The sequence below is a fragment of the Pinus tabuliformis genome, chromosome 2_2 (genome assembly GCF_031772625.1).
Source record: "Pinus tabuliformis cultivar Carrire ecotype Pingquan chromosome 2_2, CPIR1, whole genome shotgun sequence".
In the NCBI taxonomy this organism is placed as follows: domain Eukaryota; kingdom Viridiplantae; phylum Streptophyta; class Pinopsida; order Pinales; family Pinaceae; genus Pinus; species Pinus tabuliformis.
This window is the reverse complement of record NC_142300.1, coordinates 276,765,679-276,837,767: the sequence shown is the minus strand read 5'-3', so window position 1 is coordinate 276,837,767 and position 72,089 is coordinate 276,765,679. Positions and strand designations below refer to the sequence as shown.

The 72,089-nt window shown below is 35.3% G+C and overlaps 1 protein-coding gene across 6 annotated transcripts; it reads right to left on the bottom strand.

Moving 5' to 3' along the window:
* Positions 1 to 16,672: 16,672 nt before the first annotated feature.
* LOC149192375 (uncharacterized) lies at positions 16,673 to 31,961 on the bottom strand. Of its 6 annotated transcripts, none has more exons than XR_016254350.1 (12): positions 31,745 to 31,961; positions 29,056 to 29,165; positions 22,791 to 23,284; positions 22,361 to 22,494; positions 22,162 to 22,209; positions 22,009 to 22,062; positions 21,760 to 21,864; positions 21,466 to 21,672; positions 21,250 to 21,335; positions 19,491 to 21,142; positions 18,807 to 19,397; positions 16,673 to 18,187 (listed from the first exon to the last, which is right to left on the bottom strand). XR_016254350.1 is itself a non-coding variant. In XM_089404567.1 (10 exons), the coding sequence occupies exons 2-10, from the start codon at positions 23,263 to 23,265 to the stop codon at positions 19,306 to 19,308; spliced, it is 2,853 nt and encodes a 950-aa protein (XP_089260693.1). In that variant the 5' UTR covers positions 23,266 to 23,284; positions 31,745 to 31,961; the 3' UTR covers positions 18,803 to 19,305. The 6 variants fall into 6 exon arrangements, 1 of the variants encoding a protein (XP_089260693.1); XR_016254353.1 differs by lacking the exon at positions 29,056 to 29,165 and having other exon boundaries at positions 16,673 to 17,111; positions 17,379 to 18,187; XR_016254352.1 differs by lacking the exon at positions 29,056 to 29,165 and having other exon boundaries at positions 16,673 to 17,553; positions 17,882 to 18,187.
* Positions 31,962 to 72,089: the final 40,128 nt, after the last annotated feature.

Genomic DNA, 72,089 nt, shown 5'->3' with positions numbered 1-72,089 from the left:
CCTATCTCTAGTTATTCTCATACCAAGTATTTGTTTTGCAGCACCCAAATCCTTCATTGCAAATGAGTTTGCCAATTTTCTTTTGAGCACATTTATCTCTTGCATGTTAGAACCTGCAACAAGCATGTCATCTACATACAATAACAATATAATATAGCTGCCATCATTTTGCCTTTTGAGATAAACACAATAATCAGAGTGGCATCTAGTATAACCTTGTTCAGACATAAACCTGTCAAATTTTAGATACCACTGCCTTGGAGCCTGTTTTAAGCCATACAAGCTCTTCTTCAAACTGCACACTAGTTTCTCCTTCCCTTTTACCTCATATCCTTGTGGTTGCTGCATATATATCTCTTCCTCCAAATTCCCATGGAGAAAGGTTGTCTTTACATCTAACTGCTCAAGATGCAAATCTTCAGCTGCTACTAGACTTAAAATAGTTATGATTGAAGTCATTTTAACAACAGGAGAAAATATTTCATCAAAATCAATACCTTTCTTCTGTGCAAACCCCTTCACCACAAGTCTAGCTTTGTACCTTTTTCTACCTCCATCTTCTTCCTTCAACTTGTAAACCCATTTATTCTGCAATGTTGTTTTACCTGCAAGCAACCTGACTAAGTCCCAAGTCTGGTTATGTGCTAAGGAGTCCATCTCTTCTTTCATGGCTTGCTCCCACTTCTTCCTGGTTTCTACCTGCACTGCTTCTTCATAACATTCTGGTTCACCAGAATCAGTCAACAATACATAATATAATGAAGGAGAGTATCGTTCAGGGGGTCTACTTATCCTGGTAGATCTTCTAACACCACTTTCAGGTGTTTGAAGTGCTTGTTGCTGTTGTGGTTGTTGTTCTGGCTGTTGATCATTATGATTTTCAGGCACCATCACTTTTCCTGTGATATCGTCAAGCACTGTGTATTCTTTGTTTTCTTTTTCTTGTTTCTTTTCCTGAAACTGATTCTTATACAAAACCTTTTCATTGAATATTACATCTCTGCTCCTAATGATTTTGTGATTTTCATAATCATAAAAGCGATAACCAAAATCATTAACACCATATCCAATAAAGGTACATTTCTTTGATTTTGCCTCGAGCTTTGCTCTATTTTCTTTATTAATGTGGACAAAGGCTTCACAACCAAAAGTCTTTAAAAATGAGTAGTTTACCTTTTTCCCTGTCCATGCCTCCTCCGGAATACCACCATCCAAGGAACTTGAAGGCCCTATGTTTATTAGATAAACAACAGTATCTACAGCATTTTCCAAAAATTGTAAAGGCAATCCTGCATGCAATCTCATGCACCTTGCATGCTCCATGATTGTCCTGTTTATCCTTTTTGACACATCATTTTCTTGTGGTGTTCCTGGAACTGTCTTCTCTCTACGAATTCCATTCTCTGAATAGTACCTATCAAACTCTTTGCTGCAATATTCACCTCCATTATCTGATCTGAGACACTTCAACCTTTTCCCTGTCTCATTTTCAACCAAAGCTTTCCATTTCTTGAAAGTATCAAATACATCAAATTTATTTCGAATACAATAAATCCTGGGTTTTCTGGTTGCATCATCAATAAAAGTAACATAATAACGAGAGCCACCAAGAGATGATACTTGGGCAGGTCCCCATACATCTGTATGCACAAGCTCTAATTTTTCGTTCTTCTTTTCTTTCCCAACTCTAAGGAATCTAACTATCTTTTGTTTTCCATAAACACAATTTTCACAAAATTTTAAATTAACATGCTTCAAACCTGACAACAAATTTCTTGAGTGAAGAATTTGCATCCCTTTCTCACTCATGTGCCCGAGCTTATGATGCCACAATGTTGTATCTTCTCCTGAAGAGGTTAAAGCATTAACAGAATTAGAAATACCATTGCATAAATACAATGTACCAACCTTTTCTCCTTTCGTTATTACCAGGGATTCTTTAGTGACCTTCCAGGTTTTATCTGTGAAAGTAGTTATGCAACCTTCACCTCCCAACTACCTTGTTGAAATCAGATTTTTCTTCAGACCTGGAACATGCCTTACCTTCTTCAATAGCCATTGATTTCCATTCTGTTGTTTTATGAAAATTGTACCTATTCCAACGAATTTACAGGGTTTATCATCACCCAATCGAACCTGTCCAAAATCTCTTTGAACATAATCATGAAAATGTTTCCTATCAGGTGTGGCATGGAATGAGACCCCTGAATCTACCACCCAGGCATTAATAATATTTTCTAATGAAATAATCAAAGCATCTTGCAACACATCACCTGTTACATTCGCTTCATGTTTGTTTTCTTGTTGCGCATCTCCTTCTTTTCCCTTCTGAGACTTGCAGTCTTTCTTCAAGTGTCCTTTCTTCCCGCATTTCCAGCACACTATCCCCGATCTTGACTTGGATCTGCCTTTTCTTGACTTACTGCGATACCCTGGACTCTTTCCTCTTTCCATTTTTATTCCCCTAGTCTCTGCAGTCAAAGCATGACCTGATGTCTCACCAGAGATTTTCCATCGCATTTCCTCGCTAAGGATTGCACCAACAACATCATCAAACTTTAAAGTACTAGATCCAGAGACAGAGTCACAAACGACCATAACTAAACCATTCCAACTTTCTGGCAATGGGCACAGAAATAACAGAGCCCTAACTTCATCATCAAAATTTACCCCTACAAAGCTTAACTGACTTGTAACTGTATTAAAATCATTTAGATGATCTGCAACAGATCCACCTTCTAACATCTTCATATTAAATAAACGCTTCATAAGAAATACCTTATGGCCGATGGTTTTTCATATAGTTTGGCCAATGCCAACATTAAATCCTATGTTGTCGTTTCCTTTGAAATATTAAATGCTACCGACGCCGCTAGGCACAGCCGTATTGTTCCAAGTGCCTTTCTGTCGAGAATATCACATTTTGTGTCCGTCATACTCGTCGACTTCTTTGTCTTTCCGCTCAATGGTAGGTACAGACCTCTCTGATACAAATAATCTTCCATCTGCATCTCCCACAGCTGGTAGTTTTGGCCGTTGAAATTTTCGACCCTAAACCTACCATCTTCCGCCATTGTTGCCACTCGAACCAGGAACCCTTCTCTCCTGCGAGTTTATCAGCGAAATAGACCTTCGGCTATGATACCAGTTGTTATAAAATTATATATTACAGAGCAATGGAACACACAAAATATTGCAGAAATATAAACACAGAAAACGCATAAAACAAGAGAGACAGATATACGTAGTTCACCCAGTTTGGGCTACGTCCACGGAGAAACAGTCAGTTCTTCTTTTATTATATTATCCAGCAAACTGAAGAGATACAACCAAAAGCGGATCCATTGTAACACCCTCTTCGCTCTCAATCTCCTCTCTCTTCCTCACTCAGAATACAGATATACATAGACAATACAATTCCCTCATATATAGTGAGGGGTTTCCTTCTAAGGCAAAAAACCCTAAATTAAACATAACTTCTATCGTCAGATCATCCGCCTAATGAACGCCCCAGATTGGCTAGAAATTACTAGACTTTTACAAGGCAATTTTACATCTATTTTTAGCTTCAGGGGCGCTGCCCTCGAACCCCCGCCGGGGGACCGCTGGCCCCCGGACCCCCGCGGAGGGGACAAGTCCCCCTCGAGTGGAGGGGTGTATAGTCTTCCTGGGATATACATCCAGCTAAAACCTTTAAATACAGAAGATAATCAGGCTCCACACCCAACAGAATGAAGAAAGTGAAATCTCCTTTTCCGGAATTTGCTTGGATCTAGAGTCCATCTAAAAGTGGAGCTAGTAATTTCATAATATAAATAGTTAGTTTGGTCACCAAATTCCTTAGCTTCCAGGGGAAGAATTTCGTTTCTAACTTGAGGAGAGACAGTATCAAAATGATGAGCCACATAATGCTAACCAAAAAGATTTTGACGTCGTGAAGAAGAAGCACTTGTTGCACCTCCCCTACGACTAGGTTGGCAAAGTCAAGGTGTCGTAAGAACAGTGGTCTGAAGCGGACTTGACAGGGTTGGGCAAAATACAATGTAAGCGGTCAAATAAACAAACTCGGAGAACATAAGCACCACCCAAGCCCAATTACAACAGTGTGGTAAAGGACACAGCTAAAGGGTGTAGGCACTGGCGCAACTATGAGAAGAGAATTGTATGGAGACATCGTCAATGTTGAAAATAACAAGAAGAAAATCCTAATTTAATTTTTTCCTTGAATTAAATTCTAATTCTAATTCTTATAGAAACTTATAATAGGTAATAGTTAACTAAGTTAATTCGACTTAGTTGACTCAGTAAATTCGAGTTGAGAGTCTATCTAAGGTCATGTAGAGTGGTTCCAAATTTTCAGGGCTCAAGTTGAATTCTTTTGAGTTGTAATTGTTTGATTCAATTTAATGAAGTTAAATTCAGTTAAACTAGTTCCAACTGATGGAGGAATTAGTGGGAGATCCGTAGTGGGGTGTAACCGGCGCTACTCAACCAGTGAACTAAAGATTCACTCATAGTTAACTCATGCATGTCGGATCAAAGAAAGACCCAGTTGATATTGGAGTTCAGGGGTAGTGTACTATCAGTGGTATAATCATTGACATTGTACATATCATGCATGTAATCAGAGGAATGCCTATAATGGATTGTGCAGTTATGGATGAGGAATTTCCCAATTAAATATGTGTTAATTCCCTAGGAAACTGCGCAAGGAAATAGGAGTTTGGAAGGCAACATATTGGGCTAAGTATTGGTTAGAGCTTGTTTGTGAAGCAGTGAGATAGATTGTGATAGTGCAAAGTTTGCTCAGGCGTGGGCAAAGTATTGTAATCTTCTTAAATTTTCTGATTAATACAATAAACAGATAGCAGGGGTTTTTAGTTGTGGCTTTCCCAAGAAAATTATTGTGTTGTGTGTGATTGAATTTTTCCTTTTTCTACTTCGTGATTTCATCGATCAATTATTGTTTCTGTTGATGAGTAGAGTAGATTCGATTCAATTGTTTTAGCGTATTACAATCTACAGTTTGGATCTACAAGGAATTTCTACATGATATCAGAGCTGAAATCAATATAGAAAAGGAGAATATGAGTGTGTCTTTTGCAAGAGAAATCGAATTTGCAGTATCATACTTTAGAGCCAGTAGGATTTCATTCTATGGATTGAGACTCGAGTATGCCTTTGAGGGTAGCTCGAATTACGCTGCTTGGAAGGACAAGATGAAGGTAGTGTTAGAAGACAACAGGGTTAAGGAATTCATAGACAATGATATTCCTAAGCCTCCAACAATTGATGCTCAAGATCTCACAGAATGGAGAAAGTGTGTGGAAAAGGCTAGAAGGATTATCCTAAAAGGAATTCGAGATCATATTGTCTCGAATCTCTAATGTAAGGAAACTCCATTTGAAATGTGGAAGGTCTTGACAAACCTATTTCAAAACAACAGTGACCACGGGAAGATGGCACTGAAGGATAAGCTTAGAAAAATCAATATAGAGAAGGGCGACACAATACCGGAGTACTTGACCAAGTTCACCCAATTTTGGGATGTTCTTGGAAGTGTCGATGTTATAGTTACTGAAGACGACCTAGTGAGCCTAGCACTTCTAGGACTTCCCAAGAGCTGGCACAACTACCAGGGCCCAGTTAATGCGAGGGAGAAGCTACCACAGTGGGACCGATTGTGGTTTGACTTAGCACAAGAAGAGATCTGACAAAACACTAGAGATGGATCCTCATCCAAGCATGATGATGAGGAGAAATGTGCCTTAGCTGGAAAGGCGAAGAAAGGGAAGGGGAAGTCATCCCATTCCAAATAAAATTCCAGTAAAGGCGGCAAGAAGGGCATTTGAAGATTAAATTAATTTATTGTCACAAGCTGGGACACTATGCCACAAAGTTTCCGCACAAGGCCGATAAGAAGACGTGAGGAGGAGTGGCAGGTGAAGCTCTTGCTTCACAATTCGCATTAGATTTCACCCTCATCGCTTACATAGTGAGATTTCTTATGGGTAGTATGTGGTACCTAGATAGTGGAGCCTCATTCCATATGACTGGAAACAAAGAGTTATTCAGTGACTTGGAGGAGAAGGACCTCCAGATGCACATCGAGATGGGAGATGATGGGAGGTATAGCACGACCGGCATCGGTACTGTTACCTTTCAGAGGGAGTCTAGTTCTCCTCTCACATTAAAATATGTCATGTATGTTCCAGGTTTGAAGAATAATTTGGTGTCAATTGCCATGTTGGAGGATCGTGGCTACGATGTGATATTTAGCAAGGGAAAGTCTTTCCTTCATCACATAGCCTCAGGATAGGTGAAGTGGATCGGGGTTCGGGTAAAGAACCTCTACAAATTGGATGTAAAAGATTGCGCTGCTTTGAGCACTAAAGCAGAGAAGGTGCAGAGCCAAGACATCGGTGAGTTGTGGCATAGAATATTGGGTCACTTGCACCATGGAGCTTTGAAGATCATGCAACAAATTTCTACAGAACTTCCACAAGGTACACTAGAGCAGATAGACACATGCAAAGGGTGTACAATGGGGAAGTACTTCAAAACTTCATTTTATGATAAAGACAGTCGAGCGCAAGAGATCCTTGATCGAGTTCACTCAAATGTGTGTGGACCGTTCTCAACGGCATCCACGACTAGGCACAGGTATTATATAATATTTGTAGATCATTTTTCTCATCAGTGCTGGATTTTCTTCATGCAAAGAAAGATCATAGGTTCGCTAAATTTTGTGGATTTTCACTTGTCGAGAAAGATACAGTCAGGAAAATTAAATTTCTCAAAAATGATAACAGTGGAGAATATGCATTGAATGAATTCAACTTTTGTGCATTAGAAGGCATTCGATGGGAATTAATAGCACCTCATAACCCACAGTAGAATGGTGTGGCTGAAAAGAAGAATGGACATATTGTGGGAGTGGCACGGGAAATGTTACATGATCAGGGCCTATCGTTGCACTTGTGGGCTGAAGCATGTAACACAATTGTTGATTTGTAGAACAGAAGCCTTCATCGAATTCTCGGGATGAGTACACCAGAAGAATCTTTTTCATATAAGAAACCAGATGTGGCACACTTCAGGATCTTTGGTTCATCACTCTATTGTCATGTTACCAAGGATGCACAGAAAAAGCTAGAGCCAACAACTGAGTTGGGCATATTTGTGGGGTACACTAATACACCTCACAACTATCGGTTGTACCTGCCATCCAGCAAGATGACAATAGTTCATAGAGATGTGAGGTTCGATGAAGAAAAGATAATGAGATGTCCCCTTGAGAGGAAGCTTCAGTTACATGCATAAGAGGAGATTTTAGCTCCAAAGGAGAAAGCTCAAGATGATGTGGAGCAGCCACATGTAGAGAAGTAGAGAGTGGAAACACCCACTCATGTAGAGACTTCTAGAGATGGAAGGAAGCGTACCAAAGAGACTGACAGATTGATGCATGATGCTAGAGAGAATGTGGGAGCACCCACATCACAGCACAGGTAGAGGTGGTCACCAGATCAGTACACTGACGACATGGCTTTAATGAGCGAGAGTGTAAAGGTTGAGTCATCCTCATTCGAGGAAGCAATATAGCAACCAGTATGGGTTGATGCCATGGTTGAGGAGTATGACTCCATTATCGGAAGCGATGTTTGGGAAGTGGACACAAGACCAGCAGACAAGTCAGTGGTGAGTTCCAGATGGATTTACAAGGTAAAGCAAGCAGCAAATGGGAGTGTGGAGAAACACAAAGCCACATTTGTGCCCAGAGATTTCTCTCAGGTGGAGGGAATTGATTATAATGAGACCTTTGCTCCAGTAGCAAGGTACTCTTCAATCATATCTATTCTAGCACTGTCAATGCAAATGGGATGGATGTGAAAACATCATCCTTCAATGGTATGATTGAGGAAGAGGTGTATATTGAGCAGCCGAAAGGATTTGAGACCTTCAACAGATAGTCACATGTGTGCAGACTCAAGCGAGCATTGTATGGACTAAAACAAGCACCCCGTATTTCACTGGATTGGGCTTCCCCAAAATTGAAGCAAATGCGAACCTTTACCATATTGTGGTTGAAGGTAAATTGTTGATTATAGTATGATATATCAATGAATTGATTCTAGCATGTGATGAGAAGTTGATAAAATCTTGCAAGAGAATTTGAGATGGAAGACTTGATGCTCATGCATTACTTCATTAGTATGGAAGTGTTGCAAGGAGATGAGGAACTGTGTCTCTGAGGGAAAGTATGCCAACGAGACACTGAAGAAGTTCCACATGGAGACCAGCAAACCCATGGAGACTCTTCTAGCAACTATAGAAAGGAGGATGCTACTTCAGGTGAAGTAGTGGAGGCTACTATTTATAGACAACTTATGGGTTTGGTGAACACACGAACGGAGATGTTTTTTGCAGGTACCCAGCTTAGTCAAGTCATGGTTAAGCCAACCAAACTCTATTGGAAGGCAGCTAAACATGTGTTGAGATACCTCACAAACACCACTCAGTTCAGTCTTTGGTACAGACGGACAAAGGGAGTGAAGCTTCAATACTTCACAGATGCAGATTGGGCAGAGAGTCCATCCTACAAGAAGAGCACATCAGGGGGAATCTTCAGGATTGGGTCAGCAGCAGTCTCTTCATACCGCTGGGAGCAGAGATTAGTTGCACTCAGTGCAGCAAAAACAGAATACATCGTTGCTATTCAAGCATCTTGTGAGGATATCTGGATGAGGAAGATCCTTGTTGGGTTATTTGGTCAGCAGTTGGATCCTACAGTGATTCACTGTGACACTCTGAGTTGTATCAAACTCTCTAAGAATCCATTTTTTCATGATTGATCCAAGCATATCGACATTTGGTATCACCATATACGAGATTGTGTGCAGAGAAAAATCATGTTGTTGGATTACATTCCTACGGAAGAGCAGGATGCAGATACTTTGACAAAAGCATTATCAAAATGCAAATTTGAGTTTCACAAAGGCAGGGTCGGGGTAGCTGATAATCCCTTTTTTGTTGAGATGGAGTGTTGAAAATAGCAACAAGAAAAGCCTAAATTAATTGTCCTTGAATTAAATTAAAAATTAAATTCTAATTCTAATTCTCATGGCAACTTGTAATAGTTATCTAAGTTAATTTGATTTAGTTGGCTTAGTAAATTCGAGTTGGGAGTCTATCTAGAGTCATGTAGAGTGGTTCCTAAACTTTAGGGACCTAGGTTGAGTTCTTTTAAGTTGTAATTATTTAATTCAGTTTAACTGAGTTAAATTCCATTAAACTAGTTCCAATTAAAGAATGAATTAATGGGAGATCTAGTGGTGGGGTGTAACCTACAGTAGTGGGGTGTAACCAGCGTTGCTCAACCAATAAACTAAAGATTCACTCATAATTAACTTGTGCATGTCAAATCAGAGAAAGACCCAATGGAGATTGGAGTTCAAGGACAGTGTACTATTAGTTGTATAATCATCTGAATTGTACAAATGGTGCATGCAATCACAAGAAGGCCTATGATGGATTGTGCAATTGTGGATGAGGAATTTCCCAATTAAATATGAGTTAATTCCCTGGGAACTGCGCAAAAATTAAATTTCGTTAAACTAGTTCCAATTAAAGGATGAATTAATGGGATATCTAGTGGTGGGGCATAACCTACAGTGGTGGAGTGTAACCAGCATTGTTCAACCAATGAACTAAAGATTCACTCATAATTAACTTGTGCATGTCAAACCAGAGAAAGACCCAATGGAGATTGGAGTTCAGGGACAGTGTACTATCAGTTGTATAATCATCTGAATTGTACATATGGTGCATGCAATCAAAGGAAAGCCTATGATGGATTGTGCAGTTATGGACGAGGAATTTCCCAATTAAATATGAGTTAATTCCCTGAAAACTGCACAAAGAAATAAGAGCTTGGCAGGCAGCAGATTTAGCAAAGTATTGGTTGGAGCTTGTTTGTGAAGCAGTGAGGTAGATTGTGATAGTGCAGAGTTTGTTCGGGCTTGAGCAAAGCATTGTAATCTTCTCAAATTTTTTTATTAATGCAATATATAGAAAGCGGGGGTTTTTAGTTCGGCTTTCCCCAAAAAATTGTTGTGTTATGTGTGATTACATTCTTCTTTCTTTTGCTTTGTGATTTCATCGATCAATTATTGTTTCTGCTAATGAGTAGAGTAGATTCAAGTCAATTGTTTTAGCATATTACAATCTGCGATTTGAATCTACAAGGAATTTCTACAGTTAAGGAAGTGGACAACCAACCGTATATACCTTGGGTCAACTAAACCTAAGCCAACTTCCTTAATTTGACAATTTGTGGACAGGACGCAACATGTTAGAGAACGGCAACTTGACCTATGGACCTATGTTACGACCAAGTTATCAAAACCACAATGAAAACATTCCAAGATACCACACACCGCAAACAAAGATTGGGCAACTAAATGAGATGCATGTGGAGTCTGGGATTTGAGAGGATGCGGAAGCAATACAATGACTAGTTTTAAGGAAGGACATGTTGTATTGTGGACAAATAAAACGAAAAACATGGACACCAACAACAAACAATCCCTGCGACAGACCCAAGCAAAACGGGATAAAAAATGATATGCGCTGAGAAAGGAAACTAGGACAGATGTGAATGAATTAACAGACCTATCTCTAGTTCTCAAAGCAGCAATGAACTAAGGTTGTAGTCAGGTGCAATGAGAAGTTGGTGTGCTTTCGTGAACACAAACCAGAGGTTCCACCACCCTATAATAATATCCCCACATTTATAAAGAGACCTCCCTACAACAAGTATAACAGACGAAAACTAATGTCTGAAGGAGAAATCACACAAGAGAGACAAGTGGGTGTTAGGGCACACATATTAACGCCCACATTAAACACTCCAAACATGTGTGCACTGCTCTGAGATGCCTCCATGATCAAACTCAACTATTGGAAACCATAAACCAAGAGAATGTCAAATGAGACCTTGCTACCCTCCACCTGCCTCTCTTTAAAGTGATAAGACAAAAACGACAAGGGTTGATCGGTTATACGGTGTGGAGGCTACACATACACCTCCACCAGATAGGTGGTGACGTTTTCTCGGCCTCCGAGATTAGCCTCCTGATCGCCCACTATCGGCTCGTGCATGTCAATCATGCGAGCTAGTATCCTTCCCTTCCATAAATTCACCCCCATCGAGGAAAATTAAATATGGATGTCAAATACATGCAAAAGAAAAATTGCAACAATCAAATATTTACTTTTCTCTTTTCTTCTTTTTATTTATTAAGTTTCTATATATTTATTTATATGTTTTGAAATATTATGGTTACAAATATGAATTATCATTATTTAAATATATTTTAATGTGATGTGTATATTTATGAATTTTTATTTTTATTGATAAAAGCAAAATCATAATATACCAAATTGAGTTGAATCAATTTATTATTTTTATTAATTTTGTTTTTTATCACTTTTTAATTGAGTCAATATTATGTTTTATTATTATTATTATTTAATCTTAATGCTTCATTTTATGGACACTACATCTCCCCATACTGAGTTGTAGAGCGCCTCTTGAAACGATGAGGTACAAGTTTCATTTTTCCCAATAGGCAAGAAGTTTGTTAACTACTTTTTAATCTCTCTCTTAAAATAGTAACATGTATATTAGTGCATTAATATAACAATTCTTTTTCCTGAAAAGACATCTTAAATTTAAATAAATGATACATCTTAAAATCAATTCAAAAATAAAGAAATTATTAATAATATAAATCATTAACATATAAACAAAATATTCTATAAATAAAACAATATTATAAATAAACAATATTATGATATCAAAATGCATAACATATAATTATACGTTTTATGTCGAATATGGATGTCAAATATGAGTAAAAGTATATATTGCAACAATCAAATACACACGCCTTTTTTTTTCTTTTTTCGTTTCTCAAATATCCCCTTCCCTCCAAAAGTAGGCTTCCCTCCAAAAGTAGGCTAAGCCTAAGCCAGAGCCAACCCCAGCATTGGATGAAAAAAAGATCTACCTACCAATAGAATGCTATCACCAAGATTGTGGGGCACTCAATCGAACTTGGACAACCCTTAAAATAGTATAATTCCCCAAAGGTGGCTCCCATCTTCAACCCCTCTCGATAATATTTGAACTTGAGACCTGGCAAACAAAACCCCACACAAACCAACTAGTCAACACCTTATGGGTAATAACCAACCTAGAACCATCTTAACTCCATATCTACCAAGCATCGATGGATTAAATTTCTTCACTTTAAAAGAGGTTTACATCTCAAGAAATTTGATCTTTCTCAACACTTTTTAGATATGGAGTTAAAATGGATCTAAGGTGGTTTAACTATTAATTATAATTATAAATATAAATATAATTATTAATTTTATGTTTTTTTATTTTATTTTACAAAGTCAAAATGTTAAAGATTACAACATCTCTACCATACTGGGATCAAATGTTTATATAAGAGTTAAGTTTACTTATGTATTTTTATTTTATTTTACAAAGTCAAAATGTTAAAGATTACAACATCTCTACCATACTGGGATCAAATGTTACATAGGAGTTAAGTTTACTTGTGAACCTCAAATATAAAGAAAAAAATTAATAAAAAGTGAACATATCAATAAAAAAAAGTTTTACCTTTACAAAGTACATGAATTTAATGCTATTATTTTTTACAACAAATTATGTATCTAAAAATAACATGAAACTAAGATGAACCTATGCTAGTTTAGTTTCCGCTTGAAATGGGCTATATTCCACATGAACACGATGGGTCAATACCGTGGATTCTTAAAACCACCGATCGTTTTTATTATTTAATTTTTATAAACTTAGTTTCATTATGTTATTTTGTTGTTTTTATTTTATTTACACTGAATTAAAATATTTACATTACATTACACATTTCTAGCATACTATAGGCATTAGATGTCCACTCGATGATGAAAGAATTACATATATCCTCATCTCCCTTATATACAGGTTGTAGAGCACCTCACTACATAATAAAATATATACGTAATAAAATTACAATAAGCTAACTCTACCATTAAACTACCACTAAAGCCAAATGCTTCAATACCTCCACCAATAGTAATGTAGAACATAGCACCTAAGATGGATATGGTGGTCAATTTGCTATTAGAGGATATGGTGATCAATATATTGTTGGAGGAGATGGTAGTTAGTATTGAAGGAGATGGTAGTCAATCTACGCTTACCGAGATGGTATAAGTGGAGTAGCATGTTGTTGAAGGAGATAGTAGTCAATCTACGCTTACCGAGATATCGAGATGGTAGAAGTGGAGTTGCACCCATCGCAGATGAATACAAAGAAATACAAAAAAGGTTCACCAACCCTCCACCCAAAACATATACCCTCCACCCATCAAATATGTTAAAGAGCACCATGTAATAGCATCATATCACGGAAGAGGCTCACCCATATTGGTTTAAGCTCAAGTTCTTATACAATCTCTCAAGTCCAACATGGTGTATCAATAGCATATCACGGGAAAGACTTAACCATATTGGTTTAAGCTCAAGTTCTTATATAATCTCTCAAGTTCATACAATGACCATTTAACGATGAACCATTGGTGAACTTATTTGGTTTCTCACCTACTTATGAAATCTGCAATCTAGCCTACATGCTATGCCAGTCTTTATACTTGATGCAACTCATATGTCTCATCCATCTCGTCATCATATTGGAAAGGCACCTCCCGATCTCTCAAGTTCATACAAGGACCATTTAACGATGAACCATTGGTGAACTTATTTGGTTTCTCACTATTTAACGATGACCCATTGGTGAACTTATTTGGTTTCTCATCTACTTATGAAATCTGCAATCTAGCCTACATGGTATGCCAAAGTCTTTATACGTGATGCAACTCATATGTCTCATCCATCTCCTCATCATATTGGAGAGCTTATTTGGTTTCTCACTATTTAACGATGACCATGACCCATTGGTGAACTTATTTGGTTTCTCATCTACTTAAGAAATCTGCAATCATCTGCAATCTAGACTACATGGTATGCCAAAGTCTTTATGCGTGATGCAACTCATATGTCTCATCCATCTCATCATATTTTAAGGCACCTCCCCAACACACGTGCCAATATCTACAAAATAATCAATAATAGACTGATAATTAGACCATTTAAACAAAAACTTACAATTAATTACATGCCCATTAAATAAGACAAATATACAACTATATTAACTAAAAGGTAATAATAATATTATTATTATCTCTCGCAACTAACCAGGATGCTCAGGCATCCTCACCAATCCTTGTATGGATTTTGTACAATACGAAAAATATGAGCATCACTAACTAGCAAATCCAATACCTATAAACTAACTAACCTACACAACGATTGTGGTTACCTCCTCTTCGAAAACATCTACCCCGCATGTGGAATAGAAAAACCCATATATTAACCAAATATTTGTCTGTGTCACCTTGAATATATGGATATTGTACAAAATCGAAAATATGATCATCACTAACTAGCGAATCCAATACCTGTGAAGTAACTAACCTACACAACGATTGTGTTTAGCTCCTGTCCAGAAACATCTACCCCACATGTGCATAGACACATGGAATATAAGAAACAATATATTGAACAAATATGTCAACTTCCATAGACTTGTAATTTCTGAAAGATAAAATATATAGACCATATATTGGAGGGTAGCACTTCTTTGCTTGATGACACCATTTGTTACAAACAGACTTCCCCTTAACAGATGTTACACACCTTGAGGGTTCGCTTATACTCTTCCTCCTCCATTGCAAAAATCAGTTGGGCTGTGGGTTTGGCTATGTAGGTCGTACGCAAGTCATAGAGACCGTACAAAACATTGTCAAAACTGCCCCTTTCTTCCTTGTTGAGTGTACGCTTGTTGGCTAGGCCTTGATATGATAATGGACATTAAATTACATGGGAACATGAGCCTTCAAGAACGTTAACTCCTTTGATTGTTGTCCCTTTTCATTAATTTTAATATTTCATAGTTTAAGTCTTCATGAATACACCTCCAAAGCATTGAGGCTTGTGGATTTGTTTCCCTTTTTCAAAATAAAACAAGATTTTCTTTCACGTGTTGTAAATAAATATCATTTCATATAATAAATATATGGTTTAAATAATGAATAGCCCATATATGTTTTGAATGTTTTGAATACAAAGCCTTTCATGTGTTACATAAATATCATAAATATCATTACTCTAAGTACGTGGATATGTGTTTTGAGAATGTTCAAGGCATCTGTCTTCTATCAATAAAATGGGCATTTGCAGGAGGCAATTGAAGAGTTTTTGGTTCATATAATTTGTGATTTGGCTAGACGAGTTTTCTATAATTTTGTATGTAGAGAAATAAGTTTTAGCCGCAAGTGAAATTTATGAAACCTCTTAATGATTAGGTCAAAAAATAAAATTTGATATGCATGCACTGAAATAAAGAATTTCTTAATACCCTGAAACACAGTTGACGATTATTAATTAGTGATCAGAAAACATATAGAACATTTGAACAGCCAGCAATCATAACAAATTGAATGTGCTTGAGAACATCAACAGTGTGTAAATTGCAATTTGCAAAGCTTTTGCATATTTAAAAAGTGTGAGAGCCACTAAAAATTTTACACTAGCCCAACTCTCCCCATGTGGACAGGAGGAACTAAGACTCTTTTCAAATTGTCTTAAATAGTAAATAATCAACATTGTAATAAACAGTGGGATATGTTGTGTTTAGCATCTTGAAATAGTTTTTAAAACTTTAAAATCTCCTCTCACCCTAGAATATCATATTGTGCTGTTGCACGTTATATTGCCGATAAACAGCACAATGAGCATTGATTCAAACAGATTAGCTTCTGGTCAAGAAATATTAGTTGGTATGATGGTTTGACCAGCTTGATCTGACTTATAAGATTGGATTCTAGTTATGGATACAAGTCCCTAAGAGACGCTTCAATAAGGAATCTCACCGTTTCTAATTCGGAAAAAAACGTTACGTTTGACCCCGAAATACACTTTTCCTTGGACGTATTCAGGAGTTTTCTGATGAATTTTAATTTTTAGGAAGGATATGAACTTTATCTGAATAAAATTCTACAGAAGACTCGTGAAAAAGCTCCAAGAAATCGACAATATATTCCAAAAAAAACTAAAAACACTCTTCATAGAGTCAACTTCACTATGCTAGTTGTTCACAAAACTACTGATAATCAAATCAACGTATGACAAAAGTAAAATAGAGTTTTTCATTATGGATGATCACCCACCGATTTCCATTTCGCCGTTGATCTAACTGGTAAGTTGGACCCCTTACCATGACAGTGAACCAGACTCAAAACTCTGCAGGGAAGAAAAAATGTTGGTTCCTACAACCAAGACTGGATGCAAGTTTTAGGGACAGGTAACTCCTGATTTTACCGAAATCAATGGATACAGCCAGGTTTATGCATTGAGAAATTTGACAGAATAGATACCCCTCAGCTGTAGCATCTAGGCTGACAACAGAGCTCACTGTGCAAAAGAAAACAAGACGGCCATTTACCTATCAAAAAGAAAAAATACCATCCATCCTACAAAAGAAACAATAGTTTGCCATTAATACACTAGTTTTGGGACATTTTGTCGCCAAGCACAATGGCATATATACCTTTAAAGCTCAAAGTCAGAACCACCATGAAAGTCACAACACAAGCAAACGATTACATTATGGGCAAATTTATACTACTATTTGCCTCACCAACCATAAGTTGCTCCTTGCAATGAGTTCAAATCACTATTCCACGCTGCTCGTGTGTTTTATTCCACAATTCGAAACTTCTGCAAATAATATTGTATTTGTCTTGATTTGGGACTAGCCCGGCTCCCAGTTAGTTTCCTGGATCTCACTTGTTTAAGATATTTCTGAATTTAAACCAAGGTTGGTTTGGATGTCTCTCACAGAATCCCAATCATAGTCTTTGGTTCTCTGTGCTTTCCTTTTCCATGTTTGTTGTCACACAACTTCGACAGTCTTTCAAATGCTCCTCCACAGATAAACCACCACATTTCTAATTAAATCGATGCCAAATCGACATCTCCTGAACTCAATTGATGTAAAAAGTGCACTTCATATAAAACAACAGTCAAGTTCCTATGAACCACTACTTTGCAGACTATCCATTTTGTCATTCTCCAAATTTCAGTTCTTGCAGCAAGAGGGCAAATACTATGAAAAAGAAGACTCTGACAGAGTTGACATACAGAAAAGGTACTTTAAGGCTATGATTCCATTGCATACCTTATTGTTTACTGCTTACAAGAACATTTCAGGTGGCTGTATTGCATAATAATATCTGCAATAAAGCCGTAAAACTCCCAGCTAGAAGGCAATATGTACTGAGGACAAGTTCACAAAGAACCAATGTCCAATATCCTTCCTGAAACGATCAAAGCAAAGGACACTCCAAGACAAGCTGGAGAATACAAAATATTAGCATCCAAATGCAATGAATGCAAGTATATTCCTTAACAACTACAAAAATATTGTATGACATATTTGAGCCACCTGGTACTCCAAAAAACTGGGTCAAATAATGAATTAATAAGAAAAGGTCTTGCTGCCCTGATTATCAAGAAAGGTTGATTTTCCGATGTGTTCAAATAAGCAACTTGAAAACATCCAACAAAGGTTGATTTTCCGATGTGTTCAAATAAGCAACTTGAAAACATCCATCTGCCATAGTTGAACTCGTACCAATATTTAGTCTCAATAAAGCTGAGCCTGAACTTCATTCAAAATACCTGGAAAACTGTACCGAGGAATCTCAACAACATAAATACTTTTGGTTGGACTTTTCTGGAGTAACTTCGTGCAAAGAGATGTTGTTGACATTTCAGACCATCAATTCGTGGTCCATCTTCAGCATAAATAATGTAATCAAATCTTTCTTTACAGGATGGTGCCCTTCTTAAACCTAGTAAGATTTAGGTTCTAACTTCAAGAAGGGAAAGAATTTTGTATATGCTTGATTATGAGAGGCATCCAATTGCCACAATCCAAGGGATAGTACTACTTGAATCATCATTCGATGACCTGGGAATAAATACCTGCACATGAAAAAATTTAGATTCATGGATGAGTAGTCCAAATCCTATCTGCAAAATCCAGGCTTGCTAACAGCTATTGTTGTTGGAAAAACATACAGTTTACCATGAATGAATAATTCTTTTTAAGCTCCATTCTTGTCATGGCAAAGTAATGAAAACATCTAACACAATAAGCTATGGGAAATGGTATAAAATCTCAAAATCAAGATTGCCAATAGAAACAAATAAGAAACACACAATTCACCAGGAAAAAATGACCATACCAAGTGGAACTAGGTGATCAAAACAGAAACCAGGTTTAGACAAAAAATTACTTCAACTAAACAACAAACCGCCACATCTCAAGTCTTCAAAAATTGTCATTGATTCTATGAGATGCTCTCTCAACCCTTCCTTACACAGATCACAAGAAACCAACTACCCCTAAAACAAGAAACACTCAATTTGCATGAATGTACCATAATTTATAAAGGAAAGAATTCAAAAAATGTTGAAAATACACCATAGAAGATAAAACCACAATACACTTGAACTGTCACTTTAAGAAAATAACCCTCTAGCTGAATCTAGTGTCTAATATTTTGAGCTGATAAAATGTAAAAAGAGAGAGTCAACTTACATGCTAAAAATTACAATTTCTTCTGAGTGAAGAACATCAATGCTGTCTACTTGGTTGGAGCCACAGCACATCAATTTTTGCAATGTCACCTAAACAGGAAAGTAAGACAAACCTCTTTACCAAATAAAATCTGCAGGTTGTGCCCTTTGCCAACTTGCATGAAACAAAGATGAAAAGCAACCATGTCAATCCTCCTCAAAATCCCCCCATCATGGATAGTTCTGATGAGTTCTTGGATAAACTCCAGGCTTCCAACTAGATTATACTTCTAATTCCTGTTTACTATTTCTTTCCTAAGTGAATACATTGTGAACCCGAAGTACCTATATTGTGGTTACAGTTATAAGAATCCTTCACTTCTCTTAAATTCAGAACTTCCATTCCAAATTCTGCAGTGGGAGAACAATGTCCAGACTTCAGAAAATGGTGGAATGAAACTATTGTGATTCAGGAATTAAGAAAGTAACTCTAGTCATTGCCTTTCAAGTCATGAGCATAATTATTGAGAAGCATCATTAACACCTTGAACTACATCTGAAGAGGGATTGGATACAACTATTGCTCCAGGGTCTGCAATTGCATCTTTCCATCCTGCATATGCAAACACAACAGGGAGTAAGAATCATGGATAATCATCTACACAAAAAAGATGAAGATGGGCTTGATATAATACATTCTACCTACTTTGAGAGAGAAAAGCTGATGCAGTATCACAAGCCAATAGAACTTTTAATTCAAACTCATCAATTGTTTCAATGTTTTTATTGTGCATATGGTCATGATTTTCCCTTATCCTTGCACCACTTTGACCTTGAGTCATATGAAGTAAGGACCCTTCTGCACCATCTCCCATCACTCTTCTGATATCACCACTATTACCATCTTCCTTTCCTGGCTTGACATAAGAAACATTCCCCTCAAGGATGCCATTTGAAACCTTGCAAGGACTATCAGTATTACATCTGAATTCATTCTTTTGTATAGTGTCAGGAGCAGACTCAAAAGGTGCCTCTGGTTGACTAGTATTTAAAAGTCCTCTATGCTTTATTTCTGTTATAATACTGCCTTCCAGTGAAGGCTGCTGCGGCAATCCATCTAAAAAATTACTTAGAGACACAGACACTGACCCAATCAAAAAATCATCATTGGAAACACTTTCTAGATAGTAGCCAGACTCATTCTCTCCTGTCGTCATGAATGCTGGTACTGTATTGTTTTTATCACTTTCAGAACTATCCATTTCTGGAAATTTAAATTCTGAACCATGCTGATTTACTACTGGGATGCCCTTATCAATCGGCCCACTTGAGCCTACATATGATGCCATATGTACATCCATATCTTGCTCTGCTACACTCCCAGTATCCAAAGTATCATCTTTGGAATTTTGAGATTCTGCAGCCATGCAAGAGTCCGAAATTGATATTTGTTGCATCTTTTTTGTCCACATTTTGTATCCATTTGCTATAGCTGACACCTTTTGGCCTACTGTTATGTCCCTATATTTATCAAACATCTCTCCTGACAATGGCTTTGGAATAACAACTGTACCTAGAGACTTCTTTCCAGATGACAGGCCATTGTAGGATTTCCTGATTACTTTAAGATTCCTCTGTGAATTTATCTCTGAAGATCTCTTGTCAGGACCGTAGGGATGTTCCCTGGAGTAAACTGAATCAACTGCCACATATTTTTTTCGTTGTCTCCAGCCCTGCACAAATTGCTTGTCTGAATGCATGACAGTCCTCATATTATATTCCAAAATGCTATTATCCTCATCTCCTTGTTTGCTTGCCAAACATGGCACAGTGGTCAGTGGAGCCTCTGCTGCTGAAACGTGAGAATTGCTCAAGTCAAAATCAGTATGATTTTTTCTCACATTACTTGCATTTTGTGCTTCACCAGCTTCTTCTGCAGAGATACTTGCATTTTGTGCTTCACCAACTTCTTCTGCAGAGACTCTATCTATATTCAAGTGTGTATTTTCTTCACAAATATGGATCTGATCAGCATTCTTACTAACAGAATTTGATCCATGGGAAAATTCTTGTCCAAGAAATTGTGAAATCTTTGATTCAACCTTTTCACTCCTTTCCGCCTTAAAGCTAGTAACATCACCTGATTGTTCTTGATTGCTTAGATCCTGTGCTGTAGATGGAGTGCCGGTTTCAACTGCTATCAGAGAATGGACTCCAACTAGCTCTGTAAAAATATCTGCACCATCAACAGCACCCCTACCTACTGCAATACCTGGATTGCCAACTCTTCTCCCTTTTTCTCTAGACTCTTGCTGCCTTAGTTTTTTCAAACGTTTTTTTTCAAGAAGCTCTGCTTGCCTGAGGTAAACAAAGTAAAAGATGTAATTTAGTTTAGAACTAGAATTTCTTAAAACATATAAATACAATGGCAGAGTTCAAACAACACCAGACACTATTAAGCATACTTCTTCTGGATAGCTTCTTCTTCCTCAACAAGCTCCTTCTGACAGCGAAGAGCTTCTGCATCCTTATCAGCTATCCATGCCTTGACCTACCAAAATAAAAAGTTTCAAACTTTTTAAAAATATAAAGCATACAAAAAAGAATTCGTTAACTGCATTAATTAAAACATGTCAACTTCAAAACACCTATGTTTTGTATTTCACATAGACCTCACTTACCAATTTCTGCTCAACCAAGAAACCCAGGGAAGCAACTAGATTCTTCACCTCTGGTCCAACATTTCCTGCTTCTCCTTCAAATACAAGCCTTTGTACAGACACAGATGATCCTGCACATAAAAAGGTCCTTTCACTTGCATCATCCAATATGTTGAATAGATCTTTGGCAGCAAGTGGAAACTTGGATGATTTGACTTGCACCACATCCTGTTACATGATTAAGATCAATTAGCATAGGATGACAGAATCAATGATTCAGCACTCTTTCCTATGCAAAGTCAAATGTGTAATTACCAGTAGAGCAGCCCCAGCCTTGAGATAAAAATGTGGCAGAGAGGAAAGTGCAGGCTGCTGAATAAAAGATGATAGGGTCCTGACAATGGATGTTTCAGGCACCTCCTGCAGACATTGTATTGTATACAGACATGCAAACATCAATTGTCCCTTTCTGCAAAAAGAGAACAATAATCTAACATGGGAAAACTCCCTAGCAGACTATAAGATAAATAGCATTCTGAAACATTTGACAAGAGAAAGAACTACCTTCAACATAACATTGTTGAATGAGACAACTTGTCTAGCCTCCTCGACAGAAAGCTGCAGATGACAAAAATAAAGAGTGCATGTTATAATGCTGCTCACCCACATACTAATACATTGATAGATCAGTTAATAAGTAAACATCCCTCGTCCCACCTTATCCCAAAAAGCAGCTATGTTTGCCCTTTCTTTGCGCAAATCCTCCTGTGTAACAGAAGAGATTAAGGCAAGCACATTAAAAGGTTAAATCAACATCAAATGATGCAGTATCAAAGCTGCATCCACAAGAGAAAAAGCACAAGATATAAGGCATCACCCAGTGCCCATAAATTACAAGTATTTCAATGTAAGCAACCTTTTCCATGTTCAAACGACGGCGATGCATCCGAGTGTGCCTCCGATGATTTAGGGAGGAACAAAACTCCTGAGAGCATTTTTCGCACCTGAGCATTTGTACTTTGGGGGAAAGTAAGGGCCATCCAGGAAGATCTGTCACATAGTTAAGGTTTACAATAAATTAACCAAATTAACCAATGTTCCTTATGCCGAAGATTCAAGTCACTTATGGCCATCCAGGAAGATCTGTCGCATAGTTAAGGTTTACAATAAATTAACCAAATTAACCAATGTTCCTTATGCCGAAGATTCGAGTCACTTATGACCATCCAGGAGAAAATATGACAAAATTGCATCCATATATCTCAGAAAATGTTCATATGGTGGGAGTGAGAGAGGTAAAAGATAATCTGGAAGATAAATGCTATATCATGTAACTGCAAACTTACATTTGTCCTGTTCACCATTGGTCTTTGCAGCAGCCTGTGCAAAGGCAACTACTGCCTCTGGAATTTTGAGTGAATGCATAAGTTGGGTAGGACTGTGTAAGCCTTTACCAAAGGCACCTGCTCCCTTCATTTTGCTCTGAATTGACTCCTTCATTTGATTGGAATCTGTAGAAGCACAATCAACAGCTACATTTTCCTTTTGCCCAGCATTTTCATCTAAACCAGCTTCAACTTTTGAACCTTTAGAAATCTTATTCACACTCTTATGGTCGAAAGTTTCAAGCCATTGAACCCACTGACCAGGATTTTCACTGGGTCTTGTATACGATAGAAATGATTCCTTTCCAATTGCTTGCCTGATAAAATGGTCCAGGTCCTGTACATTTTTTCCTGCCTCACTCTGCTCTCTAGACACAATGTCATACTTCAATGTGTCTACCAGATTTCTCCCAGCTGTCTTTCCAAACGGCTCCATGTTTACCCTCAGCTATGACCTACAATGTCATCAGCTATTATCCATGCTTTTGGTCACAAGCAATTTAATGGTCTATCATTGATACATTTAAGCAATGTAAATTCTTACCAAAGAAAAATCTACAGTGATAACAGAACGGATTAAATATAAGGCAAAACTAAGTACATCAAGTTTCATTTCCTCAGAAGTAAAAGACAACAATAATCACAAATGAATAATTGCTTACTAGGCTCCAGGTAAACCTAAGTCACCCAGTTCTTGATTGTGTTTGGATTCAGGAATAATCAAATTCAAGAAAAAGTGTCAATGCAAAAAAAAAAAAAATGATAAAATTCACCATTCAATTCGACAAAGATGATTAAGCTAAATATATTATAACTTCACATATACAAACAAAAAACAAATATAAATATTTTTTACTTTCAATTTTAACTCAAAAACATGTCAAATTAAATGTCAAGACTAAAAACATGAATAGATAATTTAAGTTAAACAAAAAATGAAATTTAGCATTTCTTTTTGAAACTTGGAAAAATATCAACATGGCCAATTAATTTTGCCACTTCCTGATATTTGACAAAATTAGAGTTTTTTGGAATAAATTGTCTTGGGATTGACTAAGAGGTAAGCCATGGCCCACTGCGCTACAATTTTATATATTCTGCCTTGACATTGAGAAACATAACGTGCACATATTAAAATGTACGAAGATTAGTTTTGTCACCACTGGATCGATCCCATTTCCATATTACTAGGAAATATTTTAATCAAACTAATGATCCCATTAGAAGCACCCGAGTTGATCGAGTAATATTCCATATTATAAAGATATAAATTATTGTCCTTTCCCACTTATGAAAATATTAGCAATCCCTTTAAAAGCATAGGCTACAAATCATAAAAAACTTCTAAATGACCAATAAAAATCTGCAGATTGCAATAATGATATAATCTTTGCTCTGAGAAACTTTGAAAAGCACCAAAAAGATGGAATGGTAAATAGAGATTATGACGCAAAACCTAAAATAAATAGTCATTTATCTTGTTGAAATTTTATTCAGCAAACAGAAATGCATAAAACCTTTACTTGTAGAAGGGACCTAAAGATGGCTTAGAGGTACCCTTGCAATTGGAAACATATAAGCAGTTTGGTCATGTATTTTTTATGTAATTGCTTTATCATTCAAAAAATATGATCTACCTTATCTTTGGATAAGATAAAACAACCCCATGCAATCTTCAGTGAAGATAACCTAAAACGACAGCCCGTTAACTAAGCCTCAAATTAGTATCATTACAAACCCCAGAACAAAAAAGGAGAATAATTCTAGCAGACCAAAATTTTCAGAGCAGCATAATGCTGTCATGGAGGATAACAGCTGCATTTCATGGTTGCAAGTTGCAACTAACAAGCATGCAATGATCAGGAAGATCCACAGTAAATAAAAGGAAGGCCTGAAAGCTGAAAAATGGATCAAATTAGTAATTTTGCAAAGAGTAAAAGATGCCCTCCAGGTTCAGTAGAACAGAAAATAATCACTTCTCGGACTTTGTACAGGTGAAGCATGAAACTTTTTCAATAGAGAAGCTGCTATGCCAGAAAAATGAAATATTTAAAATAAGACCATCAATGGAATCACAGCCCTGGTAAGAATGTTCATCAAAACTCTGGCATATCTATATCCACAGCCTCATATCTTCCAATGGCCGGACATTGACAATAAATTATATTATACTAATGACTATATTGCATCACAATGTATGAAACCATGCCGATAAAGTATATCAACAGAAAGAAAGGCAGCACAAGAAAGACCTGTCTATATAGACATCAAGATATACTATGGTTGCAGAATTTCAATACCACAACCAGAAAAGTGACAAACTCATTATAGATCATACATTAAATTTTATTCTTGCAGTGATTTACAATGGAATTCCACAAAAGATCTAACTTAATATGCCTTAGTCCTTGCATACCGACCCTTGCATAAAAGATATGATCAGAAAAGTTAAGACTACCTTTCAGAATTTAGATATCTTTTGTTCAAGTTTTCTAAGTTCTTCTAAAGAGTACACCGAATTTATCTGGTCAAACATGGCCATTTGTACTTCAACCTGCGATGAAGGAAAAGGTGGAACAACTCTCATCTCTGTCCAGCTTACTGTTGTTATCACTGATTGGGGCATAGACTCATCTAGAGATTAGTGTGGACTAAGCTTCAACTTGATGGTCATATGTTGGGGAGTTAGTAAATAATGATGCAGCCAACGATACAGAAGAACAAGCAAACTTTTGAAGGTGGACGGCTAATGAACTTCCAAAAGTTCAGCAGTTATTCTGCAGGGATTTCAATATGGTTAATGCATACAAGGACAATGCATGCTTCTTGTCAAATTCCTTCAGAGAGAGATAAGGAAGCCCAGTCTGCTCTCAAATTACAGCTCAAATTATATGACCCAAACAGATTTAGAAGGAATGAGTCAGTAGAGCTTCAGTTCCCCTAGTCGAATTTATGAAAGGACGATGAGTCAATCCTTAAGATACTTGACAAGGGTATGCTCTTTACGTAGACTAACTTTTTCTTTTACTGTAGGGGAGCTAGCCTATTCACGTGCTAGGGGAAGAGCACATTGTCAGACCACCAACCTATATATTGCTCCACTTCATAGAGACTATGCATATCTTTATGGCCCGTTACATTTAGGAATGTTTTACCTAAAGAATCAACATTGCTAAATTGTATCGGAAAAATATCAAATCTTATTCCAATGCCAAGAGGATAATATGATCAGATTGAAAGGTGGGGCAATGTCACCACCTAAACCATTGTTCCTGAATGGTTATGGTAAGCAGCTCATCTCAGTCTGAGGAAAGAGGCATAAGGAAATTACAGAAGAGCTTGAACAAGTAAGCCAGTGGCTTTAATTAAGCCCCTTCAATGGAGAGCTTCAAGGCAAGGAAACACCGTTTTGACACCATCTGGAAGTAGTCGAAATTCAAAGTGCCAACAGGGTTACATTGATGATTCAATGACAAAATATTTTTTCAATGCTTTACCTTCCAAAAAAGTTACAAAGCATCAAAATCCCAAACAAGACACTTACCCTCTGCAAGATTTAGAAAAAGCGTTTGTTACCCACTACAAAATGGTTTTACAATTCCAATGCCTTATCAAAGTATGTAAGATGTCTATGCAAGCACACCTGGATCTAGTCCAATATAAATCTTTTGAAACCTCAAGCAAGGTTATGCAAGAGGTCACACATTGAAATTGAATGTTGATAACTACCTTATTGTATATACTAAAGGAAAAGTCACCTAAATTAGAAGGCTTCCCATGGAAATTTTAAAAGGTGACTTTGGATCTTGTTGGCTTGGACATACTCTGTGCTTACAAGGACATAGTCAAAATGCAAAACCATTGAGTGTTGATATCAAATGGAATTATTTCATTCATTTCCAACCCTGGTGACACTAAGTTTATCACTATTTCAAGACCCATCACCCTCTTAAAATCTTGACCAGTGCTTTGGCTTTCAAGGTGAAGCACAATTTTCGCGAGATTATTTACACAATACAAATTGAATTTACTCTAGATTACATCATAACAACATAGGGAGGCATGGAATCAACCAGGTGTCAATCTTTGATGCTTTTTTATAAAAATCAACTTTGAAAGGCTTATGATAGGGCCAAATGGCCCTTCACCATGGCCAGCTCAAAGCTCTAGGATTGGGATCATTTCTAAGTGCATTAAAAATTTGTTCACAAATGCCTCAACCAACCTTTCTATCAACAAATTCAAATCAAAGGAGGTGATCCATTTCGTTCAATGCGCCAAAGACATTCATTGGCACCTACTCTTTATGTGATTGCAGATAAAGTTCTAGGATATCTGAATGCTCACAAAGTGGGAAAAGGGTTCATTAAGGGCAGAGGGATTCTGCGGAAGCTTTCTCTAAAAAGTCGTTGAAGCAAGGGATTTCAGAATTAAACAAAATCTTTCATTCATTCCTAGAGACCAGGATGGGTTAGGGATTCTCAAAACACATATGGATGCCCAAGCTCTATATACCAAGTGGATTATCTCAGAACTTCAAAATGGAAGCCTGAAAGTTGTTCTTATGTAATTGTATTAGTTAAGTAGATTGTTTTGGCAAGCTGTGATGGTCAGGCCAAATCTACGAGCCTTAGTTGTCACCTTAGTTGTGATTAATTGAAGAAAGTTTTGTTATCCAGAGCATTTGGAAAGCTTGGAAGTTGTTACTTTTCTTGAATTTGAAAAGCAAAGGAGTTAGATTTGGCCTCTCTTAGAATATACACTCGATTTGATGGTCACCTATCACCATGGTTCTCAACCTCGAGATTCTTTAGAAGAGAAATAAGAACTATGCATGACATCTTTGACTCTCAAGCCAAAGATTGGCATCCTTGGCATGTGAGCTAAAGGAGTGCTTCATACTCCCAAGCTTGATAAGAAAGTCTTGTAATGTTATAAAGAGATAATTCTAGGCTCCACCATGGTTAGGTTGGGTCTTCAATCTTCCAAAAACCAATTGAAGAAATTTTATTGGAATTAATCTCATCCTGGAAAAAAGGGATCCATTTTTTGTTCATTTGGGCTCACATATAACCAAAATAGCAGTGTTATTAGGTATAGGGTTTACATTTTTCAATGTTATTTATATTTTCATTTGAAGTTATTTTTCTGGGCCCAAGAACCTTCATATGCCCTTATATAAATCAGTCGATTTAGACCAAAAAGGTCAGCTTCACATGGCATAAGCCAATACCTATTTCTTGTTGAACCCCCAATTCCACCCAAAAACCCTACAGAACCAATCCAACTAGTCCATTAGGCTGACTTTGAGCCAGCTCTAAAACATTGTGAAAGACTTAAAGATCTCCTCTAGTTCTATTACATTGCCAAATTTACTTAAAAGGGGGCCTTAAAGTTCTGCAACAAGTGTCTCCCGACTCCCTTCTCATGGAAATTTGCTATGTTCAAGGACAAATTACCTTTAGTCATTGAGTTTCATATGATTTCAAAAAAATTGAGAATCAAAAGTTTGATTTAAAACCCCAAAAAAATGTTATCTTATTTATTAAAGCCCTACAGTTAGGACTCTTTCCTAGCCTAACAACACACCAATTGTGTAAATATTTCATTGTAAGATTACAAACTCAAAAGGTATATTTGGATGTAAGCACTTGTCCTAACTCTTAAAATACTAGGAAGGGGGGAGGGGATCCTTAAGCCATAATGAGAGAGAATTCTACTGACTCCTTGACCCCTTCTACTCAATCCAAAGTATCTCGACATACAGAGATGGTTGAGGCTTGAGCTAATATAGAGAGAACGCAGAGCTGGTGATTTCTAAGGAGGATAAACACCCTAAAAATGATAGATAGTAAGGTGTTGTACCTAAAGGGGAGCCAAGTATGGGACCCTCCAAAACTGAAAAATGAGCATCCACTCCATGCAAGCCTAATTCTAGCAATTGCTTAACTAATTCAATGCAGGCTAAATTCTGGCAATTGCTTAAACTAATCTCTTTGAAGTTCAATGTTATGCATTTATGTGCCTTAATTGCAATCATTTTGCGGAATAAATTTATTATTTATGATAGATGTAGTGTTATGAGAACCGAATGGTTCGATGCAAGGGTCTAAGTCAAAAATGGTTGGTTCTGTAATATATATTATTTATGATAGATGTAGTGTTATGAGAACTGAACAGTTCGATGCAAAGGTCTAAGTCAAAAATGGTTGGTTCTGTAATATACCGATTGGTTTTGTAATGGAACCGACCAGTGTTGTGATGAAATCAGTCAGTTGTGTATCAAACCAACCTAAAATGCCTGAATCAGCCAGTTCCATACATCTGTACGTCACCCTGTGGGGCAACAAAAATTACCCCCAAAATTAAAAAAATTAAAATCAAAATTACAAAGAAAGAAAGAAGAAAAAAAAAACAAAACCCTAGTAATTAATGGTAATATTAAATTCTTAAACCCTAGTACTTAATTGTTTCGGGATGTTTGAGAGTGGTTCCAACCTCATAACACTTCATATGGACTCTGGAGTAAGCACAATTTTGAAATCCCATTCAAAATTCAGCAGATTTAACAGTTTTCAAAGTTTTTAGGATTCACAAGATTGCAATGTTTCCACTAGATTCTTTCATGTATGAGGGTATAAAACTGGCATTTAATCAAAAGCACCACACCCTCTATGTACCTTGGTGTTGGTGACAATGATTGTTGAACTCCTCTATCATGACCCTAGTAGAAATGTACCCTTCACTAAAGCAAAATCACTGAATAGGCATGTCAGGATTTTTCTACTTCATTTAATGCTCAGAGTGTGAAACTGATTACGTGAATCCCAAAATAGTCAATGATTTTGATGATATTGAGGATATGTAGTTATTTGTTGTAGCATAATTTTTTTTGAATCTAGAAGCCATTTAGAGCCTCTTTGTTTATATATCTTGGTTCAGATATGGATTGCACTCCATGCTGTTTTGGTTATATGCACCCTTACTTGCTATATACATGAGAAAAAACTACATATTTGTGTCTAATACTTTGATTTACAAGGATGTCCATGATTATATTTTTAGATCAAAATCTGAATATTTTATGTATTTTTTGGACATCTGGTTTTTGCCCCATTTGGACCAGTTCTGGTCCAAGTTTCAACTGGTTTCCAGTTTTATGGGTCCACCAGTTAAGTGGCCAGTCGAGTCCTAATAACATCGGAGAGATGATCTGGGGTAATTCCTCCAACATTTATGGCTTTTACGACAGCTTTATTTTTGCTTGTTCTGACCATCGAGATGTCGCTTTTGTTTTCTAAAAATGTTGTGTGTATATATATTTTGCACATATTAATAATCAAAAGAAGACATTTGAACAAAAAACTTTTTAAAACAGATTTAATTTTGCTTGTGCTGACCATCGAGATGTCGCATTTGTTTTCTAAAAATGTTTTGTATGTATATATTTTGCACATATTGATAATCAAAGGAAGACATTTTAAAGAAAACTTTAAAAAACGATAGAGAAACAAGCTTTTCCTTTTTAAGACTCAATTTTAGGTTATTTTGGGGTGTTTGTTGTTTTAACTTTTAATTATACTATTATAAGAAGAGAATAAAACTAACATATCTTCTAGCATCAGCCTTCTTTCCAAGATAAGAAGAGAAAGGATCATTGTTTAAAATGATGTAAGCAACCTCCCTTATATAAGACATTACCAATTGCCAAACATGCCAGCAAAGTATTATCAAAAAGATGAATACAACCTCAGAACAAGCCATAGTTCTGAGAGTTACTCAGAGATGCGCTCCCTTGTCGTAGCATACATGCTAATTATACAAGTGGCAATTTCAGATAGATGAACTCTTCTAAATTTTATTTTATAGATGTGCAAGAAGTAAATTACATTGATGTTTCAGTGATGCTAAAATTTTGAAGGTCGTAAGGTATTATGTTGAAACAAGTCACCCGATGTAAAGCTTGAAGAGCAGTTTAACAAATGACTTTCATCTGATTCTACACAAGTCGCCTCTTCCGAAATTAAAAGTCAACAATAATGCACAAGACTTAAAGAAGCCATTTAATTGTTTTTATTGGCAAATTCCAGGAATGCTGTTAATAAGATTCACAGAAGCCTAAATTCCACAAAAGATTAAATTAAACAAGAAATTAATATAGTCTGAAAAGAGGCATCTCTCCCTAAAACACCAAACTCCAAACTCCAACGAGATTAAATTCTAATTGAAGTTGGTGGGATAAGTTACAGCACAATTCACTTCATGGCAAACCAAAATTAAATCAGTAGTAATGCCCACCTGGCCGATCTTGTAATCAAGTGGCTTCTAACAATGATGTGAGAAAATAATATGAAACAAGCCTGCTAGTGCCATTTGTATCTAGCTGCCAATTCTTGCGCACATCGAAATTCCATTTTACCTTAAGAGTTGTTATGAAAACATAGACGCTCAAAATCAAAATATGGACACACCATTGCCCACAGCTTTCATAATCCACTTCACACTGCCATAATCCGCCTCACACTGTGTTTCACCGGAGACTAAAACCGCAAAATTTCCTAAACTCTCGGCCTTTAGGGTCTCCAAAGCATAAGATCGTTTATTTAAATAAACCCAAAAACCCAAATGAAAGTGTAAAAAACAACCAAAACAAAAGACAATTCAGAGTTGGTCATTTATTATTAAAGGACAAAGAAGGGGAAAAGAAAATTATAAAACAAATATTCCAAAGGTTAAAAGCCGCGGATCCAACCGCTGAACCAAGTTTTAGCCACAACCCATTTCGCCTTTCTAACAATTTAAATCAAAATCTTTAATCTCCAGAGCTAATGCTGTAGATCATTCTACAAGTAGACAAATTTATGTAACAATAATTAAAAGAAGAAAAGACCCAGAAAAGAATGATCGAAACCCACCTCAAAGAATTCAATGCCGAACCGAATATGGCAGACTGAAAAACTCTATTGCCGGGTGAGAAAACTTTATGCAGACGCCATTAAAACGAAATCGTCAGTATTCAATGTCAAATCCTTCACTTCCTGTTAGATCGGTCGGGCCAGACGATTCAAAAAAATTAAGAATATTAAGGAAAGAATGAAGACAAGAGAAGGCTGGGAAGGGGCTACATGCATACATATTAGGCATCACTTTAGTCTGGCACACTGGAGAAGGCGCAGCTTCGGCCCTAGGCATGGGAGCGAGCCAGTCGAATCACCGCCCCGTATCTTCCCAAACCTAAAGAGGCAGCGCATCGAACGTTGAACGGTGTGAGAGGTTCGGTCTGAACCTAAGGTTGGGCATCCTTACCGAATATCCAGCCCCGGTCCGGAACATCAGACAGCATCGCCGACTTTCTTTGGGTATAATTTCAAATTTATTTCGAGAATAATGATGTCTCCGTGTACCACCCATCACATCGTTCGCTTCTTCAATCTGCATGTGTCTTCACTCATGGTTTTACGAGTCTTTGTGGCGGTGTGAGATGGCAAGCAATTTGCATTACCGCTGCGGTGTTTGCTGGATATACATTTATATATATAGTGTGATATTTAATAGGGTTTAGAGCTGTAGCGGGTTATTGGTAAAGGAAAAAAATAAAATAAAATAAAATTAGTGTAATGGAAATGTTTTATTATTTTGGGTAAAAAAAAGGTTTTATCTTAATTTTATTCGAAATTTAATAAATGATGTTTACGGGATTAAAAATAGTTTGTGAGATTATAATTTTTATTTTTGTTTTTTGTAATTTAATTTTTTTCTTATTTAAATTGATGATGAGTTGATTTAATTTTCTAAGAGTTTTTTTAGTGAAAAGACAGTGTCAAGGAATTGATGCTAACATACTACCATAAGTGTTCATAATGTCTCTAAAAGCATCACATTCCAAAATGAAATGTTTTTCAGATTCCACTTGCCCAGAAGTGCAAAAAGTACACATTAGTTCTTCTCAAGTTTCTTTAGGTCTCTTCCACTGACTTATTTCACGCCAAAGTTGATGTGAGTTAGTTCTTAATTGAGCAATTAAGTCTCTTCCACCGACCCATTTCACACCTAACTTGATGTGATTTAGTTCTTAATTGAGCAATTAGGTCTTTTCCAACGACTTGTGTTACACCAAAGTTGATGTGATTAGTTCTTAATTGAGTAATTAGGTCTCTTCCATCGACCTGTTTCACATCGAAGTCGATGTGTGTTAGTTCTTAATTAAGCAATAAAAATCTTTGCTCTCCACGGAATGCTAGCTCCAATGTACTCTTTTTGTTGGAGATCACAAATTGACGTGAGTTAGTTCTTAATGTCAGTTTCACACCAAAGTTGATGTGTGTTAGTTCTTAATTAAGCAATAAGAATCTTTGCTCTCTGCAGAATGATAGCTCCAATGTACTCTTTTTGTTGGAGATCACAAATTGACGTGAGTTAGTTCTTAATGTCAGGAATAAGAAATCGAGTTGTTTTAGTGCGACTTTTTGGAAGCTTTTTCCAGTCTAATTTCTCTAAAATCCAGCAAGATTGAAATCACAATTTTGATGGGTAACCCCTGCATAATCCAAGTTCCCTATGGGTTTTTCAGGGTGTTGAATCCATATATACAGTCAAAAACTAGTTTAAATAACATAAATCAAGATTTCACCTCAAATTTGTCTGCATGGCATCGGAAAGTCCAAAAAGTCGCACTAAAGACAACTCCATAAGAAATGGTTGGAAATACAGATTTGAGTAGGTGAATTTGTAAAGAGTATGAGAAATATAGATTGAGTTGTTGAATTTGTAAAAAAATCAATATTTAAAAATATAAATTTGAATTGTTAAGTTTATACTGCGAAAGACCCTCAATACTTAAATACATAAGATTGAAGGGAGCTCTACTTGAATGGTTCATGAGGCACAATACTTGTTAAGGTTTTGCAAATGGGGTAGCAAGCTAAGTGGGCTTGAGTGAGGAAAACTCCACATTTAAGCGCGCTTGAGCCAAAGGTGATCTAGGATGGGTGACCTCTTGAGAAGTCTTGGTTACCAGGTGCAAGCCCCGAAAGTGATGATTGACGCTATGTGATTCACTTCACTAGTTTCAATCCCACTTCTTCACCCTTGTGAACATCACCTGATGCGATGAGTGCTAAGTGGACTATTCAAAAATCATGAGAAATTACTCAATTACAACTACCTCTCATGGAAACGGTCATACATGAATGACTTTCTTAATGCAGTTGAATCCCAAAAGATGATATCTAATATAATGCACTGCGAAAGACCCTCAATAATTAAATACATAAGAGTGAAGGGAGCTCTACTTGAATGGTTCAAGAGGCGCAATACTTGCTAAGGTTTTGCAAATGGGGTAGCACGCTAAGTGGGCTTGATTGTAGGGAAAAATCCACAGTTAAGCGCGCTTGAGCCAGAGGCGATCAGGGATGGGTGACCTCTCGAGAAGTCATGGTTACTGGGTGCAAGTCCTGGAAGTGATGATTAATGCTATGTGATTCATTTCACTAGTTTCAATCCCACTTCTTCACCCCTGTGAGCATCCCCCGATGCAATGACTGCTAAGTGGACTATTCAAAAATCATGAGAAATTGGTCAGTTACGACTACCTCTCATGGAAATGGTCATAAATGAATGACTTTCTTAACGTAGTTGAATCCCAAAAGATGATATCTAATATAATGCACTGCGAAAGACCCTCAATACTTAAATACATAAGAGTGAGTTTTACTTGAATGGTTCATGAGGCACAATACTTGCTAAAGTTTTGCAAATGAGATAACAAGCTAAGTGGGCTAAGTAAACTATTCAAAAATCATGAGAAATTAGTCAATTAAGACTACGACTACCTTTCATAAAAATAATCATAACTAAATAACTTTCTTAACAAAATTATATCCCAAAAAATAATATCTAAAATTTGTAAAAATCAAAATATTTCATAAAAAAAAATAATGGTAATATGTTATTTATTTGTACATTTCAAAATATGATTTTAAAATGGAAAAATTGGATTTCATTTAAAAGTATCATCAAATATTAATAAAAATAGTTAAAGATATAAAAAAAAAATTGATTTGATTTAGTCGCTATGGTATGGAAAATGTTATCTTCCTCATCGGGAATTCCAGACTTTTTCAATTCATATTGTTTATAATGAATTTAGACTATATTGTAAACCTTATGTGATATATTAAATGTATAATAAATATTATTATATTTATAATGGATTTAAATTTGATTATTTCAATAATTTTTTTTTGAAAATTATTAAAAATATTTTAAGTTTCATTAAATATATTTTAATTTTAATTTTTTTATGGGTAGGAAAATTTATCTTAAGTGAATTTTGGTTATTAATCGTGAATGCAAGTCGACTCATCATCTTTAATCAAGGAAAATCATGCTAATCATACCATTTGAAAGAACTAATTAGTAATTCGCAAAAAACAAGCTTTCACTCTTGTCAAATATCTCTAAAACTTAAACTATTAACCTATTTTTTTAAAACTAAAAAACCAAACTCTTACTAAAACAATAAACAATGTTAAACCGAGTTAAAACATACTTCATAATCAATATATTTCAACTTTATATTCAATCTTGTACTAACAATTTAATTAAAAAAATAGCGATAATATTCTTTTAAAAACTAAGTCCTCGTTTCATAAAAGGCTATTTAGAGATCAAAGACCATTCGAATTCCAGCCCTTTTTTTTTAAGACCCCACTTCTTTTTGCATATTGTTTGTAAATTAAAAAATCTTGATTTTACCTAAATCCATTATAATTTTAATATTAAATCAAGTTAAATTTTAAATTTAAATTTGTGATATTAACTTTAAATATTAAAAAATATTATAATATTTAAAAATTAAAATAATTTTAAATAAATAATTTCTTTATTATTATTAACTATTTGTGTTTTATTTTATTAATAAATATTATAATTTAATATTTTTTTACTAATATAATAGTGTATATTTTATATTAGTGTTTTTTAAATGCGATTGTTTGGAAAGTTTTATGGTTTATTTTCCAATCTAATTTGTTTAGAATCTGTAAAGATTTATTGAAATCACAAGTTTGACAAGTGAATTCTTCATAATCGAAGTGTCTCTTAAAATCATAAGTTTGACAAGTGAACTCTTCACAATCGAAGTGTCTGTAGGTTTTTGAGGGTGTTGAATCCATATATGTAGTCAAAAAACCAATTTAAACAACAAAAATCAAGATTTGGCCACATCTAAACAACAAAAATCAAGATTTGGCCACGAATTTTTCCTTACTCTATTGCACTTAAAGACTACTCATATTCTATTTGAGGAATATAAGTACACTGTCAACATTCCTCATGTCACTTGCGGGAATGGAATCTGGATGGGAAGGATTCTATTCTTTTATCCCAACTACCTGAGATAACCTGAATTGACATTATATTTTTATATTATTTAAATATAAAAAATAATAATTTTGCCCAGAGGGTGTTCTATTAAGGCACTCCATGTTGTGAAGGTCACCGCTTCAAAACTTATGGGCAAAAATTCAGTCATGTGGGCAAAAATCTAGTCATGCTAAGAGTTGGGCCGCTAAGGACTGTGTAGCCCAAGCTGGGTGAGATCACCTGGTGATTTTGATGGCTTAAATACCAATGCCTAAATGCCCCTAGGTCGCGACTACTCAAGTCACAAATTAGACACACTAGTCATCTAAACTCACATAACCTAACATATATAGATTTATTTTTTTATTTATTTTTAACTTATAAAATTGATAACTAGATGAGTCTATTACTCACTTAAAGTAAATAAATTTTAAATAATACCACTATAAATTTTACATGAATCATATCATCTACTTGCACCGAACCTTTAACTCACCCTACTTTACATTTTCATAATCTTACAAAATACACTATATATATAAAATATATATATATATATATAAAATATATATATATATATTACAAATATATTTTAAATATATATTTATTAAAAATAATAATAACAACTCTATATAATATATATTAAAAATAATAATAACAACTATATAAATTTAATTGATAGGCCCACCTCACAGCATGAGAGGCACTATCAATGAAGATGGAGAGTCTACTTACTTACCATTAAATGTAAGCGGCACCAAGAAAGTACGATACTTATTCGCAAGTGTGCATCAAAAGGTGGGAGCCCAATGTGGTGGACAAATATAAAATTGTCTTTGGATTGTCTTTCAAAAGTGGGTTTTCATTTGACTATATTTCCTTCCCTTTATTTTACTTTTATATTTCTTTCCATTTCTTTTACTTCTATATTCTTTAAAGGAAAAATCGTAAGTTCATTAATACGGTTAGCTTGGACAAATATAAAATTGTTTTTGGATTGTCTTTCAAAAGTGGGTTTTCATTTGACTATATTTCCTCCCTTTCTTTTACTTCTATATTTCCTTCCCTTTCTTTTACTTCTATATCCTTCAAAGGAAAAATCGTACGTTCATTAATACTGTTAGCTTTCACTTTCACTCACATAATATATTGAAAGATTGTTTCTATAGTAAAATAATTAAATTTTGAATAAACCATGTTAAAATATCAATTAACTTTTTAAATGTTTAATATTTAACAATTTGGTTTAATAAAAGTTCAAATTTAATATTGAGTATCCATTTCTTACTATCATCTTGATGTTAAGTGGGCCATTTATACATGGGGAGAGTAAAATAAATATATATAGGATTACAAATTATTTATTTTTCAATTTATTGTTATTTATGAGGTAATTGATTCGAAGTAAGTTAAATTTTTAATAACGCTGTATAGTTAGTATTATTTGCAGTTTAGTTTAATTATTGAATTAAAAGATATGAACCAATTGTTACATTTGAATAAGGTTACATTGTAGATACTCTCAGTTTAGTTTAAATATAGTTAAATTAGAGTCAAAAACGAAACTTGTATTGGGGGTGATTGAGAGAGTTGTAATCATAATAATGGGCAAAGTATAAACCTTAGTTTTTAATTTTATGTGTGTAAATCATTGAGTTTGATTGCATTAACTTTCAGTGAATCATCTTTTTAAAATTCATTGTTTCATTATTTCATAGCTAATATAATTTTTTGTTTCATAGCTAATATTATTTTGACCAAATCATTTTACAATCACCCATTTTTGGAAGTTAGAACATTTTTTAAAGTTCATTGTTTCATAGCTAATATTCTTTTGACAAAATCATTTTACAAAATCACCAAGTTTTAGAAGTTGAACAATCAAAATGTAAAATTATGATGTTGTTAAATTGAAACATTTTGATACTTGTATTTAATGTGTGGTAAAACCAAGTGTCTTTCATAGTAACAAAAATGTTGAAGTTGGAACATCAAATGTTAGTTATAATGTACAAATACATTTCTCAAACTATTTTTCAGATTTATTTATTTATAATTTAATTTATATAATTATAAAAATTAATAAAACTTAATCAATAATTATTTTCAACGATAATGGTTTTAAAAACTTGAAGCAAAGTAAGTATTTTTTACATTAAATTTCAAGCAATAAAAATTAATGATAAACTGATTAATTCTATAATTTAGTAATGATAATAAAAATTATTTATTTAAAAAAATATCACTAAGATATATTAAAGGAAAATTAATGGAGTGGTGTGGAGCCTAGTTCTTTTTAAGCTTTTATTATATATTTATGTAAAAAATTAACTAAAGGTTTTTAAATTTATATTTTGTTGTATAATGATAATTAAAATTAAATTTAGACTTTGAATTACAAATATGTTGTATTTTGTTGTAGAGTTTGCTTTGTCTATGTTACATTGTGGTTCTGTATCCAAAGGCAAAGCTTTTTCTTAGTGGTAAGATGTAAGGATAAATAATCACTAGTAGATTTTATTAAGATTTCAATGGCTTAATACTTGTTCCTTTCATAACTTCAACAATTGTAATGCTTGAGAGTACCAAATAAGCTATTGTAATTGTTAAATTGCAAGAGCAATTTCAATGCACAAAAGTTTAGGTAAAACAGGAAAGGTGAGACATGAATCAAAGTCTTTGTTCTCCATATATATAGAGAAACAATTGATAGTGATAAATACTTTAATAATGGACAATTTTGAAAGTCTATTTAGAAAATACAATTAAAGAGAAGAAACATGGGGTGTGATTATATGGTAGTGATTATGAATGAACAATTCCAAGGCCAGTTCACATTTTAGAGAAATTAAGAATAAAGAGAAAAAAACATGAGCGTATGATTATATGGCTATTATTATCATTAGATTTTGATATAGATAATAAAAATTTGAAATCTAACCTTATATTTAAGGAGGTGAATCAATATTAAATACAATAGTTATATACATTTATACTATAATTATGAAAACCACTAAATTTATTTATATTGTTTATTTCTCACTAAATTTATTTATATTGTTTATTTTATGTTTGAATTATAATTTTCCATATATTTCATCATATCTATTTTTGACAAAAAATATTTGATAAAAATCTTTCACTAATAATTATCTATTAGACTATAAATAATTGGTGTATATAAAAATATGCTCAAATAAACTATTACAACTTATAAATTAAACTAATTTTCTGACTATAACCATATTGATCTTATATTCAAAATTTACTGTACATTATTATTATTATTATTATTATATATATATATATATAATTTAATATTTATATATAATTAATAATTATATCTATATATAAATAATCTAAATTATATATATATATATATATAATTTAATAATTATATATATATTTTAAATTTTATATATATATATATATATATATATATATATTTAAAATATATATATATATATATATAATGAGATATTTTATTAATTATATGTATTAGAAAATTTATAATGTATTTTTTAAATATTTTTTTATTTATAAAAAACAAAAATAAGCATGCAGTTTTATTTCAAAATAAATTTTATTAACAAATATAAAATGTGTTTGTGTTTAAAAAAAAATGCGTTAAATTTAATATATATAAATTTCTATTCATTTCATTAAAATTATATAGTTCTTAAACTTATACATAGATTTTAAACAAATTGAATATTATAAAATCCAACTACATTCCTTCATTTCATTAAAATTATATAGTTCTTAAACTTATACATAGATTTTAAACAAATTGAATATTATAAAATCCAACTACATTCCTTCAACATGTAATGTAACAATGAAGTATGTCCATTAACAATAGACTATTATGGGAAATTTAATGTTTATAATGAACAAAAGAGAAATGAGATGTTGAGTAATGAAACGAATAAAAATTACTTTGATTGATAGTGCCATGTGAAGAATATTGATAGTGCCATGTGAAGAATATTAAAAGCATGTTTGTTGCCCTATTTACATTTTATTGAAGAATTTGGCACTATTTAACTATATTTACAACCATGGTGACATTGCATCATCTAGTTATTAATTGAATCAATATACCAATGCCTATTAGAATGAAGAGCTCATTAAATGTGGATGTTTTTGCTTTGACTTGACGGTCTTAGGAACCGGGAAGCACTTCTCTATGATTAATCAGAAGAAAATTGAATGCTTAGAAGACTATGCAGGAAATAAATGTTATCGATAAAGCTTGAGATATGTGATTGGTGCATAATATAAACTAGAGGGTAATAACAATATTAATAATGTTAGTCGGTTTTGTACAAAACAAAGAAATTGCGTACCCATTATAATAATATGTGAAGGTAGAATAATAATAAGGACAACGCACTGAAAAACCAAGCTATATCATAGTATCAATATCACATTTATGTTGCCCTGGGTATGTTGTACATGTTGTGAAATGTTTGTTGCAAAATTCATGATTACCAAATAAGGCTTAATCCTTCTACACCAATTAGAATCTGAATAAAAAAAATTAGAAAAAATAAAAATAAAATAAAAAAATTATAATGTCGACCTTAAATATTGGTCTTATAATTTTTGGTCAGCGAACAATTAATTGCAAAGTCAGCGTATTATCAAATGTGTTAAATCCTCTTACCGCAAGATAATAATATCAATTGAATTGCATCATTTCATTTGCTTAAAGGTTTTTTCTTTTTTCTTTTTTTGTTTTATAATGCATTTTCTAATTTGCATTTTATTTTCATATGGAACAATTAGAAAGAAAAGCATGTTCTAAAAGATTAACTCTTTAGTCATGACTATATATATGTAGGAGCATCTTATCTCTCCAAAGATGTGATAGGGTTGTATATTAAAACTACAATCTTGAGTGTTCTTCTCCTTTCTTTGATGCCACTAAACAGGGATTCGTTCTCTAGTCCTTCCATCAACTGGATTTATTATTTTTCGTTTTTTTCACATGAAAAGGCTTTGCTTTTATGTAGGTCACTTTTAGATGCGATATTTGTGGAGAAACTTTGCACCAAAAGGTTGTGTGTTTCATAATCAAGTTGTTGTACACATTAAAATTATATGATATTTTTGTTTGGTAAGTAATAACTGAATTCTACCCCGGATGCGGGTGATTAATCTGAATTTAATGGAGATTAGACATGAGGACAGCAGATGGCCAAGCCACATGGCCACCCGCGTTCCCATCCATACCAATTTATGGCGAGCCACCGTCAACCTGCAGGCGCCATTAATTTGGTGCTCAGGTCGAGAAGCTCGCGGCAGGCTTAAGGCTATGGCTTCTGCAAGCCTAAACTCATTCACCCCTTCCCCACTAAATTTCTCTTGCCCCCCTGATGCTGTGGAGCTGAGCTCTCGCACGACAACAGGGAGGCATTGTTGGCTTCTCAGCTGTGTTGATTTGGGGGATGGCTTCCATTTCTCCCAAACTGGTCACTGTGCTCTGAATTTTTCTTAGAATACGATTGTTCCTCGCCTGAATAGCTCTATCAATTCCAGCGTAATCTCTGCCTCACCCTCGGCAATCAGTGCTAACATTATTGTCATCTCGGCCCACACCTTTAACAGCCAACCTGCCCAAAGAGACATGCCGCGTCTTCGCCACCGGTTGCGCATCAGGAGAGGCACCAGTCGCAATAGAAACATTCGCTCCCCTTCGTCGCCACCTCCTAAACCGACGACCCCTTCTTCCTCCCCTTCGTCTCCTCCGTCCAGAGGTCAATTCTTTGGTAGACATCCCGCCACCCGCAGCGAAAGAGGTCAGGCCCATGCCTATGGTGCTAGAAGAATAAATGTTGCAACACAAATGAACAACTCCCCTGCCCCCCCTCATTTGTCACACCACTCAACCCAATTCCGCTTTCACAGTACCTTGAATCGTCCTGATATCATTGCCACTATAACAGTGGCTTTCAATGAATAAATTCGACCACAAGATGAGCAAGATGCTCAGACCCATGATCCAGTTCCAGTGAAAGAGGATAACATCAAGTAGAATAAGGTAAAGGAGAAGCAAGCCATCAGCAAACGAAAACACTCAGACAGCAGGTTTGCTTCGCCTGGTCGCAAAGATGGCCATGACAACACTCCGCATGGTGAGGACATCTTTGGAGGCAAGCATGCAATTGAAGGCAGTTCCGGTGGCATGCTCGAGGATGGGGGCATCCTTGGAGGCACGTCTGCAGTGGTGGAGGACTAGGATGAGTACAGATGTTTCATTATGGAAGAGCCTCCACCAAATGACACCTAGTGGATCCATGCAACTAGCTGTTCAAGACGCCAGGTTTCAATGATTCTTGGGGCTTTTTTTTGAATGATTTTTCAAACTATGTGGTTAACTTTGGTAAAATTTATTAGATGTTTATGTTGGTTTTGAACTGGGACCCTACGTGGGCATCTTTTTTAATAGGTTCACTCGGACTGGTTTCCCCTCGGTGGGTAGCCTTGTTTCAGTTTTCACTGACTAATCATGACATAACTCTTTTCAGCACCGCAGAGGCTGGAGCCTCGTTGTACTTTTACTGTTTTTATTAATAGAATTAGCATTACTTGAAAAAAAAATAACTCAAGTCTAGCTCCCGGGGTGTAGACTAGCTGGTGACATGTTATATTGTTAAGGCATTTCTTGTGTAAATGTCACCAATTTAAACCTCGATTTACCCATGTCCATGATAGGGATAGTCATGGTCACCTACTGGTTATAGTGGTAGCAATGGGAATCAATCCCATGTTACATGAGTACAAGTTGTTGGGTCTTGGAATTGGCATCCTTTTTATCACCATTTTCTCACCTTTTTAACCATTTTCATCCTTATAACCATACTATGTTGCTCCATCAATTGTTATTTTGACTAATGCATGCTACTCTTTCATGTCAAATTAATCCATGCAATATTGCTTGCATTTTGATGTGAGGTTAATTGTTTTGGTTAAATTTATTAATAAAATTGACAAGGAGGTTGTTTCAGGATGACTTGGCTCGCAAGGGTGTTGTTGCTTACATGCAATGTTGTTTCTCCATTTCGACTCTAATCTAAGGAAGGATCCAATTTTATTCCCAATTTCCATGAGAATGTCTTCTTTATATAAAGGGAGAGGAAACCTCAGCAAAATAGCCCACACTTTGATGCAATCCATAAGCTCCTTGGTAGGGTTGAAATTTACAATTTAGAGTTATAAGGAAAGGCCAACTTTTCCCCATGACCAATTTCACTCCAAAATACTTTTGTAATCCTTCTCTAATTGGAAGATGAAGACTAGCCACCCTAGAGGAAGTAGGTGGAAGACGGGAGAGTATGCAAGTATGGGCACCCAAGAATTCTTAATCTAGCCTCCAATATCAAAGATTTTGATAGGGTTGCCACTGAAGCACCCCACTAGGGTTTTGCCCAAAAATTCTAGAACATGTTAGAGAGGAATATCTTTACCAACAACAAAATTGTCCAACCCCAATTCCTCTTTTGCTTTCTTGAGCCACCAATTAGACCATGATCTAAGGGTGCACCAAGGTTGGCAACCATATTAGAGAGGAGAGAGGATTGCATGAGGTCAGAGGGAAAGGGGTGAGACTAGTAACGAAATGAGAGCTTAATGATGAATAGGAGGGCAATGGATAACTAGGTGTATGCGATGCTGGACACCGCCAACATCCAAGGGGGTATCCCCGATGAAAAGTCCCAATTAGAATTCGCACCGTTTAGTGTGAGATCTCTTCTGGAAATAAGGCTCGACTACCATATGTTCTTAGAGATTTTCCTTGGCTATGATGGTTAGCATAAGAGAGTAATGTACATGCACTTTCAAATGAACAAGTGAGTATGCCTTGTGGAATGTTCAACTGCAGAATGTATCAAGGTTCTTCTACTGAAAGGGAGAGAAAAGTGAGCCTTTAAAAGAAAAGTAACAGTATTGATCTAATAAAGACATACACACATATACATATGAAAGAATCGTTGATCAAGTAGCAAAATAGTTCACATAGAAGCAATGATTTTTAAAGAATATACAACACACCTTCAACAAGATAACTACCAAAGCCACCGAAATAGTTCAATTTCCTTAATACAGATGAAAACAATATGCATCATAAACATTCAAAGAATAGTCTTACAATATTTACGACATACACATGAAAGTGTATTGGCTCAACGAGCTTTGAAATTAAGAAAAATTTCCAAGATACATCAGTATAGTGAACACCACTAGCTCCAATAGTGGAGTTTTAGAACAACCACTTGCTCCTCCAAAAGAGCTATCTTCCTCTCTAATGCCCAGTAGGAGGAGCCAAGGCGAAAATTATCTTGCATAAGATATGAGGGTGCATATATAACAAATGGGGTGGCCATTCACCTCCCTTGTGACTCTTGGACTACCCTCATAATTGTTTGACTTCTATATGACCTTTTGACTCCTTCATGACTTTTCACATTCTATAGATGACGCTTGGACTTCCAATTTACATTACATTCCTCGCATATTGAAATTACATAATCCTCAAATGATGTGGCAAATGATAACTCATATACATCTTGACATGACACCTTGACAAGACATGACATGACACCTTGATAAGACATTACATGACATTGATGACATGAACTGCATGTTGATATGGCAATGTCAAGCCACTCTTGTTGTTGCCATATTTATTTCTTCTTGAAAGATGGTACATCTTCTTCTTATTCCTCCTCCATAAGGCTTGAAGGTAGGGAGTCTCAATATGATCTTTATCTCCAGTTGTTGTCACAAACTGGTGTCCCTCTATCTTTTCTTGAATGATTAACTTATCTTTGCAGCTATAAAGGTGTCTTCTAGCAGGGTTTCCTTCTTCATCTCCTTCTTATCATCTTGTCATTACATGATATAATACCTACAACTAAAATCCATTCATGACAAGATGACATCAGTCTAATAAACCCCTAGTCTAACATGCTTCATGACAACCATTAACTGAGCTAGAACTAGGTGTTAGGCTTAGGGACTGGCTCAAGAATTACGTAGTTCCGCAGCTCAAGAGGTTAGGGGCTAGGATTGAGCCTTAAGACTTTGTAGTGCACATTTCAGGCAATTCAGGGCAAGATAACTGCGTAGTTGAGGGGCTCAAGGAGGCAAGCTCGAGGCTTGAGGTTTTCGAATGCACAGTTCTAGAGGGAAAAATACCTAGGGCTTGCACATTTCAAGGAATCAGGCTGAAGGCTTGATGCTTGAGACTGCGCAATGCACAAAAGAAGGTGATTGAAAGGAAGGGGTTGCGTAGTTCTAGAGCTCAAGGGTCAGGGCTAAGCACTGAGACTATGCAGTGCGTATTTCTGGAAGGCAGGAACTACACATTATGCAGTTCTAAGAGGCAAGGTCTAAGCTTGAGGGCTAAGACTACACAATGCGTAGTTCATGCAGGCTTAGTGAGAACAAGTTACTCGATCATGAAGTTTTTTGGATTTGTCTGAGTGTGGGATTAGTGAGGTCAAAGAGAACAAGGAAAAAACTTGAGCATGGTCACACACTTAGAGTAATTGATGATACAACATTGATAACTTAGAACAAATGAACAACATAATTCCCCCAATGCAACGACAATGCAACAACTTTCCCCAAGTGTGACACAGAAGCTACACTTTGCGACAATCGTGAAACTTTGGGAATGATTATAATACTTATCTTCATGATAAGTATGACTCATTAGCACCTGTATTACCTCTTGAAACAAACCAAAACTACATTTGTACAATGTGCGACACTTTCTATGCCAAAAGACAACACTTTGTTTTTCTTCTAAACGAGACTGGAATACTTAGAGAAAACACATGTAATGACCCTTGGTACTTGGAATGATAACATGTAAAGTCAAATTAGGCTCCAAAATTTGGATGTAGGCCAAAATTTTAGAGGGTGTTGTAGCAGCGACAACACTTGACGACACACTGGTTGAATTCAAGCTCCTCTGTTTTGGTCAAATCTTTCGTGTAGGGTGTAGTTCCTTAGGAAGTATTGATTCATCATGCATATTACTTTGGCTTCCCCACTTACCCCATGTATAAACGTAGTCCCCTTAATCCTTTCTCAGTAGAACACAATCATAAGGCCAACCATATCACAATGTTTTGATTCGGGAGCAAGGTAATGTGATTCGCAAGCTTTAGATATTCAAAGTATGAGTTTTCATCTCTGGTGTTGCTCCACTGCGAGCAGGCCTAGACAATACCCCAACAGAGTCACTTTAGGAACAAAAGCATTTCTTCACTTCCAGTGAGCCTGGAAAGTACCCCGACAAAGTCAATTACTTCACCTCCCTGCACTAGAATCCTTTCTCTTCTTTCACCTTTTATAGTTATTTTAATAGGATTGTGCTTCGACGCTTATTTATTTCATGGGGTGGAATAAGGATCTCAAATTATTGAGAGCATAAGAGGTTGTTCCTTCATAGAAGCATATATAAAACCTTTGATATTAGTATGCTCGTTAAGATCTTCCCCTTGTCATTATCTACTTGATTAGATCAGCATGGAAAACCCATAAACATAAAGAACTGAGTCTAGGCATGAGGTTTCTAGAATAGACACGAATATCATGGTTCAACACAAAGCTTTCCTTACGCAAGGATCATATTTTCCATCATAACATCATCGACCAAAAGGTGTAACCAAGACAAAGAAGAAGGATTGAAGGTTAGCCAAATGTTGCACTGTCACAAATCCCTTTTCAATTCTACCACACACATGGAACTGAGCACACACTTCACATGAGGCTTATTTACAAAACAAAAAGATGACAAGAAAGAATAAACATGGCAAGCAAACAAATAAACAATGAACTATGTACATAGGATATGGCATAGCCCTAGACTGTCACTGATTTTTTTTTTTCAAATCTTGGCCATTTACAAGAAGAGAGTCAGCCTTCCCGTCCAAATATTGGAGACGATAAGTGTGATGGTCAAGCTTCTCACAAAAAACAAATGACATGATCCACAAGGATTGGAACTTAGTGGGTTTCCCCTTCTCTTCGTGGGCTTTATCCCACTTCAATACTAGGTCACCCGCACTGAATTCGTTCTTCCCCGCATACTTCTTATCAAACCATCTCTTGATACAATTATGATGGAGAGATTTTTTTTCTTTTTCTTTCCTCCATTCTTCTTGTAACTTTAAGAGTGTGTCTATCCTACTCTGAACCAGAAGACGAGACTTACCCTGAAATTCTTGTGAGAGTTGAAGGGAAGGAAGGTAAATGTTTTGGGATAGTATGACTTCTTTTCCATACACCAGAAAGTAAGGAGAGGTATTTAGAGAATGCTTAAGCATGACACGATTAGCCCATAGAGTGTTCACCAAAGCATTGTACTAGTTCCTTTGTTTAGAGAAGATGGTCTTTTTAATGATGTGGATTAGGTTCTTAGTGGTTTACTTAGCAAGATCATTTCCCTTTGGATAATATTTAGTTGAATGTTTCAATACAATGTCATTTTCCAATGCAAAATTGTAAAGTTTTAGATGAGAAATATGTTGCATTATAAAAAACAAGTGAAGTCGAAACACCGAACTTGGTGATAACATTTTGCTTAAGGAAGTTGTAACTTCTTGATCATTCACTTGCTTGAGAGGAACCTCTTATGTCCACTACGTGAAGTAATATGTAGCAATGAGAATATAGTGGTGTTTCTTCGATGAGTGTGGAAAGATCTCATCAATACCATCTAAGCCCTATTGTTGGAATGGTTCTTATACAACGAAGGGTTGCAATGGGGCAACTGACTTCTTATCTTGGCCAATGCATTTCTGATGAACCAGACACTTGCGGGCATAATCTTGAGCATCTTTGAAAAGTGTGGGATAATAGAAATCAGCCCACATAACTTTTTGTGTCGTAATGTCACCCACAAAATGTCCTTTGGTTGGTTTGTCATGGAGGTCATGCAGTACCCTTTCTGAATCTGGTGCTCCCAAGATTTTAAGTAGGACCTTGTTATGGGGCTTCCTGAAAAGCACTCCGTTTACCAACTAATAATGAAGAGCCTTCAACCTAGTAGCCCTCTTCTGTCTCGCTGATAAATGAGAGGGCAGGGTACTGTGCTCAAGATATTGTTGAACATCTACATGCCAAGAGGTTGTTGTGTCAGTAGGGGTAGCTTGTTTGATATTATACATTTCAATTTTCTGCTCCCATCCAGAGGAGTCATCTTTTGGTGAATTTGTCACTTTTGCTACTAGCTGGCATAGACCATGGCCCTTGATTGTATAAATTGGTTTGAACTCAATATCGTACTCCTGCAAGTTGGTCATCTAGTTCTCTCTTCTTTCACCCAACTCTTGTTGAACAAACAAGGATTTGACAGCTCAGTGTGACACAAAGATAATAACATGATTCGTCAGAAGATAAGGTGTAAAGTGTTTTATTTCCTTGCAAACTACATAAGTTTGTTTATTGATGGTGGGGTAATTAAGTTTAGGTCCTTGCAAGTCAACACTCATGAATGATATGGATCACTCGTTATCCTGATCATCCTTTTGCATAAGAATGGCAACAAGAGAAATATCAGAAGTGAAGGTGTATAACATGAAATATTTACTAAAATTTGGGCTATATAGCATTGGTGCTTCTGTAATTGCTTGCTTTATACGAGAGAATGCGTCCTTTTACCTTTTGTCCCACTTGTAAATCACATCCTTCTTTATCATCTCTTGCAATGGTTTCATTATATGTGCATGGTCATAGATGAATTTGCATGGATTTATTGTTCACTAGGAAGGGAATCTGAGTAATAGTTCTTACCCGTTTATTGTCAACCTTAATCCCACTCTTTGAAATGATATGGCCCAATAGATTTCCCTCAAACACTACAAAAATTTTCTTCTTGGGATTAAGAGATATCCCGTATCTGTGACATCGCTCGAAAATTTACTTTAGATGGTGTAAGTGGTCAGATTTTCCTTTTGAAAGTACTGCCATTTCATCTAGATAAACCACCACCCTCCATAGTGCATTGAAAGGTTGCACTAGCATTAATAAGCGGAAAAGGAATTCTCTTAAAAGAAAACACACCCCACTTGGTTTGAAAGGTTGTCTTGTGGCTATCGAGTTCTGACACCAGAACCTGGTTGTAGCCTGAAAATCTGTCTAGCAATGAAAATATTTCAGACCCCGATACTGTCTGTAAAATATATTGCATCGATGACACTAGATAATTATATTTATCTAACCCATGATTTAGATTATGAAAATCCATACACAAGCATATTTCCTTGGACTTCTTCCAAATTTGATACCCATGTAAAATGTCGGACTTTGAAAATGATCCGAGCATCCATCATCTCTCTCAATTCTTTCTAAATCAGGGGTTCAACCATCACATGAACTTTCTACAACTTTTTCTAAAAAGGCTTGGCCTCTTCTGTAATTGGAATCACGTGTTGGAATATTCATGTGTCATAATTCTTGAGATCATCGTATGTCCACATGAAAACATCGTGGTACTGCTTGAATAGGTGGATGAAAGCTTGTCGCTCTTGAGGTGTGCAACAAGTACCGAGATTAACAAAATTCAAATCTTCTTCTATACCAAGTTTTATCTGTTCGTGAGATAAAGTCGAGCTAAGGGTATTTACATTCACTAGTCCCTTAAATCGATTATGCAAGCCATCCAAATTTTCTAGTGACACCACGCCCTTAGGCATGGGGTTTCCTTTGCTTACTTGAGTTGCATCCTGCAATGATTTATTGTGCTCGTCTTCATCGATGGTTATGTCTTTGAACACATCAACATTCGTCATAAAATCCAGTATTTGTTGGTCATCATTGAAAATGCAAAAATTAGTAATATTATCTAGAATGGATGGCCTATAAATAATTCCAACAGAAAATCCATATGTTATGAAACCATCTCACAAAAATATATAAAAGATATATCAACAACTTAAAAATCAGCCTCTTCGAGGGGGAAACCTCTTTTACATTACACAAATGAACAATTCTTGGATGATACAAATGACAAGACCTCCTTTCTATATATAGGAGTCTAAGGGGTCCCAATACAATCAGAGCCAACATAAAAAATAATATTGTAGGGGCACAACAATAACAATAGTGGGCTTCTATGGGGCATAATAATAACAACACGGGGACTATATGGGCACATTAATACAATAAGGGGGTTGTACTAATAACAATAAAGCGTTACACTAGTAGTATAGGGACCTAACATGCCCCTCTCCTTCAAAAAGTGTTGTCCTCCATGCTTGAGTAGTTCTGGATGATTTTGTATAAAATTCTCATCCTCCCATGTGGAATCTTTAGCGGGTAAGTTCTTGCATTTGATATACTCTAAAATTGATCGATTCCATAATTGTCGATTTCTTGTTTTTTGTGATTGCTTCGGGTTCCAATATGATTTTTCCTTCCTCGTCAAGTTCTGGAAATATTTTTTGAACTGGGATATTCTCACCTATAACCTTCTTTAAGTATGAAGCATGGAAAACTAGGTGCACTCGGGAAGACGCGGGAAGCTCCAATTTGTATGCCATAGTACCAATATTTTGCAGCGCTTTATAAGGACCATAGTACTTTTGTGATAATTTATTATCCTTCTTAGCTTGCTTGAGGGACATTTGTTTGTATGGTTGTAGTCGTAAAAATACCCAGTCACCTATGTCAAAACTTCTTTCGCTGCGATGTTGATCTGCCTGTTGTTTCATTCAATTTTGCATGAAAGTAAGGTTATCTTTTTTCTTCTTGATATGTCCTTCTATCTTGAGAGTTTGAGGAGTGGCAATTCCTACCAATGCACTACAAGATATGGTCGTATTCATTTCTTCTTTCTTTGGGGTTGGTTCCTAGTGTATATCCTCTTCTTTTGACGTTTCTTGATCCTTTTCTTCCTCCTCTTCACAATCAATGTAAAATAATTTATTCTCAGCACACTTATGACCTTTAGTGTATTTGCTATCACAACTATAACAAAGGTCATTTTCTACTTTTTCTTCCAATTGTTGTGTTGCCAACCTTGTAGGTTATGGAAGGCTAGAATAAAAAACATTTCCATCTTTATAATTGTGAGTGGTAGGATTTCTTGTTGCCATAATTTTGCTTTCAAATTTTCTTGCCAACCTGAATGCCTTCTCCAATGAATCAGGTTCCCAAAGACGAACCTCATGTTGAATGTTATCCTTTAAAGTCCCTATGAAGACATCAATCCTCTGCTTCTCTGGAATATCATTTATCCTTATATTCAATTTTTGGAAGTCCTCAATGTGCTCTGCCATTGAACCCTTTTGTTTGAGATTTATCAATTGGCTAAAGAAGGTGTTTCTCTTTGTATCCTCATAATGTGCTATCATTTCCTCTGTGAAAATTGACCAGGTGACAAGTGGTTTACAAGAACAAATCCCTTTATACCATAAAAATTGATTCGGTTCTAAATATAAAGATGCAATACGTACCTTTTGTAACAGTTGCACATCATGTAGATCAAAATATTTCTCCATTTGTAGTATCCATGTTATGGGATCCTTGCCATCAAACTTCCTCATATCGATCTTTGGAATATGGTGGGTCTTCAATCCAATATTAGATTCTATGAAATCATGATTAATATTTTTTTTTTCTCATCATCAGTTTCCTCTACTACCTTTTCGTCATTAGGAGGCCTTTCTTATAGCAACTTTGTCCCACCTTCCTTCAAACCTTCCATGTATTTCTTCAAATCTTCCATGCCTTTCTTCAAATATGATTCCCTACCATCGATATTAGCTTCCATGGCACATATAAAACTATTTATCTTAGCTTCGATTGCATTCTTCAAATCATCCATCAAATTTTTCTTACTAGGTGTTTCTATTTTCTTGATTTGAGTCATTCTTTTTCTTACTTTTAACAGCTTGATCTTGAATCTGTTGTATCTCTAAAATTTTGGATCTCCAAGGTCTAAACTTGTGACCTACAACATCCCACTGCATCCTCTTTCCAATGCCACCAATCTAATTAAAATTGGATTCTCCAAGAAAGCGTTATGCCCAATCTCCCAAGATGACCTGATTATATATGTTTTTAGTAGAGCGAACTTGCATGACGTGCCACATGTCATTGTTTTGACCTTCAAAACTGAAAACAATACACATAAAAGTACGTTTTGTCCTCTTTTTGTAACTTCTTACGAAATTTCAATCTGATGCTTAGAGAGAAAGTGATGATGATTTTCCCAAGGTCACTTGTTTGGGATGTAATTCGGGAGCATGCAGAAACCCTAAATGTCTTGGACCGTATCTCCGAAGATATAGTGAAACAAGATCTGAAATTTGGGCCCAAGCTTCACCAAGATTTCAGCTCAAATGGGTTTTAATTTCAGAGTCTGAGCCTTCGTAGAAAAAACATTATAGCGAAAATTCCACGATGACTTGTTTGAGATGGAATTCTGGAGATTGCAAAACCCTAAATTCCTTAGATCATATCTTCAAAAATATAGCGATACAAGATCTAAAATCCAGACCCTAAGTTCAACAAGACTTCATCTCAAAAGGGTTTTTTTTTCTTCTGAAGCTTCGTAGAGAAAAATTTATAGCGAAAATGCCACGATGGCCTATTTGGAGCAGTGAAACTCTAGAATCCAAAGCTCTGATACCAAATGTTATGAAACCAACTCACAAAAAGATAGAAAAGATAGATCGATGACTTAAAAATCAACGTCTTCGAGGCGTAAACCTCCTTTAAATTACACAAATGAACAGTTCTTGGATGATACAAATGACAAGACCTCCTTTCTATATATAGGAGTTTAAGGGGTCTCAATACAATCAGAGCCTACATAAAAATAATATTGTAGGGGCACAACAATAACAATAGTGCGCTTCTATGGGGCATAATAGTAACAACACGGGGACTATATAGGCACAATAATACAATAAAGGGGTTGTACTAATAACAATAAGGGGTTACACCAGTAGTATAGGGACCTAACACCATCCTTTAGCGTTAACAACCTAACAACAACATTTTCTAGTGTATCAGCAACAACGTTATAGATTCTAGGAATAGACATAATTTAAAAGCCTTGATTTGTGAAATCAAATGCCATACCTTTTATTGGTAACTGTTGAGATTAGGTGACACATAGTGTATAGTATTATGTACCTGGTGTACGACGATTTCAAAGTCACCTATTGCTTTGAGTACCTCAACTTTGAGGTCAATGGATTTCTTCAAACCTAAGATGAGTGCTTCATATTCAACAACGTTGTTGGTGCACTCAAACTCCAAGTGGTAAGAGATCAGATGTTTTCTCTGTTACGGGTCTATTAAAATGCAACCAGCTCCAGATCCCTCCTGAACCGTCAAAATATAAAATCCAAGCGTTAGAAATACTAGAGCTATGTCCTATACTAGTACTATCTACATCTATTATACAAAGGTCATTAGAACCAGTTGGATTTTGAGGAAGGAGTTCCAAATGTGTACCAAGTGGGATGGGTGAAGGTTGTGCTAGGTGACATTCATGATTTAATTCCAGAAAATAATTCCCAAAAATCACCTCTGCAAAGCCCATTGGTTCACTTTTTTCCTCAAGTTGTGTCACAGTATGCTTCATGTAAGGCTCGCTTTCAACTTGAATATGGTTATTTTTGCCTCTGTATGGAAGACATAATGAGTCTAGTCTGTCACAAAGTATCCTTGGAGTTTTTTGGACCAATCTCTACTTAACAACAAACCATAGGCTTCGAGAATGTCCATAACTACGATGTTTATGAACTAGTGAAATCTATGATTAGATGACAAACAAACAATAACATTTCTGAGTTCACCATGGCCTGGACTAGTAATCTGTCCAACTATATGATCTGTGCATCAATTTTATCCCATTTTGCATTTATTTTCTTGGCAACCGACAATGGAATAACATTTGTGGATGCACTAAAATCAACTAAACAGTTGTGAACATTATAATTAAAAATTTCAAAAGTTAACAAAAATGGAGGGCAAAGAGTGTTAGAACTTAAATTTATAGCATTTACAACAACTTTGATGATGTTGCGATAGTTACTGGGCATTACCTGAGAAGCAAAAACTTATTTACCTGTTGAAGTGTGCGATGAGAGTAGCTGGAGAATCTGTTCCCCCTGGCCCGTTATCTTTGTGAGCTCAAAGAGTGAAATGTTAGCACGAGCTCTTTTCATATCTTCCACAATGTTATAATCAATGCTTTCTGTCTTAACGGGATGTGTTGATGAGTTAGGTGGTGTGACTTTATCCGTTGTAGTAGGAGTGATGGACTTGTTCTTGTTGCTGCTGGAAGTGTTCTTGGAAGAAGGAGCACCTCCAGACTTGTTCTATGAATTTTGAGTTGGATTGGAAGGTGGTAGAATTCTTCGCAATTGCTGCTTCTTAAGTTCCTTCTTAGAAATAGGTCCCTTGCTCCTCAAATTATAACGGCCAGTTGAATACTTGGGAGGAGCTTCACTCGCTAACGGTTGATTAGCACTTTGTTTACCACCGTTGTATATGACACTGAACATATTCACTAAATGTCCATCACCCGAACTTTATTCAGTTGTGATAGGTTTGTTTGTTTATTCATTATGCTCAGGTTGTTATTATTCTAATAGAGTATCAATGAGATTAGCCATCATAGTGTTCATATTATGGTTCCATTGCGAGCATTCCTTTTTTGAATGTTTTTCTCAATGAAAGGTGCAAAATTATCCATGCCCAGGATTTTGATATTGAACGTCGTGTTAGAACTCTAAGCAGATTTGGTTGGTTGAGAATTAGTGTTCTTTTTAAAGAACAATGGCTTGAAAGAATTGTTGATGGTAGTAGATGCCTCACTTGACCATCTCTTCAACTCTAATACTCTGTTCCTGAGTAGCTTCAAATATTTGGTCAAGCTTTCCAAATCAAAATATTTTTTTCGTTTAACTTTACTGGAAGAGGCTTGGTTTTTCTTACCAGCTTCCTTAGAGTCTTTGGGATCATCAGTGTCTTCAATGGCTTCAATAGATCACAATTTTTTTTTCAACAGCAAGAGCTAAAGTAAAGTTTAAGGCCAAATTTTCCTTCACAACTCTTTTAAAAAATATAGAAATTTTAGTTGGCAAGGCAAATGTGTAATAATACTTAGTGATATCATAGTGAGGTTACATATCAGCGGGGAACTCGTTTAACAAACAAGTAAATATCTGATTAAAGTCTTTAATTCTTTCGTTGTCCCCCCACTTTCAAATTCCCAAGTTCTTCCAACAACATGGCAGGAGTCTTATCGTCAACAAATTTTTCCAGAAATAACTTCTTAAACTCCCTCTAGTTATGGATTGAATTAGCTAAAAGATTGTGATACCATACAAACACTCTACCTTCTAAAGTGTACAAAAAGACTCTGCAAGCAAAATTGTTGAAATGTAACTCAAGCATCTGTAAATGCATGTAGAAATAGTCTAGATAGTCTTAATCTTTGGTCTTCTTGTCTGGTTCGAACTTTGACAACAATTTTTCTAGATGTTTAGACATCTTGTGAAGATTGTCTGGAAGAGCAAGTTGTCCTTGGGCCATCAAATCCAAGTCAGAATCAACCATGTCTGTGTCTTTGTCCTCCTCCTCTTCTTATGAATCTGAAGAAGCTTCTCCTTCGTCGTTCAAATCTACGTTGTAATCAAGGTGCTTCTCGTCAGAAAACTGAAAATATTCCCCTTAACTATCTAAATTCTCCTCAACAGGTGGAAGGTCCCCTTGATTTTCTATAGGCTCAACCAATTCTTCAAGGGTTGCAATAACCAAATCTTCCATCAATGAAACCAGTACGCCACTAGGATTTGTTTCTTTCTTTATAGGCTTATGAGGTAGAATCGCAGCAACAGGGAGCAAACCAAGAGCTCTCGCAAACTGAAAAGTGATGGGTAGAATAGTCTGGAGTTGGTTGTAAGTAACCTCAAAGGCTTTAGCTAGAATGAACAATTTCTTTTTTTTTAGGAGTATGAGTGGGAGTGGAAATGGGAATGTTATTGCCTTGCGCGGAAGCCCGTTTATTAGGATGTGGTGAGTTTTCAACCATAAAAAGGTGGTTGCCTTCTAGTGCCAGAATGTTGACAATGCTGGATACCACCAACATGCAAGGGGGTCTCCCCAATGAATAGTCCCAATTAGACTTTACATCGTTTGGTGTGGGAACCCTTTCGAAAATAAGGCTCGACGCCACATGTTCTTAGAGATTTTCCTTGGCTACGATGGTCAACACAAGAGAGTAATGTACATGTACTTTCAAATGAACAAGTGAGTATGCCTTGTGGAATGTTCAACTACATAATATATCAAGGTTCTTCTACTGAAAGGGAGAGAAAATCGAGCCTTTAAAAGAAAAGTAATAGTATTGATCTAGTAAAGACACACAAGCATATACATATGAATGAATCATTGATCAACTAATGAAGTAATTCACATAGAAGAAACAATTGTTAAAGCACATACAACACACTTTCAATAAGATAAGTACCAAAGCCACCGAAATAGTTCAATTTCCTTAGTATAGATGAAAACAACATACATCGCAAACATTCAAAGAATAGTATTACAATATTTACGACATACGCATGAAAGTGTGCTGGCTCAATGAGCTTCAAAATTAAGCAAAAGTTCCAAGATACATTAGTACAGTGAACACCACTAGCTCCAATAGTGGAGTGTTAGAGCAACCACTTGCTCCTCCAAAATAACTATCTTCCTCTCTAATTCCTAGTAGGAGGAGCCAAGGTGAAAAGTATTTTGCATGAGCTATGAGGGTGTATATATAACAAATGGGGTGACCATTCACCTCCCTTATGACTCTTGGACTACCCTCATGATTGTTTGACTTCTCTATGACCTTTTGACTCCTTCATGACTTTTCACATTCTATAGATGACTCTTGGACTTCCACTTTACATTACATTTCTCACATATTGAAATTACATAATCCACAAATGATGTGGCAAATGATGACTCATATACATCTTGACATGACATTATATTGATGACATGGACTGCATGTTAATATGGAAATGTCAAGTCACTCTTGTTGCTATTATCTTTGTGTCTTCTTGAAAGATGGTACATGTTCTTCTTCCTTCTCCTCCATAAGGCTTGAATGTAGGGTGCCTTCAATATGATCTTGATCTCCAGCTGTTGTCGCAATCTGATGTCCCTCTGCCTTTTCTTGATTGATCAACTTGTCTTTGCAGCTACAAAGGTGTCTTTTAGTAGGGTACCCTTCTTAATATCCTTCATCATCATCCTGTTATAACATGATATAATACCTGCAACTGAAATTCACTCATGATAAGATGACATTAGTTCGATAAAACTCTAGTCTAACATGCTTCATGACAACCATTAACTGAGTTGGAACAGGGTGGTAGGTTGAGAGATTGGCTTAATGATTGCGTAATTGCGTAACTCAAGAGGTCAGGGGCCAGGACTGAGCCTTGATACTATGTAGTGCGCAGTTCAAGCAGGCCAGGGAAAGACAACTGCACAGTTGAGGGGCTCAAGGAGGTAGGCTTGAGGATTGAGTGTTATCACTAAAAAATGATCACCTACCCATTTCTAACTAGGTGGATCGAAATACACCATGTAAATTTAATTTTATCATAGTAAAATCCCTTTCACTATAGAAAATAATTTAGTAACCCACTTTTATTAAATTATTTTTTGATTTAAATAAAAAAATCCCATGATAATAATTAGATAAATCATTATTTATTTAATTTTCTCTAGGAATGATTATTAAATCATTATTTAATAATTATTCCTGGTCACATTTGACTAAATCCCTTAGGGATATTTAAATAAATCATTATTTATATGAATTTCTTTATTTCTGTTATTAGAATAATTATTAAATCACTATTTAATAATTATTTTGATTTCACATCTTTCTTGTTTCTCACGAAATAATAAATAAATAATTTTAAATAAAGGTATTTAACCATTTTAAATTCCTTTTCCCTCTCCAATAAATATAATGAAGTATTCCAAGTAATTAGATCTGAATTTGGTTAATAATATTTTATTATTCTCCATTTTCAAGATTAACTCCGTACTTTGCTATATAAAGGAGGATTTTTCCTTCATTCTTCACCATGATCATAATCATCGTCATTTTTCTTGAACTCCCATTTTGAGTTCTTCACTTTTGTTTGGATTTTTCACATTGAAAGAGAAGATCAATTTTCTAAAACGTCAAGGATAGAAAAGGACCCATCCCACGAAGGGGGACTTATAGACCAATCTGTAGATCTCCTTCACCAGGTGTTATCAATAAAAGATTAATTCATTTAAAATTGTCTTTCCAATTGGGTTATTATACTGTACACTTTATATTGCTACTTTCTATTTTGGGTTATATCTTCTTTTACTGCAGGTTTTCTATTTGTGTTTCAGATCTAAGACGACAACAACCATCAACTTGTTGTTAGGGTCACTTGTCACTGAGTGACTTAAGTGAAGTATTTTTGGCACACCTTCCAAGAATTTTCACACTAACATTGAGGCTTGAGGTTTCCCAGTGCACAGTTCTGGAGGGACAGAGGCCTAAGGCTTGCACAGTTGTGCAATTCAAATAGTCAGACTGAAGGCTCGATGCTTGAGACTGCATAATGCGCAAAAGAAGGTGATTGGAAGGTAGGGGTTACGTAGTTATGGAGCTCAAGGGTTAGGGTTGAGCACTAATACTGCGCAGTGCATTGTTCTGGAAGGTAGGAACTACGCATTCCACAGTTCTAAAAGGCAAGGTCTGAGCTTGAGGGTTGATACTGCACAATGCATAGTTCAATAAGGCTGAGTGAGGCCAAGTTGCTCGGTCAATAAGTTTTTCTAGATTTTGCTAAGTGTAGGATCAGTGAGGTAAAAAAGAACAAGGAAACAATTTGAGTATGATCACACGCCTAGAGCAATTGATGACCACATTGATCACTCATAACACATGAACAACATAATTTCCCCAATGCGACAACTTTCCACAAGTGTGACACTAAAGCTACACTTTGCGATGATAGAGACGACATTTGCTTGACAATGCTTGAAAGTTTTGGAATGAGTATAATACATGTCTTCATGATAAATATGACTCATTAGCACCAAGATTACCCCTTGAAACAAACAAAACTACATTTATACAATGTATGACGCTTGCCATACCAAAAGACAACACTTTGGTTTTATTCCAAATGGGACTGGATTACTTAAAGAAAACACATGTAATTACCCTTGGTACTGGGAACGACAGCATGTAAAGTCAAAGTAGGCTTCAAAATTTTGATGCAAACCAAAATTTTAGAGGGTGTTGTAGCAATGACAACACCATGCTAAGGAGAGGAGGAAGGAAACTCTTGGAGAGATGCATTTAGAGCAATGGAAAGCGAGGTGGCAAAAGCCCTTGAAATCTCTAGAGGATGAGTCAGATGACTGGTGAGACACATGGAGAACTTGAGTCGGGAGACAAAAATGGGGTGACAGACAAGGTTGGATGTGTAGTCCACATTATCTTCCCCCTAGTACTGCATGATGTTAGCACGACCAAAGGCGGGGTCAGAAAAATAAGTGTATAAAAATCCAAAAAAAAGGAGAAAAAATGTGAACTCAAACTTGAAGACATATCAAAACCTTATCCTACTGTGATCATCGAATAAACAACAAACGAGTGTTACAGGGCCATAGATCCATTCCATACTTAGTTATCATATTATTTGATAGCCAGATTAAATATGATCTAGATTAGATCATTATATTGTTTGTCATCCATCTCAATGCTTTCAAAGTGGAAAAAGTCGAGGAATCAGCTCACGAGACCATTTTTACTAGTGTGACCCAATTTGGCAAAATAGGGTTTGAAACCTTCGAGAAGCGTATTGAGGCATCAAATGACGTTTTTTGGGGGTAAAACTTGTCTGCTTGAGCTCAACACCTTTTTTTCCTATTATACACACAAAGACCCTTCCAACAACACAAGAATCACATCAATCAGAGTATGTATGCGAAAGTTATGCCACTAAGTTAACCTTCCTGTTTTTAACACCACAATTCGAGAGGATGCCACGTCAACCCCAATTATTCATGAAAAGGGAGCTAGCCATGTTATTATCATGTAGAATAATCTAGAAGAGTATATATTGTAACTCTGGTTAAGAGTTGAGGTAGTCAAACCTAACCACTAATAGGTTATCAGGCTGTGTTATAACCAGACCACTAGGAGGAAAAGGGATTCCATTATTTCGAGTGCATTTGTTCCATAGATGAGAAAAGGTAGCCAAGAGGGATATGAGGTAGATCACACACAGAGGACTAGTGCATTGTAGCAGCCCACAGACCACAAGTTTTACTTCTTTGTACTCACAACCATATTTCCATTAAGAGAAAGAGAGTGGAGTAGCCTCACCTTCCAGCTGGGTTTTTCTCCTGAAGGGTTTCCTGGAACATATCTTGTGTCAAATGTGTGTGTGAGCTCTTTATTTTTTCGTTCTCTATTTTCTACGTAATTTTAATTCACATTCATGCACTATTAACAATAAATCTACAGATCCAAAAATCTAATAAACTTTAAATAGTGTAGAATTTCATATTTTAAATATAATTTTATCAGATATGTTGTGACAAATTGTCCAATAGAATATCCACAACAATTTACGGCAAGGAAAATTTTAAAATTTATATGTATAATAAATGGGCGATTCCCCATGATACATAGGAAAAATGGGAGGTCATTTTATCACTAATATAATATGTATATATATTTCTTTTGGCGAATCTCTCACCAGATTATATTATCTTGTAAAGTCACGACGAATCTTTCACTTAATTATAAAATCTGGTAAGATCTTGGAAAATCTTTCACTGAATAATAAAACATTGTGAAGCCTTGGCGAATGTTTTGTTAAAGTATGAAACCATATATGATAGTAATAAAACATATTCATTAAACTGTAATATACTAACATACATGTTTGGAAAAAAAAAAACATAATTTTTACTTCCGACAAACAATGTTGCAAGTTTTAGTGGTCATGTTTGTCATGGTAGGAGATATTAATGTTTTATCTACCACTTTTGCCAAGCTATCACTTTTGCCAAGCTATCAAATTTCTTTCTTATTCCATAGACTCCAACTGCGAGATAAAAAAAAACATATCAAGTTTGTTTACCCCAACACGCCAACAAGTAGCAAGCCCCAACTATATAATATAATGAAGTAGTAGGTATCCCAAAGTCCTGAAGGGGATCTAATGGAAAGAAGTGACCATTTTCAGAAGCCTTCCAATCAATATATAACTATGTAAATGTAGATTTATTATTATTTTAATTCGAAATCTTCAATTAAATAATAAAATTTAATTACGTCTCTCCCAATCTAAATTTCTTATTAGCATAATTCACTACCTTCGTACCATTTTTAACAGCGTTGTAACATGTGGATTAATTTCCTTTTTGGTGCAGTGACCCAACCCATATAGATCATTATGACAAATTATGAATAGCAAAAAAGATGAAAGGTTGTACAAACCAACATATTTTTCAAACAACTAATCCAAGATCAATACCTTAACTTTTTCATGAAGATATCATATTGAGAATGTTTGAAAAATGGTGGGAAATCTGGGCAACAACTATCTCTCTTCTGCGAGGGTGATGCGGAAAGAGTTAAGATTTCATTGTTTTGAATTTTTTTTGTTAAATCAGAAAAACGAATATTAATGGAGATATCGATATTTTTTTACTAAATTTTGTGAAGTGATTAAATGTAGCTTTAACCATTCACATTAAGATTTTTTTTACAATATAATTTCCTATGTCTATTTAATATCTTCATTATCATAAAAACCAACCTATATCCATCTTAACTCCACATCTACCACTCTTAGAGGGAATGAAATCTATTTATAGAATTTCCCCTTTAAATAGTAAATACTCACATGAATACCATGGTATTACCATGGGTTATCATAAACTTAGAGCTTAAAAACTACTATTAGTAATTTATAAAAATTAATAAAATTAATAATTGATTTATTTTTTTTAAGTGACATTAAATTACAAGATCCATTTTTACTCTTGATCTACCAAGCCCGAGAGGGATCAAATATTTTTTCACTCTATGTTAGTTTGCATATCACAATATTTGATCCAGAGTAAAGATGGATCTATGCTAGTTTAATTCCTCCCTTTAAATACACTGCATTCCATGTGAATACCATGGGTCAATGCCATGTGCCATCTTTATTTTTATTAATACTAATATTAGGGTTAATAATGTATTTTTGCATGGTATTAATAATAATTTGGCCCATAGGCTTCACCTAAATATAGCACATTTTTTAGTGTTCGTAAATATAAGGTGGCTTATGGAGTAAATATAAAAAATATTTTATTTATTTACCATACCTCTCGTTTATTTATATTTTTATTAATTTACCATTCCTCTTTTATAAATATGGTATTTGGCCTATAGGATTCAATTAAATAAAACCTCTTTTTTGAGCCTACTTAAATAGAAAGAGGGTTATGGACTAAATATAGAAAGAGGTTTTATTTATTTACCATACCTATAGTTTAATTATATTTTTCTTTATTTACCATACCTTTGAAGTATAAAAAGGGGTTTTATTTATTTACCATACCTCCACTTTATTTATATTTTTATTTATTTACGCGCTTGCGTGTTCATAAACATAAGGTGACATATGGAGTAAATATAAAAAAATGTTTTATTTATTTACCATACCTCTCGTTTATTTATATTTTTATTAATTTACCATACCTCTTTTATAAATATGGTATTTGGCCCATAGGATTCACTTAAATGAAACCAAAATTTTGAGCCTTCTTAAATAGAAAGAGGGTTGTGGACTAAATATAAAAAGAGGTTTTATTTATTTACCATACCTCTAGTTTATTTGTATTTTTATTTATTTACCATACCTTTGGAGTAAGTATAAAAAGAGCTTTTATCTATTTACCATACCTCCATTAAAATAAGGTGGGCTAACCTCCATACCTAATTTTTTTATAAAATAAATTTGAGGCGATTTGTAACAATGTACTATGATACAAAATATTCGCCCAATAAAAATATAAAACCCCTTAATTTAGCCCAAGGGTGAAAATTCACCCCTAAAATTTTCGATAGTTTATGGATCAGATTACCTATTTTTTATTTATTATAAAACTACTTTTAATTTTTTTGTAGTTGTCATTTCTAGTTGTAAATGAATTCTCTCTTCAAAAATATGTTGGATACATATTTAAATCCATATTCATATTGTAATAACTTAGTTTAGTTTTAGTAGATAGGGTAGATAAGTTTTTTTTAATCTTAAAGGGAAAAGTAAGTGAAAATTTAATTGCCTAGGGAACCAAAGTAATGAGGAAAGGGTACTTATTTCAAATGTGAAACTCCCCCAGATAAAAGTCCAAAACCTAGTTCATAAGATCAAAATAGAGGTTATCAAGTATAAATGATCAAAAGAGAGGTTATAAAGCCTTTGGAATGTGTTATCAAAAAGTATTTATGCACTCTAACACACAACACAAATGTTGCAAGTAAAAACACAAGTTTATACACACATGAAAGAATTATGGCACATATTTGGGAAGCAATGTTGATGGGAAGTACTGTAATTCACAAAATGACCCTTACCATAAACATATATTAATTTAGAGCTAGAAAATTTTAGTACACTTGTTTATATGCATGTTGTGTAAAAATTGGGGAAATATATAAAAATGAAGTTAGGTGGAGATCAAATGAGCAACATTTATATAATTACAAATAGTCACATATATCATAATGACGTTAATTCGATATAGAGAAAGCAATATTTATACATATATATATAAGTAGTTATATGAAATATTAGAATAAATAGAGTTCTCTCCTTATTTTGAAAAAGAAAATATTTAGTGATAAAAGTGCATCTTTATAATCAAATATAAAGTTGCGAGTAACCCATTAGATATCCATTATATTTAGTATCACTAACAAAATGATAATTAACCAATTATTGAATGCATTGGAAACCAATATCCCGCATATATCTTCAACACTATAGATATGAGCATTGATAACGAAAGGTGCCATTGGCATTGCTCATTCCATTGATGCTTCTTTCACAAAGTCTAGTACTTTGTTTATTTCTATATTTTTATGCAGATTATTCATCTCTAGAGTAGTTTATGGAGAGCTAGAAGGTGAATTGGATGGATTTGGGATTAACTACAAAATTCAAAATTTGATGGCAATGGAAGTGGTGACAAGGTATGAAGAACTCACTAGGAGATTAACAAAGTTTTTAAAAGATAATATGAGTAATGATTTGTAATTTTTTTAGTGTTGGTTTACTTAATGTATAATGTATCTCAAGAAATTATTACTTGTATCTTAGTGTGGTATACAACAAACTTCCAAATAAAATATGTTGAATATTTTGGAAATCCAACCTACAACTTGAAAGTATGTGTTTGTATTAAGCAAAATTATAGATTTTGAAATTTGACCATATTAATTGGTAATTCTAAAATTGATAATAAATAGAAACATTTTTTTAGACATACATAACAAACCTATTCGAGAAGACACTAAACCTATTCTAGAAGACAATAAACTTGCATCATAACACAGTGAACTTTATCTTGTTTATGTGTAAGTTCATTGAACCTATTTTAGAAGAAAATGAACGGCAACAATGTTTAAGTCCATAGATTACATTTAATGTATTTAATTCCTTTACAAATTCCATTTAATTAAAAATGTTTTTGTCCCAAAATTCCACCCCCTCTTTGGTAATAACTCTTTAATTGTGATAACAAAAAAAACTTCAAATATTTAATATATAAAATTGTAAACTTTGCTAATCGAATAAAATGAAAGCGTTTAAAAGTAAAATAAAATTAATGCAAAATCAACAATAAACGTATTATTATAGTAACTTAACCATCCATGAATTAATAATAATGACAATTGCTTATTTAATCTAATATTATCTTTGAATTCACATTATCCCATTTGCTTTCTCATTGATCTTAACTCAGTAAGGTAACTAGCATTAACATTATTTATGAACTCTTTAATAGTGAAAAAAAATTAGACATAATTGGATTTATAGGTTCTAACCTACAATCTAACCACCACCCTAGTTTAGAGGATCAAAATAGAGGTTTCTTAGATAAGATAAAATAAGAAAAATTGTAAATTGATGATTATATTAGTTGCAAAAGATGTTTGTAAGAAAGACAAAAGGTATTTAGCCGGAAATTTAAAATAAAGTAAAAGAGTAAAATGAAAAAAGCTACAAGTTTACAATAATTTTGAGATAAACTACACCAAAATATGTTTTTGTAGTACAAGTCATGATTATTTATTTTTTTTCATTTGGAAGTGAACTCCTACCATGACATTCCCTCCATTTTACAAGTAAAATGGTCTCCACATTGTTGCTTCAAATTTTTAAATATACTTCTCTCATAATCATCATTTGCACTTTTATCATATATAAATTAGCATGCAAGCTTTTTCCTGCAATATTTAACACAAGAAGATGATTAGCCTATCAAATAACAAAGATGAAAGATCAAACGTATTTTAAATATCATCACATATATACGATAACAAATAAGCTACAACATGAAACATGGAATAATTGACAAGATGCTTCCTATAAGTTATCCATGCATACAAATTCTAGGGAACAATTCTAGGGTACTATTTGAGTGGTGAGTTCAAGCAAATGCTATCTTGAAAAGGTTGTCCCATGTAGATTGTTAACCCCTTATCTACATGGGGTAACTCTTGTACAAATTTTTCCCACCTATAGAGCTTACTGAAGTCAAGACAAAGTTTGTAGTTAATTTTGTGAACCACGTCTTCTCTAACCATGATGTGTTCTAGTCTAGCTGCACAAATGCTTTACCATAACAAATTTCGAAAAATGTTCATGTGATAGTAGATGCATCTAAGGCATAAGAATTTTTGAAGTGGTACCCAAGTTTCTAAAGTCCTTATGACTCACCTAAACAGACTTTTATGACATTTAAAAAACCCAAAGTAGCTTAAGCTACTGGCATAAACACTTTTGAAGTAACCTTGAATGCTAGCAATTTCTCTCTAAATTATTCACACCAAATTATCAATCCTCTATAGCAAAAAAGAGCAAAAGGGAACTGTAAAATTGCAACAATGTTTTTCTATGCAAAGACCTTATGATTTTTCTTGGTAAGCACCACTAGGTAAATGGAGAAACCACCTCTATGGATCCTCACTCTAACTAAACCCCAATACGCCAATTTTGAATTTCATTTTATACATTATATCTTCCCATATCTTTAAGTTTGTATGACATGTTGTATTATTGAAATTACACATTAAAATAAATAACAATTTTCAAAATAATTTTTAATATTTTTCTATCTTATTGAAATTACACTTGTATGCCCCATGCCATTAGAAAGTTGCATTTTATCAAACCAAAAGCAACAATAAAAGAATGACAAGAATTTAGGGTTGATGAATTCTAATTGTCGTAGCTTATTATTTAGAAGGTGCATAAATAAAATGATTAAAATAGTACAAAAATCGTAAGAAGTGTCCACTTGATTTATATACTAGCATTTGCACTAAGAGGCACAAAGAGAGCTTATTAGGTATCATAGGTTTTGATATCGGAGGTTTTAACATGACATGCATCACAAATATGCGATATTGGAAAGTTGTGACACAATGGAGGCAAATTCACACGAAAACATTATAAAAAAATGAATCACATCCGCATATGATATCTATGATCAACAATTATTAGAGGTGACACTATATGAAAGTCGATATCAACAGTCGGAGGTCCTATGATATTGATAATCGACAGGCGAGGGTCCAAGCTATGTACTTTATCTTTGGAATTGAGGCAGAGTGACCACATTTCAAAAACTTTGATATGTGAGTTGCAATATGCGATGAAATCGTCGGGAATGGGTGGCTAGTGTTAATGTGTTTGGATGGGTGATAAGAAATTAACAAAGAATTTGTTTGAAAAACCAAATAAGCTGGAGCCTTTTCTCTCTCTTCCCAAAGGGACGCGTGGTAGCAAAAGATTAGATCCAATAAGAGACACGTGGCAAACAACGACTCGATGTGTTAAGGGACATGTGGCAGCTAGCAATTGGTTGTGAGAAGTGACACACAGAGGCTAATGTCATCACTGCGTACCAAAACGGTTGATAAGTGGCAGGTGGATTCGGTAGTTTCAAGGCTCACAATAGGCCAAAAAAGGGTAACACATGACATTACTCACAAGGTGATAGGTGGCAGATTCGTGGCAGTGATGGCATCACGTATGGGAGATCAACGATCAGAGGTTGAGGCGTATTGTGCATCGAAGTGAAACCTCTGACTGATAACCTTCAATTGAAGGGCCCCCATACAAGGGCTAGACTGCGGTCACGTGAAGAGCTACAGGACCAAGGGCCAAACGTAGAAGTTGATCGACAATCAACAATCGACGAATTGACATGTCATGCACCAAGCTTACACCTTTGATTAGAATGGTCGATAGAGAGGGATCCGATTTGGGGGCTAACATGACGCTTATAAAGAGTTCAAAGGAGTCAAGGGCTATTGGCATATTGCAATCGGAGATTGGTGGATGTAAGAGAAGGTTTCATTCCAAAAGCTATGATGAAGGGTGGATGCAATTTTATATTAAATATGTTCTGATAAAATTAATCGGGTCCGGAGATAGACGAGATCGCAAGTTTTGCTAGGACAACCATCTGATTTCTGCAATAAAAATATTTGGTAAAGCTGACGTGTACAATATTACATTGAAGCCGTTATAGTAAAGGTAATTAGGGGCGTAAGGCATATCGCAATCAAAGATTGGCGGATCTAAGCGAAGGTTTCATTCAAAAAGATTCGATGAAGGGCAGATGCGATTTTATCTTAAATATGTTAATGATAAAATTAATTGAGTCTGGAGATAGATGAGATCGCAAGTTTTGGTAGGAAAACCTTTTGATTTATTCGATAAAAATATCTGGTAAAGATGACGTGTATCGAAGGCCATGTGGATGCATGTTCTGTCAATTAATGGTGAAATGCAGTGAATTTATGGTTTTCAATATTCTAAATGTTTTCATTAATACTAACGATTCCCGAAGATTTCGCTCATAAAAATATTGGATTCATGCATAATTGGTCATTTTCTCTAAGTGTAGGCATTGGTCATTCTTGTGTTTTTTCCTCATAGGCTAGTCTCGATAAACAAAATTCATGAGAAATGTCTCGACCGACTAAACCCATAAGGAAAATTCTTGTTCAACAATAGCCAATTGCTACTCCACCTGAGGTCACAAAAATTCCTGGGCTATATTCTGATATGACATGAACCCCTGATGTTGGGGTCATTGGTTGGGAGGCTATGTATAAGCTTTTTGAATATGAAGGGCCAAAAGTCACTCGAAGAATAGCCACAATTGAGAATAGGGTCCTTGTTTTAGGAATTACATACATTGATGTGGCCAATTCGTTTCTCCATAGAATTGGCACTCGGCCAAGCATCTTGCCTTATATGGATATGATCAGATGGGTCATTAATCATATGAACATCACAAATAGGAACTTCATGACCAAGAGACAGATGATCATTGGCTCTTTCACTGGAAAATATTTGTCTGCAATGTACCACCTCCCACTAGCTCAGAAGAAATATGATAAAGAATTCATTGAGAAGTTCATGCAGGAAAATGAACACCAATATGAGGTCATTCAAGGATGGAGAAGAAACCCAAGAAAGCATAAGCGGGAGGACAAGGGTATGTATGTTATAGCCTCTATTAATGCACCCTATCGTTATGTTGCTATAATTATGTGTAGATTGTTTGGCTATGTCAATACCCAGAAGTTTTCAGACCAATGGGTACCCCTGATTGAAGTTACCTCTGATAGTTATGTAATGGATCGGGGAACTATTATGTCCAACAAATTAAGCAACAAAATCCTAGAACATAGGAAAAAACATAATTTCTTTATTTTTTTTTTTCCTGAAACTATTGTTGTCCCATTCTACATTAGTGCCTACATTATGGATTCTATTTGTTTCACTTCATATTTTCCATCCATGGGATGGAAATGGACTATTGAAGACCCTTTTCCTATTCAAATTTACCATAATATTCTATGGGAGTCAAAATATCGACCCCATTTTTACAATATTAGCCATGGTGTCGTCCTTCCTATTTACCAGTTTGTTTTCAATGAGAAGTACCCTAGAATCTCCACTGAAGGCAACATTGACCTATTATCAGTTGGAAGATGGTTTGGGGAGGAATCATTTACCTATGTTTTAGTTTTTGGAAGCCTTTCATAGCCTCACGTGTTGTCCCTGTATGTCCTCGATAAGCTCCTAGCCCGGGAAATAGCCTACTAGACTGGGGGAAATGGCCTATCTAAGGTCATTAGAGAAAGCAAGAAGGCAATGTGGCCTATTTTTCCATTTCGATATGGATTCTATTCTTTAGATAATTTCAAACATGCTACTAAGGAGATGGAGGAAATCAAACTGATGAAATTTCCAACCATTCTAAATCGGCAATATGATCTGATTGATATTGCCAAAAATATTACAACATAGGAAAATACTAGGCAATTTATAAACGAGCCTGATAAATTTGATGATTTCTTTCAATCGACCTCAAATTATGTAGAGGTTGAAAAAGAAGCAACAACCTAGCTTAGCCCCGAGGAATTAGTGCAGTTTCATCAATACAGGGTTAAAAATATTTCCCATTTGCCTAGTGAAATTCTGAATCTAAATCAACAGATTACAGAACAAGACACAAGAACGAGCACATCTTATAGTCAATATGCAGTTCATGTAACTGAAACATCGACAGCTAGTGAGTCAAAGGCAGTGAAGGTAATGACAGAAGAAATTTTGGATGTGATTTGGGATCAGTTTCTTAAAGAGACTGACAAAAAAAAAACAACAAAGTCCGCCACAAACACAGATTTCTCAGACTCCCGTGATCACTAAGAAGACCTCGTACACTATTGAGGCTTCTAAAGAAACTATGGACACTGATGATCTAGAAATCATCCCAGTTTTTCCGACCTCTGAGATCGTTCTCAATATTGAGGAGATTCCTCCTCTGGATGTATTTTATAGTCCCAAACACAAAGCAGTAGTCAGCAGGAAGAGAAAGAGGAGAAGATTGAACAAAGGCAGGCCTTGGTCCTTGCAAATACCTCCTTTCAAGTACTATGGAAATATTCCCAAGTGACCCTTGTTGAAGATCTTGGGAGACTATTAGAATATGAAGGAGCCTATGCTAGTGCAACAATTGACAAAGCCACATAAGTGCAACAAATCATAAGGGAGAAAGATGATAGAATAAGGCACCTTGAACAAAATTTAGAAAATGAAAAAAAAGAAATCATCCTGCAATGGAAAGCTCAATTTACACAATTGCAAACCAGTTTCGATGGGTTGAAGATTCAATATGAATTTGACATGAAGAGCCGAGATGCCCATATATAGGAGTTAGAGCGCAGGATTGAGCAGCTGAAGGCTAATCCTAAGATGACAAAATTCATGAAAGAAGTAGGGGAGCTGAATAACCTGATTGCTCATTAGCAAGTTCTATTTTTCCAAAAGTTGGCCATTATCGAAGAGATGTGCCAATTAGTTTGTGCACTTGTGAATCAACTGTCCAATCTGTGGACATATAGCAAGGAATTTGAAGAGAAAATATCTAATTTGATTGACTGATATAATAGCTTTGAGGGCTGATTAGAAAATCTACCCAAAATAGAAGAATCTTAGAAAGAGATTGTCTTCCAAGAATGGGAGATAAGGCTTAAAAATGCGGAGATGGTAATCTATAGTGCCAGGGACATATCTAGCAACATGATTGAATCAATCAATGATAGCATGTTCCAGACAAATTTGATCTTGGAGTGCCCAGAAGGTACATTGCCCGATGTTAAAATATTGACAAGATCTTGGCAAGAATCATCAAAAAATAAGGTTGAGCGGATAAAATATCTATCAAATATTGCCTTGGAATGCTATTAGCATTTCCTAGTCAAACCACATGGGCAATGTTTGATGCTGAGTAGTCTTGTAAATACAACCAGTCAGGTGCTGTCAGCACTCAGCGATGTGTTATTCACTGCATGGATGCACATTAGGCCTGAACATCCACCTGAATTGAAGCCAATGAAAGATATATGCGAACTTCAACAACGATTGGCAGAGTAATATTCGTCCAAGTCTTGATCAACTTGTTGTAACATGACTGTACTATTAGTTTGTATTTTTATTTAAGTGTGGTTTGTTTGTACCAACGCAACATTTTATGGACTTTTCTATGTTTAAGTTTTGATTTTAAACTTCAAATCGCTTCATTGTTATAAAGAAAGGGGGTTCTGAAATTTTGCAAGAAGTATTTTGGTTTTTAGTATTGTAGTTGTAAACAAGTCTTAATAGAAAGAAGAACCACATCGGTTTTACTTATGAGTAGAGTGAATGTGTATCGGGTACTATTATATTTATGTTGATGCTATGTTTTTGAGTTGAAGTACTATTTTAATTGAAGTATGTTTTAATTCAAGTTTGTCATATATGTCATGGCATGCGATTAGATCAATATCACCATTGATGTGTTTTAATCGAAATCTGTTAAGTATACAGACAGACAATGATATCATATATGTGCAGTTGATGATTTAATGTTTTTGTTATATGTTAGCACTTGAAACCCCCAATCTCTAACTTGCGATAGAGCACTTCCTCCGATATCCATATCCCGCCGATATTCTTGAAGGTGTGTGCTATGATATGCGATAATCTCCGACCTCGG

Excerpts from the sequence above, each read along its gene's own strand:
- LOC149192375 (XM_089404567.1), bottom strand. The coding sequence starts at position 23,265 with ATGGAGCCGTTTGGAAAGACAGCTGGGAGAAATCTGGTAGACACATTG. Across the intron at positions 22,063-22,161 it reads TAGCTGCTTTTTGGGATAAG|CTTTCTGTCGAGGAGGCTAG; the intron begins GTGGGACGAGGG and ends TGTCATCTGCAG. Across the intron at positions 21,865-22,008 it reads TCAACAATGTTATGTTGAAG|GAGGTGCCTGAAACATCCAT; the intron begins GTAGTTCTTTCT and ends CAATGTCTGCAG.